Source organism: Cygnus atratus, chromosome 16 (genome assembly GCF_013377495.2).
Source record: "Cygnus atratus isolate AKBS03 ecotype Queensland, Australia chromosome 16, CAtr_DNAZoo_HiC_assembly, whole genome shotgun sequence".
Lineage (NCBI taxonomy): Eukaryota > Metazoa > Chordata > Aves > Anseriformes > Anatidae > Cygnus > Cygnus atratus.
In genome coordinates this window covers 7,670,540-7,742,628 of record NC_066377.1, presented here as the reverse complement: position 1 = coordinate 7,742,628, position 72,089 = coordinate 7,670,540, and the positions used below count along the sequence as shown (strand labels likewise).

The following is a 72,089-nucleotide window of genomic DNA, read 5'->3' as shown; positions in this document are numbered from 1 at the left end:
TTCACTTCTGCTGCCAGAATGTGTGGGGCAAATACAGGCTGCAGCTTCCCCCCACACAGGCGAGCAGGGACACGCTCCCTGCCAGTGGTGTGGTAGCTGCTGCGAGTTTCAACCTTGTGGTCGTGCGCCTGGTCCTGAGGGGCCAGTCAGGCTTCTCATCCCCGAGCCTTTTTGGCTCTCTTAATTGTGCCCAGACAGCACAGAGGTCGTTAGTGTGGTGGACACCGACGTGTTGCCTCCTGCCCAATGTTCCTTGTCTTAGTTGTAAGTTTTACCTCATATTTAGTAATCATCACACTTCAAAAGCTTGTTTTATTGTGGCTTTCTTGACCAACATTCATTCGTGTACCCTCAGCATCACCATTTCCTAGCGGCAGGATGCAGGGTGCTCTGAAAGGAAGAAGCCATTCTGGCGAGCTTAATGGAGGCTCTGGTTTTCAAGAGTTGGGATATGGTTGCATATATAAAAGAATATCTAATTAGTGCACATATCTGTCGCAGTGATAAACAAGGATAGTTACAATCATTTGCATGCACAGAGGCAAGAAGTCAGTTCTAATACTGTTAAAAATATTGAAAAGTCGATCTCAGGAAGGGTTGCACGGGGGCCAGGGGAACTATTTAAGAAACAAGATGCCTGCAGAAAGATATATTGGAGTAAGATTTTATGACAGCCTATGCATATAGATACTGCTCACACTTTGGTGACAACAACAATTAAAATCGGCTGGATATAAACTGGGTGTTTGACACACAGGCCTGCCTTTGGCAGCGCAGAGCTGGAACAAGCCCAGGAGCTGTAGGAGGCTCCTGCAGGGTCTCTGCAGGCTCCATGTCTTCTCGCCACATTCCTCCTGCCTCGCTCTTTTTGGAGAAAGTGCAGTCATAGTGCGGCACAATGGGGATAGGCCCTGAGATCCACAGGCCCCCAGATTAAGTTTGTGTTGCCTTGGGTGAGCATCCAGGCTTCCCCCAGGTAACAAACACCCACAACCAAGGAGCATGACAACCAGGTTCTTGTCTGATTTTCTGGAGAAGTAATTTTCCTTATCTTCGCATGCTTCTCTTTGCCCCATTTGTGTTTATTGTGAGGTTTTCACTTATTTGCTTATAGGTCTGTGCCTTTCTGTTTGCCAAGAGAAAATGCATGTATATTATGCCGTACTTTACATTACTGGGAATGCTTATGCTTCTCCAGCTTGCTTTACATTGTTAACAAATTCTTGGCAGAAATCCGTATCAGCCAGTGACTGGTTAGCAGGACTAGGAAATGCTTCGTGTATTTGCTCTACAGAGAAGTGTTGGTTAGCGTCCTCTATAAAATGAGCGAGCAGCATACTGATAGCAGAAGGTTTTTATTGCTTGACACTGCCAGGTCTAAAACTAGACTTCAAGCTTGCAGGAATAATTCTTCAGACAGTGGGGCTGACTTCTTATTCATGCTGTTAGCGTCTGAGACTGCTGCTGACCAAACGGTGCTCAACAGGGTCACACCTCAAGGATGCGGATACAATTCATTTTCCTTATAATTACTGTTTTGTTCTCAGAGCCTGGACAGTCTCTTTAAAGACAGTTTATCTGCAGGTTCAATAAAACCACACAAAACCACTCAAGAAGTAACCTTCAGAAACTTAACATGAGCACAGTCAGGATGGAGAGAGCCAAAGAAGACCCAGCTGTCCTAGCGGGTTGTTTCCTATTAGCAGATCTTTGGCAGACATGGCAGTTGACACCAATGCTACTCAGTAACAGAGGAGGATGATGAGAACAGTACAGTAGCCACCTGACTTCTTTTTTTTTTCTTCTTTTTTCTTTTTTTTTTTCAGGCTTTAACTGATTTACAAGCCTGAAATTTGAATTAGGATTGCTATAATCCTCTCTAGGTGCACAAACTGGCAGCTTGGTCTGCTCAAGACTAGTCTGGGGAATTGAAACTTCAGGAACATTTCTTGCAGTGTTTCAGCCGCGAATGACAGAAACTTGCTGGGAGTGGCTGCTGCTGGGAGTTTTCAGTCACATCCAAGTCAGAAGCATGAAATAAAGTCCCTCCATGTTTGAATCTGTCTCCAAATCAAATCCTCCAGGGTGGGTTTTGGTCTGGTCACTTGGGCTTGACTCACATGTAAATTCAAAAGTATTTGAGACTGAATATCAGGTTTTGACCTTTATAACGTCTCCTGTAGTTCTGGCACTGCTTGCTTCTTTCAGACCACATTTATGTGATATGTCAGTTTTCTCTGCAGCAGGAGGCATACAATTCTGTGTTGCATTTTACCTTTGCATTTTCATCTCCCGTAATTCCTTCTGATACATTTCACCACATGATCTTCAGATAGGATTTGTATTTGCTCTTGGGCTGTTTCTACTGTCCTACATATGTCAGTAACTTTTTGCAGAGTCAGACTATCTTCCCTGAAGAATTTTCTATTGTCATCACTTCTGAGCCCCACTACAGTTGCTGCCCCCGTTAATTCCCTTAAAAAGATATTCAGTTATGTGTCACCAGCAGGTCTGGATTCTACTGTCTGTCTTACACATGCTACTTAGGGCTAGATAGTTCACTGCTTTGATAAAGAATATAAAACAATTTTTCTGGACATAAAATCATATGGCTACTTGAGCGATAGATCACATACACAAATAGAAATATATATTTTTTTCTTTCCTGTTATTTATGTACTACTAAGTTGTTATTCTTTGTTAAATATTGTAAATACTGAGGATTTGATATAATAGATATTATTTTCTTTATTCCTTAAAATAAGGACATGCCTTGTGTTCTCTATACATTTCTGTGTACCTGCATTTCAGCCTAGAATTGTAACACAGTACATTATAGAGGAGAGATTTTCATAGGCACAAATGGGAATTAAGTGTCCAATTCAATTGACTTTTAATTGGAGTTGAACAACTACAAAGCCTTTGAAGAACTCTGCTATACTGAACCTCTTAATTTAGCCTGAACGTGTTTGTTGATGAAAATCTTAACTCCTAGGCAGCTGTAGGTAAAGGTTTAATCTTGCTCCAGTAGCCACATTATCATTCACAAAACGTCCAAGGAGTTCAGCCTTAGTAAAGTTCATATCTGGCTGACAAATAGACTTACTCAATTTTTTTACCCTATAGCAAAATCATATAGAAATTTTATTACATTTAGCAGGAAAATTAAACATGTCTTTCTGTTTTAGAAAATAAATTATTATAGGTTTCTTTCAAGCACAATTTCCTTTTGCTAAAAAATCTATCTGTTTTGCAGTGGAAATGGACAATTTCTTACCCAAAGTGGGGATATTTCTATTAAAAAAAATTGCTTGTAGGTTATTTCTTCAAAGGACAGTTGTACACAATATGCATACTTTAATAAAATCCAATTGTCTATTAAGATAATTAAAGTTTTGTAACTTTTACCAATTCTTTCTGATCTGTAATCATCTTAATACACATATAAATCTTTAATATATCTGAAAAAGAAACATCAATAAACAAAGCTGTTACTTGTGAGGAGTCATGAATATTAAAAGGGAAGTATATTTGCGTACTGTGATGATGAAAAGATGACCACTATGTTAGAGATTCTGGCTTAAGTCACAGAAGACTTCCTAGAACAAGGGTATGACAAACTTTTTTTCCCTAAACATTATTTCTCATTGTTTTCTCCAGTTATTCATATGTCATAGCATTATCTTAGGGCAGGTTCATGTTTGCTTTAATTTCTTTTAATTTGGTACCTGAGGTAGTGGTGCAGTTGTTGGTTTTCAGGTGTTGTGTTCAGTTCCTGGGAAAAAGGCAGTCCTCCTTGGGTTGATTGTAAATCTGGCATGTGCACATGTACATCAAATGCATATTTTACTTTCTTCCTTTGTATTCCACGTATACTGCAACAGATAAGACTAGACAAATGCACTTTCATTGACAAAGACTCACAGAATGCTTTGGGGTGGAAAGGATATTTGGTGATGGTATCTTGCAGTTTGTCCCCTCTGCACCATGGCAGGATTGATTGCTTTATCACTAAATGATCCCTGATGGATGAGTATTGGGTCTAGGCATCAGTTAAAAGTGAGGATGATAATTCAGTTTTACTGATGCCACTGGAAGGGGAAGTTAATCTATTAAATTGTTTAGAAGTTTTACAATTTCCCATAAAGTGTTTAAAGCCGGGCTTCTCACCCTTTGCCACTTCATGACCTGCTCTTTCTTCTTATCCTCCTTTTCATCCATGCATATAGCATGGAATTAACCTGGTGGCCTCCAGTACAGCTTTGAGGGAAGCAAGGTGGTTCTTTCTCTGTTAAGGACAAAAAGGATCTCATATACAGATCAAAAGGAATGAAAAGATTTGTTACAAGCATTACAAATTATAGGGGCTAATAGTCTGAGGTAGTTTGTGTCACATTAAAATGTCTAGGCTCTGACAGCACCTCTATGGGATCCTTGCCTGGATCAGGGTGTGCTCCCAGATTTGCTCTCATCTGCACGAGGTACTTGCAGGAAACCTCCTTGTGCATACATGGCAAGGGGTTTAAGACCCCTTGGCACATCTGTTCAGCTTGGCACACTCAGGCTGACTCCTCTGCACCTGGAAACATCTATCCAAATACTTCACAGAGGTGACTGGTTGGTGTGCAGGGTGACAGAATCATACCAAGCCATGCCAGTTGCCCTTGACAAGAATGAACAGAGTGAGAATTGGGCCTTTTGGAGTAATGCACTGGGGTAATGCTGCTCTGTGGCACCTCAAAGGCAAGGCTCGTGCAAAGCCACCCCAGCCCCAGAATGATGAGGCACTGGGACAGATGCAAATGAGAAAAAAATTAGAATAAAAGAAATTAATATTTGACATGTACAAACATATGCACATAAATATAAATACATTTATATCTAAAATCAAATAGTTTTTCCCCAGAGTGAGTGAGCTCTATTTGCTGCTTGGGTTGTGCCGTCACTCATGAGGATGATTGTAGAGCCCCTGAAATTACAATACAGCCTTTTACCCGTGCTGGTGCCACCCATTTACCCACCCTGTCTAATGTTGATTAGGAAGGTGTCTGAAAGCTCAGCAGAGGAAAAAGCTAGAGGACAGAATTATAATAGTGGGGAGAGACAAAGATAGAAAAGAAGGGAAGGGATATTATCAGCATGTTACATTTTTGTGCGAGAAGTCTTATACTATTAAGATGTTTTGAATAACGTGACTGACAACTGTCATGAAGAAAAGTTGCCTTTTTTGGACATCACCTTGAAGTATCCAATTTAGTCTGTGTCTGACATAAACACAAACATTTGTTTGAAACATGCCAGTGATAAGATTAATCAGAAATTCAGCTATGCTGGGAAACCAATGGAGGAGTGTCCTGCTGTTTTAAGATCAGTAGGAATTGCCACGGAAAAGTTATCTGATTTGCAAACAAGTTACCAGACTGCTGTTTTCCTTATTAAGCAGGTTAGAAGGGTTTTAGGAAAAGATGAAAATTTAATAATGAAAAGATGAGAAAGTATTTTAAAACCAACAGTGACTATTGATGGGATGGCGTAGTAGAGAATGGATTGCTGACAGACAGTGGTATCAGACCGAAGCTCCTCTGTGGACAGTTGGTCCTTTTAATGAGCTGAGCATGTGCATAGTTATTGCTAGCAGTGCAGGAATAGGTCAATTAATAGAGCTATCTGGGTATTTTTATTTTTTAATTTTTGCCTTACAGGTATTCATTGGAAATTGCTGATTATTTAAAACAATTTATTGTGTGGAAATGTGTCAGTTTTGAATAAATGTTTGTCAGGAAGACTTGTTGAGTTTCAAGTAGATTTTCTGGTAAAAAGCAAAATAAACCTCAGGACCACAAGTAGCTAAGACACCCACCAGTGGTGGAGATGAGAGTTCAGATGCCTCCATGATGTTGGTTGCTTGTTTAAAATTCCTCTGCCATAGGTTCTCCTTCCACAGGCCAAATAGAGAGAGGAAAATAAATTAGATATCAGAATATTTGGAATACTTTTTCCAGCACAGCAAAACACTGTCCAGAAGTTCTGGTTGGGTAGGTGGGAACTAGGCAATACTTCCACATCACATTTAATTCAACAGCAGCCACCAACTTTTACAATTCCCCATTGCACGCTTGCATTGGCCAAATCGCAGGTGAATAATTGTGATCAATTTGAAAACTGATGTTTGGGAATGCCATTTGCCAGTGATGAAGGCACAGAGGCATTGTGTCCTCTTCCCCCCTTGGCACCAATTTCCTTCTAAGTGGAGCCAGATAGCCCTGGACCATTCCTGTGTGCACCATCAAACCTCCTGCCTGTGCAGCTGTGTTGCCCTGGAGAATGTCTTCTTACACCTGAGCATACGAACTTAATTTGTACAAGCAGGACACATTTTGGGAATGGTAATTTTGCTTTCTGAACTAGCACTTATTCGGTCTCTGTACCAATACTCACCTGCAGAACATCAACACACTGGGGGAAACATTTCCCTGTGCACAGGATCTTCAGAAATGATTTTTAAGCAGCAATAACAAAGTCAGAATGATGTTCACTATTCAGAGAGCAAATAAACCTTCACTTCAGAGCAAATATACTGGTTAAATAAATAAAAATATTACTAAAATTGTCTGTTAGCTCAAAGCCTCAATTCATCCTTTGCAGACCTCTGGGTTACTCAGTGGAGAAGAGGAGAAAGAATCAATACAAATGCCAATAAACAAAAATATGGAATAAGATATACTTCGGATAAAGTAAAATTTTGACTGCATCTTTGCCTGAGAGCAAAGATTTTTTTTTTTCCTGAGCAGATTTTTTTTCAAATCTCTGAAAAATTTGAATAATCTTTTCTAGAAATGAAAAATAATTCTGCTTCTTCTTCACTCCCTGATTCAGAGATTTAAAACAGCATGGTGAGTAAAACATTATAAAAAACAAAGAACGTGAAAGGACATTAAAAGTCCGGTGAATAAAGGAAAACCTGAGATTCAAAGATCTGGGTTCAGTTTGAAGCACTGTTACAGAGCTGCTTAGAGAGTGGGCAGAGTAATTTACTACTGAAGCCTTAACTTCCTTTTCTGCCCTGATATATTTAGAGTATAAGAGAATCTGACTGTAGAGAGAGGCACGCGGAATCCCTTAGTGCTATTGTAACAAAACAACAATAACAATAGTCACTATTTTTTTTTGTGTCTCTGAGTGATGCTTCTTACTTGGCTTGCACTCACAGGCTTGGGGTGTGTGTGATTTTCTTCTGTACATACAGTTGCTTTTACAATTATTCAATAGACTTACAGACTAAATGCCCAACTCATACCTATGTGCTATGATATTTGCACACGTGCAAACTGGATGGGTAAACAGTTACAAACTTCTGACTCAGCATACATTCAGAGTTAGGCGTTTTAACTCGATCTCAACCTATAAACCTTTTGAATTTCCCCCCTAGAATCAAAAGAATTGAAATGCTGACGCTAGTCAGTATTTAAAGTTTTCCCTTGACAGATTAGCTGCAAGGCACAGTGCTTGGTACTCACACACCGAACAATTTTTGTTTGCAAGTAAGCAAGTCCTTTAGTTCGTTGGCCTCCTTGACTGTATGTCTGTTCTATGCTGACATTGCTTTTGGGCTGTGTTTTCTAACTCTATCCTGCCGTCATGGCCTGAAAAACTGAATGCATGATACAAAATTTTCATTTTTGCTCTGGATACGAACAGTTCTCTTGCAGCAAATACCAGGAACCCTGGGACAGAGCCGCCCTGAGAAAACATCTGTAACATGCTGGCATCCTGGCAGGAGTCCCCGGGGAGCTCAGGAGTGTGTTCATGGCACACATGCCATTAGAGGGCAGTCAACACTGCTTCCAGTAGCCTCTAAAATCATCTGTTTCTCTGCCATGTTTAATAGGCTTTGTCTGGTACAGGGCAAACCCCATTAGGCATGAAAAGGCAGAGCTATGTAAAGGAACTTGCACTGACAGCCTGTTAAATGAATAAAATTCTGCAGGATAGTGGGATTCAGCTGTTTTGGAAAAAAGATACACATACAGACACACACTTTACATTTTCTCTCTCTCTCTCTTTTTTTTTTTTTTTTGTCAGTGTAAAAATAGGATCTCAGTTTGCTGAATATATTCTTAGCTGCTCTGTGCTATCACTCACTGCTAGCATTGTGATTCCTGTTTTGCCTGTGTTGGCCCAACTAGATGAAATAATATTCTCATGGCATGGTAAAATACATACCTTTCGCCATGCCTTCTGATACTTTGATTTTACAGAATTATGCCTTATCAAAAGATGTTCTTGGGACTGCAATTATAAGTGCATGTGGTCAGTTGTACCTCTACAAGCTCACTTACCGATGCAGGAGGTGTTCAGCTTCTTTGAGAGAGCTCGCTCAAGCCTTGCAGCACGACTCCGTGCTCAGTCACTGCTGTTTTCATCCACTGCCACTGGGCTTGCCTGTTTAACATGGGATGGAAGTGTGAGAATGACATAGTAAAATCGTATAGTTACAGATGTGTAGTTTAAATAATTTAAGCTTCCCTTGTTGGTGGTGAGAACATAAGGTAGCTTTTGCCCTTGTAATTTCACTAAAAAAAATCTTTTAGTTTCTTTTTCACTTAAACCCATGGATAACAGAAAGTTGGGTTTTTGCTGAACTATCCTATGCAGTGAATGGGGTAAGTGTGCTCGACTCTAGCCACAACTCCAAGTGACAGTAAGAGGCTTGGGAAAAGGGTCTTTTAGGTGCATTTCTGTGTCTACAGATCTTGTTACAGACACTGTACGCAGCTGGTTTCATTAAGATTAGGACTGCAATTATTTTTTGCTGACTCGGTCAGTTTGAGCTTTTCTAGCAGAATTTCTCTAGAGGGCAGTAAGGATTCAAAGCTGCATCAGTGTAAGTGTGTATATATATATATTTTGTAGAAATGACAGATCATCTTTGCACAGCGGTAAAGGTTACAAGAGTGGGTGCACATGTTGCAGTGTAGGGTAGAACAGCTAAAAGCACATAAAGCATACTGTACACTCTTCCTTCTCATAGCATCACCCAGGCTGATATTTCATTGCACATTTGTATTCTAAATTACTTAAAGTATTCTGCTTTTAATCTTGTTGAGAAAGGGCCTTTTTGTTAGGGAAGACTCAGTTCGGGTTAGTGGAGGGCATGGTAACAGGGATACAAATTGGAGAAATAAGACAAGGGTCCACATGGAAACCTTTGATTAACAACCTGTAGGGCTGAGACTAGAATTTCTTCTGTGACTCCTACCTACTACTTCCAGAAAACTGGGGATACAAAACCTAGACCTAGGTCATGATACAGTGTATGTGATCATTCTCTGGCTACAGTATTATGTTTTACAGTGGAAAATTTAAGAATACATATACCATACCTGCTGTGAAGGATATAATGCCTGCTGGATATTCACAAATCAGGTAGACTTACTGGCCAGAAAGGCATCAGATAATACTGAAGGTATGAAAGTTTTGGAGCTCTCTTGCACCATCTCCATCATCTTTGCACACTACTTGAAACTGATGCAGAGAGGGCACCTGGTGAGGCAGAGGTACAGGAAACAGAACTGCAGCAGCTGTACACTGGAGAAACAAGGGCAGGAGAAGCCAAGCCTGGCTAAGAGGGAAAAGGAAAAGCACATCTACGAGGTAACAGGTCTGCCAAAAAATACCTTTTCTGGTTTAGAGCAAAACGTTGGAAGAGGGATAACTTTGGTTATACTTTTTGACTGGGTGAATGAAAAAATCTTATTTTACTTCACAGAACTAAAAAAGTAGGTGAGCTACTGGAGCTGGGTATCAGTTTGCTGTTTTAGAGGCTTGCTTATGAAGAACATACTCTGGTTCAGACAAATCCCTGACAAACTAAGCTAGAGACAACTTTGTGGGTTCAAATTTGTGGGTTCAAAATAGGTGAATGGGATAAATTCATACTCACATCCTCTTACGAACCAAACATATCACTTAGGAAAACAATGTCTATAGAGTTCCACACAATTGCTGTTTTTAAGAGTTCACAGCTCTTTTCTTTTTGTCTTGTCCACAGATTTAGTTTTGAACACTCTAGAAACAAAGCAGAACATAGGAAGTTTTGTAGCTCAGGTTCTTCCAGCTTTACTCATACCATAACCTCCCAGCACCCCATCCAGGAGCGTGAGAGCTAAAAGTAGTGGGTTATACACATGTATATTTTCAATTCTGTGATTGTTTTACTGCAGAATTATCTTTGTGTCAATATATTTAATGATGACCTAGCTGCACGTGTGGTCATTTGTGTGTTCAGCACTGTTCTAATGAATTAGAAGCTTCTGTGTCCTGTGTCTGAATGAGTTGGAGTGTAGGAATAGTGTATGTGCACCTGTTGCAATAGACCTATTCTTTAGACTCTCCCATTGTCTGCCATCACTGTTCCTCTGATTTCATGGTATTTGAAACATGCAAATGCCCTGAAAATATTTTACAAGGACCTTCCAAGAAAATGGTCACGTGGCAGACTGAAGTTTTCTGCTGCATCTACTTCTGTCCAACTGGCCACAATATAAAATAATAAGTGTGCATGATGCATACAGAGGAAGTTCAGTTCTTGCCTTCATTAAACTTAATCCTGCTGGGATAGTAGAGCAGAAGATCCAGAGTAAGAATCTTGGGATACAGCTGAGCAAACTAAGGTTCAGTCAGGACACACCAAGGACCATGCAGGAAAACAGGTGGCCAGAAAAAGTTATCAACAAATATATCACAGCCAACACTTGACAATAAGGTGTCCCTACTTAAAACTGAAATTGAAGCTGTTTATTAGGCTTCATGATGCCAAGAATAACAAAAGATCTTTGTGTGATTCTATAATATCTTTACATAACATAATAGAGGCTATCTCAATTTCACTGTATTAAACATTTACTACTGATTTTAAATAGAGCAGGTGTGGTTAAATCTGAGCTGTGTTGTTTTCAGCCAGATGCAGGCAGGCTCACATTTCTGCAGGTGCCTGTTTTATCCATATAACAAGACATAAAGCTCAGAGGTATGAGAGGTACAATCAGAGGTATAAAACTCTGAGATCTAGTTGTTTACAGTGCCTAAACAAAACAGCTGAACCCTAAAATTTGAGTTCAACTTGTTGTGCAGATCTGGAGGGTTGAAAACCTGAAAATGTGATTCATAATCCAGCAATTCACAGCAGCCGGTGGATTTCTTATCTCTGTTACAGCATTGAGGTTCCCCAAATCCAGGTTACTAAGGAGTTTGCAATAGTGGCTGTTACTGCTTGATAACTTTTTATTTTTAATTGATTTCTAAGGCACATGTAGAGATGAAGGTATGTAGCCATCCTTTCTTTTCTCACCTTTTCTGCATATTAATCCAAACTCCCTCTGTCCAGCAGCATCTGCAGACCTATCAACTACTTATATCTTAACTACTTATCTATCTACTTACACCCATCATCTCTTTCAGTCAGACCCTTCCAAGCACTGTGTCTCAGCCTTGATCCTGGTCTCCAACCAAGGGAATTCTCAATGCACAGACTGCTCCTGAGCCACACAGAGCTGCTGAAGGATCTTGCAGTCACTGGGTTGCTGCTCTGTGCCCCAGGCAGGCCCTTAACCCGCAGCTTAGGCAAGGGCTCTATAGGAAACAGGGAGCTTCCTCTGCACATCACATCTGAGTGGTTCTCACACCAGCCATGGTGTGAGATCATGTTTTGAGAACTTCAGACATGTATCATCATCAACATATGTGCAAATGTTATGCCAAAAATTAAAGATGGGGCAAAAATATCAAAAATATCTGGGGCACTTTAAATAAACAATCAAAAAACAAATTTTAAAAACAGCTAATTCAAACAAAAAATTGAAATGGTATGAACAATAGGAGAGTGGGCTAGATTTTATTGTAAGATTATATTCTTAAGGAATACTAAATTTAGGATCTAAAGATGTTCATACTTGAATATATTTAAATAATTACTCCATAAAATATTCATCCTACAATCTGTATTCTTGCTTTTCAGGTGTCTTAGCATCTAACAAATCTGTATGCCTGACCTTAAAAAGTATGTTTCTTGCCTGAAACAAATTTAAACAACAATGTAAGATGCCATAAAACTTGAAACTGCTTATGTCAAGTCAACAGGAGATTCCTTCAAAATAATTCCTTCCATATTTACAAGACAGTTTGGAGTCTTTAGCTCAGCTTCATCCAACATTTTCACCTAAGACCTCTTCTCTTTTCCATCATGCTCTTACTGGTTGAGTCTCCTGTCTTAGGGTGTATTGTGTCAACCACATTTTAGGTGAAGGTTAACAAACATGTTTTAAACAGCCCCCCAGCTCATTTCAGACTCAGTGCTCTAACAGTTTTGCTGGTGCAATTGTTTGCACCACACTCACTGAACAATACTGAAGATTTGATCTCAAGTAAAAACAATGCAGGTTAGTTCACCAATCTGTCACTGGGAAAGATGCTACTAATATAATAGGTGCTCGTTACTAGGAATGACACAAGGAATGGCTTCCTGAGCCAAGGACATTTGTTTAAATGAGAACTTTCCCCTACTCAACACTGAGATAAAATAGACAGTTCTAGGATTTTCATGCAAAACAGGTCGTAGCCCTCTGGTTTGGTTCTCACTAGGGCACCCAAAGCAACAGCTACATAACGGTGAAAAAACTGCCCTTTTTTCACCCAACACATTGCATGTGATGAAGATCATTGAGGTGCATTTACATCAAAAATACTCAGGGAGCTTTCACTCCTCTGGTAGGTTATTTGGTACAAGCACTGAGGCTCATAAATAGGGGTAAAAGTACCCCTTCAAAAGAGGAATATCTACCTAAAATAGATCTATTTCAAAGGCAGTGGCCCAAGAGCAATTGCTATTTGGGGTCCTCAATATAATTCAAACCACACTATCTCTCAGAAAAAGCTTTTAGTTAAGGGGCTATGATTTTAAGAAGGCTTTATACCCCATATGTGCACTATGGATCATGGAACTAGGAAGCAGTAAAAGTTGAGTACAGCTAGTATACCAGGGACTGACAGCATTATGACTTTTATCAGTTGTATGAGAAATAAGTCCAGTCTTAGTAAGACAGTTAAGCCAATATGACCATACTCCTATGCTACAGATTTATGGTACACAGTCCACCCTATAAAGCAATTGTTCGGAAGCCAAGGGCTCGAAAATCCTTGTTCGGACAAGTAGTCCTTGTTCTCAAGTTCCATTGAACTTCCCTTGCTTTAGTCAGAACAATCCCCTGAAAAAGCACCAGACAAGTAAACAGACTGTAAGAGATCCAGGCCAACAAATATACAGCCTTTCATGGATAGTCCAGCTTGCCTTGCAGAAGCATGTAAAACAAGAAGCCAAACATTATGAATTCATCATCTGGAAGGTACGTGGACCAGCAGAGCAGACCAGGACCTGTTTATTTTTGGCTTTACTGATGACATCTTCTGTTGCTTATGTCTCAGTTCTCCCCACCTACATAAATGTATAGGTAAAACTATTTTGCAAATCCCTTTTCTGTCTGTAAATGAAAAACAAATTAATGTCAAATGTTATAATGAAAATATTTTTGTGGGTTGTTCAGAATTAGTGGCAAATCCATGCTGGACACTGTGCTCCTGGAATGTTATTTCAGTGGCACTTTTACAGCAAGAGTACTTTTCTCCAAAAATATAAAGGCTTGAAAGGATAAAGTAGATCAAGTTTAGTGGTTCGGGATCAGTCAGTTACTCAATGTTACTGCAGTTAGAAGAAGCTGAAGGGAAGATGGGTGATTTCAGCAAGGTACCTACAGGGAGATGTGTGCCAGGATTCAAGCCTGGTGATTCATAAGCTGTTCGTCAGTAGCTGTTAAATATCTGCTTTTTGCCAATGCTCACTGTTTCAGTCTGCCAAAGATACTGGATAAACAGTCACTGTAAAAAATTTATAGTTACTCTGGGGAAAACAAAAGCTTTTTGTGGCATAATGCAACATCATAAATTAAAACTTTTTTTTTTTTAAATTAAGAAGTTACATCATGTTTTGATGTAATGTGATGTGGCAGGTCATGCTTTTAATTTTAATAAGCTTAAAAAAGAGAGAGAGGAAGAGAGAGAGAGAGAGATTTGGGAATATAAATATTGTTTCTGAACCTATAACATCTCTTGTTGGAGGCTAGTGAAGCGGGTTCACCTCTGCCATCTGGGTTCAAGTCTTATTTCAGGAAAACAATTTGAAATGACTTCTGGAGGTATCAGCATCAGTTAATGAACAGAATTTCCACTCCACAGACCTTCCAGGAAATTGCCAAACAGCATTAGCACTTCTACAGTATTTGTCATACTTAGGTATTGTTGTGCTTTAAAAAGCACTGTCATCTCTAGCTTACCTTTTTTGAAGTGCCCTGTAACTTTCAGGTATCTTCAATTTTAAAAATTCCAGTAGGAGAGACCCAAGACTGTATTACAGAGGTGCTTAAAGCGAGTTCCCACTGATTTCAGGAGCAGTTGCGGGACTCCAGGTGCATCTCTGAATAGTCAGTCCTTAAGCAGAGGCATCTCATTTTGGACTTCAGAAATGAAACCCATCAGATGAGCAGTCACTTGAAACTGCAGGCTTTTTGGCATCATAACGTTATGACAGAGAGCAAAATTAATGTATCTTTAAACTGATGTGAGCTATCTGCCATCTCAGACTAGGTCCACAATTGGGAACAGTGCCCTGAACCTTATGAGTGATAAACTTGGGTCCTCTTTTCTTTTCCAGATTATTTTTTTTTATTTTAAATTTTTAAATTTATTTATTTATTTTTTTTATGCATGAGCTATCACAAAGGGTTATATCTTGACTTGAACCTATTATAAGGAATCACTATTATAAGGAGTCACTATTATAAGGAATATAAAGGGTCAGACAAACTGCAAGACTACCACAAAGGGGAAATAATCACCTATTCAGCATTTAACCTTCTGATTTTTTTTCCCCCAGCTCAATCATGGTCTGAATCCTGCATTTATTTAGTCATATCTGACACAACTTTACTAGGTGCCCTTTGCTCTGTTCTCACAGACTTGGTCTGATTTCACCATATGTGACTCTTGGAGGGGGATTGCCCTCATCGCACATTGGCTTTGGCTGCAGAGGAATCCTGGAGCTCTCATTGCCTCTGTTGGCAGAAACTTGGCACTTTCTGGAGGAGTCTTGCATAAGCCTTGGGAGAATGAAATAGGAAATGACTACTGCAACGCAGCTGAGTAATGTGGTTCATTTCAAGCTGCTCAGACAACCACCTCACCCTCTGCTAAGCCCGAGGTAATTGGTTTGGGGCTGTTTAGGGCAGTTGCCTTTCATTCTCCTTTCTGATTTCTTTTTTCAGTCCTCTTATTTATTTTCATAATAGTTAATTTTTCCATTCTAACTCTCATTTTTGTATTTTTAATCATATTCAGAATAGAGGAAATAGGGTGACCCATTGTCCTCATAAGTGACATCTAGTCTATGACTTGACTGACAGGAGGTACCATTAGAATAAGCATCCCTTCCCTGATTGAGACTATCCATGTTAACATTTCTGTTCTCTGGGCTATATATTTGATCTTACATAGCTGTAAATTATGAGTGACTCCATCAAAGTCAGAGGCATTACTCCAGTGCTAACATGGTGTAGGTCAGCTCAGATTCATGCTTTTGGGATTTCAGATGTCTCACTAGGGCTCCTGTTGCATTGCTGGCCACTTCTTCCATTCAGTTTTGTATATGCTTAGAGTAAGCTGGCAAAAGTAGCTGATACGTAAGCTTCTTACAAAAATCATTGCCTTGAATTTCTTGGAGATCAGGTTCATGCTGGTATTTGAACTTGGCTATGGAGACCTAAATGTACAGTACATTACCATACTGTAAGTCATATCAGGGCAATATCAAAACAGAGTAAAAGTTAAACAAAACATCTGAAATAATTTTCTCTGTGTATGCAGAGTATGTCTCCTTGGAGTAAAACTGATCTTTCAATTCAGAGTTCACGTGGAAGGTAAACTACTGGAGACAAAGTTCAACATAATGAGCTGAAGAGAACAGGACTAGATCAAACATTACCAAAGTTAAACTGTAAGTGGAAAAAGATTTTGTCTTCAATTCCACAACTTTACACTCATGTTATATGAATGATTTCAGTACTGGAAATTTCTTTCTGTTAGAGAAAAGCTAGGAATGTTAGAAGAGGGCTCTGTGGAAAACAACGAGGAATGCAGAGTTTTGATTCATGTGAGAAGGAATATGCTCACTAGGAATAAAGTTTAGAAAACTCATTTCAGGAGGTTCAAAACCACAATGAGATCAAAAGTTGCATGATCAGTGTAACTATGGGAAAACACAGTAAGTAGCTGGAGAAACTGGTACATAGGGAAAGTAGGAAGGGTCAAAGGTGGGTGAGTACATAAGGCTCTGTGTAACTGATAGAAAACAGAAAAAAGGTTTTTAAGAACTTCATACTTTGTATTCTCTTAGATAATGAGGACATAAAACGTCTGGTTCTCATCTTTTTTACACTTATATAAAATTAGGATCAACTCAACAAGTTAATGGAGTTACATAGGTTTAAATCTGGCATAAGTGAGATAAGAAACAGGCCCATCAGTTCATTAAGGACTTCATTAACTGTGACTGGAATATCTTGCAGTGCCTGTGTTCCTGCAAATAAAAACATGTATTTGAGGCCACAGGAAGGTATTCTGCATGCCCTAATGTGTATGCGTACAACTAGCTGCCTATTTTAAAGTCAGAAGCTAGAGGGCTCTGTATAGTTGCATCTACGTGGGTGAATATGTATTTGTACAATTGCAGAACTTGTGAAATAAGATAGATGCACACCCAGGTGGGTCTAACCTATCTCGGTAGCAAACTGAGCACAGAAAAGTCAGCGTAGGTCTGCATGCACACAAGACATTCAATTTAATTAAAGTTTGTAATGACTTCTTGGTTTGCAAAACTATCCTGTTTATGTTTATCTCACTCACATCCAAGTTAAATATATAACTACTTTCCACTCTTCTGTGCTCTCTGCAGAGGGATATGCTTATGGTCTTATGATGCTACTCAACCCACTCTATACCAATTTTACTCAAATATATATATATATAAAAGTATATTGAAAAAAAACCATCCACAGGAAGGATCTGAAAAGCAAAGGAACAAACAGCTCCCTCAAAACTTCATTCCCCTTCATGATTGATGGGCTCCATTACTTCAACTTTGCTGTTTGATCAAATGGTAAATCATGTAAATACACCACGCATGAGTGTCAAAGCAATTTTAAAGAACTGAAATTTTTTGTTTAAGTTATAGGTCAAGCAGCAATTTCCCAGAACAACCCCTCATGAAAGCAAAGATTTTCTTCCTTTTAAGCACACATCAGACCAATCTAATTTACTAGGGAGAAAATTCACTTTAGTGCAGAAGGACAATCCAGACGTATACACTACTTACGCCCTTGTTAAGTGAAAATTGGGATAAGTGGTACTAAGTGGGTGCATAGATCTTAAGCTTGTCCTCTTCAATAGGGTGAATTTTACCCTTAATACAAAGTGTAAGTAGAGAATCAGCATTGTCTAGATTCTTCTGAGGACCATTAACACATAGCTGAGTTTCACCATAAAGATGCAACAGAAAATGCAAATTAATTGAGTGCTGTTTTACCAGTTATATACTTCTCACTTATTGCTTCTCACTTGTAAACTGTGGACTCTATTATGTCTTGTCCAAATTATGCTGAACAAAAGGTTTTGAATTAATTTCTGTCATTCCTTCATGAGCTTTCCCTATGCATTTCTGCTCAATTTCTGCTATTTCTTCTGCTGAAAATTTATCGTATCACAGAGAAATCCTGCAGAAAATTTAGTCATGTGCCTTGCTACATTTGCCTTTGAAAAGATCTACTTCAACAAACCAGAATGCAGGGGAAGGCAAATGAAGTTCAGCAACGTATATTCAATACAAGCACTCAAACCAAACTAGATGACAGCCATGGTTCCAGGACTCATTGAAGGACTTATGACTGTGACACTCAACCTGGAAAAAAGAGGGAATTCCAAGTATGTCTGAGGTAGGGAGAGCACCGGAGGACAGCTTGGCTGGGTTTTTCAAGCAGTTCTATAAATGTGGGCACTGCTATGCTGCAAATGACTAATATAATGGTTATATGACCACAGCTTTTAAACAATTTACTGTTAAATCTTGTTAAAAGAGAACTAATTACCAGGGCAGGAATCATTGATATTTAAGTTCAAAATGTAGAGGGAAATCTGATGGGATCTATATCAGTTTGATTTCCAGTTATTTATGTATTCAGGCACTCTGTTCCAGTTTTTGTTCTTGGGTTCTTATGCTTGTTTGCCAATCTGGCTTTATGCATGTAAATCCCATTTAACCACCAGGACTGAGGTTCCTTAGTATATGAGTCCTTACTTTATAGAGCACATCCAGACAGGTAGAAAGCCCAATTCTCTGATTCCTAAGGTACATTACTTCTATTATTCAGACTGCTGTAACTCTTGAAATGAACTGGATTTCAGAGATGCAGCTCTGCGATGGAGGATGATGCCAGAGAATATATAACGTCAGCCATAGGGCTGCCACACCTCCTTCCTGGGGAGGAGACAGAAACAGCCTTAAATGATGGTTGCAGTACAATTCCCACAAACTTTGTCAAAACTGTGGACTGACTGTGCTCCTCTCAACTTCATCGCATTCCTGGTTCCTAGAGATCGTCGCTCCTACTGTTTCATTACCAATCTCCAAATCTCATGGTGATAAGGAAGGAAAATAAATCTCTTGAGAGCATTTCATTAGATGTTCAAAAGTAGGTGGCTTGAATTGTTAATTAAGCTTGGAAAATTCCCTCTTCTTGTTTTTTTCTTTTTTTCCAGCTTGACCCCAAATCAATCTTATCTCTGGTTCAAATAGCCTCATTGTCCCAGGGAAATTTAAATGACACCTCTGTGTGAGAATTAGTGATTTTGGCTCATGTTCTAATACCATATCATTGCTTTGTACATCAAAAGAATGTCCTCTGACACAGACATTGGTTTACCTTAGCTGGAGTGACTCATCATTTTCCCACAATTAAATTTTTGAGCTCTAATGCAAAGCAGACTTATCTGCTTTGACAGGACAGTATGGAATAAACAGAAAAGACTAAATTTGTATTGGCAGCTACCACTGCGCTGCAGTTATGAGTAATACAGCATAACTAGAAAGGACACCAAGAAATCAAAATAGATTCTAGTTGCTGGAGAACCAAAAAAAAAGAAATATCTGATAATCCCCAGTATCTGACTGTTCAGTATTGTGTCAAGACACTGGCTGGGAACAGCAGCAAGAAAACATTTCAAGTCTCCCTTCCCTTCCCTTCCCTTCCCTTCCCTTCCCTTCCCTTCCCTTCCCTTCCCTTCCCTTCCCTTCCCTTCCCTTCCCTTCCCTTCCCTTCCCTTCCCTTCCCATCTGTTTTTTCTTAATAATAATAATATATAATCATTATACACATATATATGCACCACTCTTTGGGTAATTTCTGTGCGCACTACATATACTGAGGGGAAAATAAGTCCTCACACTCTGGACTAATTTTCAAACATGGCAATTTCCCTGAGCCTATGTCCATCCTCACTCAGACCAGCATTTCCTGCAGAGTCTCCATCTGCACAGCTCTCCATTTCCCACTACCAAAGCAGGATGCTGGGATGCTGCCCTTGTGTGACCCTCCCGCAGCTACACCAACAGAGAAGCTAGGCACCTCTGTGGTAGATGGACTCTGGTGGGTTCAGGAAGCCTCACTAAAAAACATTTATTTTATTTACATTGGTTTAATTTCAAATTGCATTTCTTCTGGCTACATCCTGAAGGCAGTTACATGGTTCCACAGCTGCTTCCTTGCCATGTGGAAGGGGACATCTGTCACACCTGGGAATGCTACTGGAGATGTGGTAAGGAGGAGGGAAGCTAATTTGTACCTCCAACATCAGTTGAATCTTACCTTGGAGATACTTCATTGTGGACAGGAGATGACTCAAACTCAGCATCCTAAGAAAAGTATCTCCATCAATCTTCTAATGGAGAAAACAAATGCACTGAATTCAGATGGTTCATGCCAGGCCCCTAGGCCCTGCATTTCTGACAGGCTGTGTGGCAGTCGACCAGAAATGCTGGGCACCGGGGACATAATATAGAATTCTGGTTTTACGATTGCATCACACTGCTCCAGATTTCCATGTAAAATTACTGCATCTGTGAACACAGATCAATAAACAGCATGTACAAATGAACAGGACTACTTGGCACATGCTTAAGCAAATTAGGACATGATTACATACAGTTACAAATTTGGATTCCAAGCCTTTGTACGCTTCTCTTGTGATATTTTGGAATTGCTAATTGCAACAATATCTGTGCAGGGTATGTAATTCAACATGACACGTGTTTTTAGCAGCAGGTGAATAAGATCAGTTTTTCAAACAGCAAAATTATTACCAATGTTGAGAGAATTAGATAAAAATGCAAAGTCCAAAGAGCCTCGTTCATATCAGAAATCAACACAAGCTGGAATAAATACAGAAAACCGTTAACTTTATATGACAATAAATAATTTAATTAGTTTATAAGAGAACAGAATGGCTTAGCTGGGTTTTGATTCTAGCATCCTAAACAGAGTAGCAATAGCATATAGCTCCACTTGTATATTTGTACTTTAAACTACTCACCTACTGTATTATATGTTTAATCTGGAAACCTTTGAACATTAGTATATCAGACACAAACTTCCCTTTTAAAAAACTCACTGCCCACTGCATGAGGAAGTGGCATTGTGCTGTTTATATTAAAAAAAAAAAAAAAGTATCTGTAGTCTGATTTCACTGCTGGAATTACATCTAGTCTAACTTTTGGTTCTCAAACAACACTTGGCATCCTTTATTTAAAACTAATTTCAACCTTCATTTTACACCCTACATCTTGTAAGTGATGACTGGATAAAGCTTCAGTAACACTGTGGGAATGCGAGTTTTAACCTTAAAGTCTGCACTGCAAGCTTTGGGAAGTTGGTCAGACAGTTATACGAACCAGATAAAATATGTCAATAATGTCCTGTGCCATCAATATGCAAAGATTAGTTCTCTAGAGAAAGATGAACAGACATGGCTCTGTGCCAGTGCATTTTTGGACTGCCATGAAGAGGTCTTCACTTTTAATTAATTTTTAAATACAAAGCATCAAGGACATGATAGCCTTAATGAGATGTACAGGACCACCTCCCATTTCTCTTGTCTTCCTACATGAAACAACAGTTGATAACTGTAATACAAGAGCACCTCCATATGTATATGCTTGAGTAAAATAAAACATAAACAACATAGATGGGACCAGGTCAGCACCTATCCTGCAGGAAACGCTATGGTTGGAGATTTGCTTCACAGATCACCATAAAGTGATCAGAAAATTCTAGGCTTTCATAAACTACAAATGTTCTGGATCCAAGTCTACAACCAAAATGAAAAGCGATACAGATTTTCAAGTTAGAGTGCAAGTTCTGCCTTTCTCTGTAGCAGGTTCTAAGACTTTTTTGCTGTAAGATTAGGTCTTGGCTACATCAGCTGGGCCTTAAACATATTATGCAAGCAGCCCAATTCAGTTGGCTATCTTTGACTTCTTTCAGGCACTCAGATCAGTAAATAATACAGCAAGCAGACATTTTTCATAAAGTGATAGAAGTTGCAATTAAACTTAAAGATATAACAAAACATAAAAGAAAAGTTTTAATGTGAGTGTTCCCTCTCTTACCTAAGTTTTACCTAATGCTGGGTGCTGAGACCTATTATCCTCTAGCCCTCCAAGACAGTGACTGTATCAGTTTGCTCCTCATAAATAAATCCCTGATAAACTGGCCATCACCTTAGAACAGAAGGAGTTTTTAACTGATTATAGCCCTTTTGATCTGTTTGCCCCCTGTCATGCTGAAACACCTGTATAATTTTGGCTGGAGCCTGGAAGGAGTATTTCACAGCTCATAGTTCATGTGTTGTTTCTTAACCCCCTGCCCTGTTTACCAGAAGTAGTTTTATCTAGATTTTTGGTGCTGACTCCCTGCTTATTTCCTAACAATCAATTAATAAATGAAACTCCCATATACATATATACGTACACACACAGTAAATATAGTAATAGAGTAAACATCCATGGCCAAAGTCAGTCACACGCAGCATTCACAAAATAATGCCACAGTCCCATGTCCTTCACACTTTTGTTTTCCCTTTAAGATTCTAAATAAGGAATAATGAACATCAACATCTAGTTATTCAGTAAACCAAAGCATATAAGCAATTAAATTAAATTAAATTAAATTAGCACAGCCAAGCAAACAAAGCAGTAATCATTCAAGTCCTCTATTTAGGTTGCAGCCATAATGATAGACTGAAGATTAACAATACATTCCAGTAAGACAATTAGTATTAAATTTTTGTTTTTTGAAAAATCTTAAACACTAAGTAAATACTCATTTTTTGCCACAAAAGATTCCTTTTAAATAGTCTTTCCCTCTCTTTTCAAAATGTGACAGATCTCAGGCAGAATTGATCTTTCCTAAGCTTCATGTTACTGGAGTATATTCAGCATTATCTTCTCCATACAGTTTTAGCTCCTATTCTCCTGGGAGTCTCCACCACTTTCCTTGAATGTACTAAAACAAGGATTGGCCAGTCCAGAACAGTAACGGATGAAGGCATTAGAGAATAGTCTTGGGTCAAGAATTATTATTGCTAGAGGCCTCCAAAATCTAGTTATGGGTTTCAGCAAATCCTGTGGGCTCTTATGATAATGCTTTTCTACAGTATTATTGTTATATGGCATTAAATCAGTCAGATTCATGAGCAACAAGAGGTCAATGTCTGATTGAAATTCATAAGGTCAAAAAGGAAACTAAAAATCAATTTATAAGATATGAAGATTTAGGTTCAAACTATATCCATGAGCAATAAAATTTCACATCCATAAATGTAAGAAATCAGTTATTAAACTTGAGGGGGGGAAGAAGACTTATTAAGTTTTACACACACATAAGGCAGCTAACACATAATTTTATCAGACATTACTGAAATCCTATGTGTAATATAAGAGATGATGGGCTAAAATGCTAAATGGTTTAGCACTAAATTATTAAGTGATGTATCCCTAAGGTATTAAAAAGATAAGAAATGCAGAGCAGGTGTCTCTCCCACCAACTCTTGATCACTAGTTTAAGTGCATATTGATAACAAATGCACTTTAGAGGCAAAATAGTATTAGTAATATTTTTGCTGTATGAAAGCCTCATGTCAGAATGACTAAAAGCTTCTACCTGACAAAGAAGTGTTCATATATATATATATAATATATATATATATAAAATCACATTAAATGTTAGCTCCCGGTAGAACAGAAACGAAACTCCAAGGCATTGGAGTCAGTTTGATACTTATACACAAGTAAATAATGTAGGTGGAATAACAACTATACCACATTGAGAATGAGAATTATAGGAAGCACTCTTATCTGTTTTGAAATGAAAATGCATTTTTATTAAAATTACAGATTAACGGAGATTTGTATAAGACAAAGGGTATAAAAACGTAGTAATACAGAGAACTTTGGTTATTGTAAGTCTAGCCAGTGCATGTCAGGAGAACTCTTTTCTCCTTTGCTGTTAATTTCCTAAAATGGTCTCACCTTTGCATCAGCTCTCTTTCATCAAAGCAAAAAGCAGTGTAATGGTAATGCCCTATGCAATGTTAAAAGCCCCTCCTGCTTAAATGTTTGGGAGGATGTGTGCATGCTTGTTAGGAGCAAACATAAAATTCATATTTTGGCCTCTTGCTATATCCTGTCCCAAAAGCAAAGTAAAAAAGCCAAACACTGAACTTCAAGACCTTGCTCATTTTCCCCATTTTGAACAACTCCATTCTCTCACATCCCTCCAGACTTGGTCCCGCCAGCTGTTTCCACACTTGCTGACTCTGGTTCAGTGGGATCCATGGAGCAAAGCAACTCTTGCCCTGCACTTCCAGGCATACCTAGGAGTGTGTTCACCTCTGCTGGGTAAGGAGCCTGTCTCTCTGCCTCAGTTTAGCAGTCTCCAGCTGCCCTTGCAAAGGGGACATGTGGACTAGCCAGGCAGATTAGACCCATTACTGTCCCTAGAAAGTCCCTGAATATTTATTAAAAGAGTTCCTGTGGCATCTGTAGCCAAGGCTAGCAGGATTCGTAGGCAAAATGAAGCAAGCCTCCTTATGAGGGAAGTACAGTGGGAGTGAACACTGAAGACTCAGAAGGCAAGTAAAAACAGTCTGTCAGTATTGTGTTAATAATAATGTTTGGCTGTGACAAAGGCTGTGACATTTAGAGATGGATATACTACAACTTAATTCCAGCTCCAGCTCTCAGACACCTCCAACCTCTTCTCCTCTGAGCCCCTCTCTTCCACACACTCTCCAACAGCGAGACAAGAATTTTATCATGTTACATCTTGGGTAACTTGGGTAAACTAATATCTACTTTCATTAGTATCACATTCATCTTCTGCTCTTCAGCTTTATTTTTTCCTGTCCAACTTTATTTTTCTCCTGTCCAGATCTCCAAACCCTGTTAGTAAACCACAGATGGAAGCTGCACAGGCTGACACAATGCCACGTACAGCAGAATTGATACTATATAAAAATGGTGCATGGGGCTTGTGGAGAAGCTGGCTTGTGTCCAGGCAGGTTGAATTTCACAGCAAAATCTTTCCAGACTGGTCATTAAGTCAGGCCCTACAGCCTAAGTCAGAACACAAAGTCTGTAACAGAATGAAGTCTTTGCCTTCATTTCACTGGATTTCAAATTAGGTCCAAATCTAGTTCCTAACTGAATTCAGAATTCCTTCTGCTGGGTTTGATACTGATATTTATTACAGTGGTCCCACTCCAGGTATAATGTAAGATACACAGAATTTGAAGATCTGCTTTAAAATAGGGGGAATTAAAAATATAAATTAATATTTTTTTTTCTTTTAATATTTTGTTTTTGATTAGTCTTTTCAAGTTGGAGATGAACATTTATATTTCCAAGCTTTGCTCTAAGGCTGGGAATGCTAATAATTACTTCTGAAAGATAAAAATATGAAACTCTTGGATAATAATGTGGCTGTAGGGATTTAATGAATCCTCGTGGGACTACCCAAATCACAAGAGCAGCCAGCATTATGTCATAGGATGGGGCTACAAGATATGTTCAGAATAATCATGTAAAATTAAGGCAGATAACAATTTTAGTGGTATTCCCTTTTTTATTTTTACTTTTTGTACATAAACAAACTGCCATTGTTTAGGATTTGCTAATGTAAACAACAACAACAAAAAATCTGGAATTATAATGAAAAAGAATATATTTATGCCTGTTTATAAGGAATTTTTTAAGAAAAAAATACATAATGCTCTTATGATTTTTATATTAGCAACATTTTAATATAAAAAAAGTTTAAATTATATTACCCCAAATTATTAATCATTATGTAAAATGATATATTGTATAGCTAAACACTACTGTAAAATGAAATAAAGATCTATTAATGCAGTAAACCTACTTAATAAAAGTTGCTTTCATATTCAAAACCAAAATATTAAAGCATGCTCCATATCTGAAAGTCAAAAGTGAAAGAATAAATTAACTAAGGTTAAGAACCTTGTAGCAGCTGACTAACAAAGCTCTAGGGCATTATAAAATTTCATGCTCTTGTAATAAAAAGGATAAAGAATTGGCTAGAAGACCACTAAAAGTTAAAATAAATGAACATAAAGTAGATGAAAAAGCTTGACACGACTGAGACCACAAATGTGTAAAGACCAAAGACACAGTTTTAAGCCATTAGAGGACTGAATTAAATGCAAAATGAATCCTAGTAGTAAATTAATAGAAAATTACAAAGGTAAATGAGCTCTGTTTCAGTCATAGAAAACTTTTTTTTTTAATCATTTTTCTTTCAGCACTTGAAAACATAAAAGTGTGAGGAGTTAAATTCTGGCACATACCCAAAACAGAAACAATTCCTAATATTTCTGCATATAGAAAAATCATGTTTTATAGAAAAGAGAGAAGCATGATCTCACAAGACATTTTCTACTTAAGAAAAGGTGGGAGTAATTTACCATTTAAATATTTTTAGAAAAATGGTTTTATGCAGTGTATTAAAGAAAAGTTTTATGTCTAAGCTCAGTCCTACCTTCTTTTATGTAAACCTTCAAAGGAGATGATGAAAAAGACGAAAATTTTCAGACTTGTTTCGTTAACATCATTATTTCTTAATCACTGGTTAAGACTGAAAAAGGAAGATTGTAAAAAGAAGAGTTACAATGTGCTGAAGAGCAATGTATAGTCTAAAGCAAAGAAATGATGTTTTCCTCTCAAACTGCAAAGCAGCCACAATCTGTAATGTTTGCAAGATCAAATGTAACCAAAACACGCATGCAAATAAACCTCTGGTGTTGATATGTTCTTTGTTCACTAACATAAGAAGTGTTTGCCTCTCTGACCACTTTTGGATTTGGAAAACTATCATCGGAGTGAAAACTGGCAAACACTTGCCTAGTGTCCACACAGCAGGTGGGTATGAACACAGTCTGACTCCCAGGTTAAAAGGAAAACTTGTGATCTCATTTGCAGAACATCATTGCTCTGCACCCCAAGATGCCCAAAGATGGTTTCATAGATGAAGCTGGATCCCTTTGATCTGAGTACAGTGCCTAGAAATCTTCCTGCTCTTTATTCTAGTGGGGTATTGTAAACCCAGTCAAAAGCCTTTTAAAAGTTAAGTCCTTTGTCTGAGTAGGTTCTGGTTTGAGCTCTGCAATCCGATGTGTTATTAAGAGTGCAATTAATCAGTGCAGGTGTAATTCATCTCTCTGCAAATGTCTATTAAAAGACCTCCTGTGTAAACTGAGTCTCACTTTATGTTTTGAAAAGGTCCCTGTGACATATGACCAAGCTACCTCTATCATACTAAGCTACAGCCAGATGTAAGACACTGTGTTTATTGTCTTAAAAATACATTCTCCACCATGGTCCTCAAAATAAACAAACTGCAAGTGTTTTTCTAAAATGACGAACATGCTAGTTTATACTGACAACACGAGTGATTGGAAATAAAAAATTTATGTGTGGTGTATGTCTGTCTCTTTACGAGTCTAAGTACAGAGGGCTTTTAGGGCTCTCAGTAAAACTTCTGGACTTCGGTTTAAGCCGCTTATTTTGAGAAACTGTCTTCTTCCAAGCCATATTTTTTGGATTTTTGTTTTGGCCATTGATATTCTTTGTGGGTATTTTACGCCATGAAGATTATCAGTACGTTGTCATCCAACAGATTATTTAACAAATGAAAAACAGTCAACCCAAATAAGACAATAACTTATCTAACCAAGATATTTGCTATGACTTACGATTTACTGCAGAATATCTGTCAGGCTTTACATTTCTCTATGGAAAAATATTCACAGTTTAATAAACAAATATTTGCAGGATGTGGGCTAGGGCCATATGAGCTAACAGATAAACCCCCCTGTTCGAAGCTCAGCCCTTGCTAGGAGCGATCCCACTGGCTGCCCCACAATAAGCATCGCGCTGTCCAAGACTTGGTGTAACTCCAAGATTCATCTCATTGTCATCTTCACAATAACCTACTTTTTGGTTTTGGAGGAAAAACCCTAAAACCTTTAATGAACAAAGAGTTTTCACAGTAATACAATTTGCTTTGCTGGATACAAGAGAAGTAGTGGATTAGGAGGCCTGGACTGTGGCACATTGCTCAATGTGCTGTAGCTGACAGTAACCATTATTTAATTTAATGGATTTACCTACAGGAATGACAGCATGACAGCAAGACCCTCCTCAGTTTACTTTGTTACTTTTCTCCTCATGCCTTTATAGAGCTGTAAAATAGCTTTCTTGAGTGTATGTGAAGGCCCATCCTAATGGGAAGGTTGGGTCAGCCATGGCTGTGAAGGCATTGCTGGACACCATGAGAAATGCTAACAGAGCTGCAGTCAGCTCTAAAATGTAGCTGTTCACTCCTTGGCAAGGATTTCCTCAGAGATCTAGAAGTACAGGCCAAAGGTATGAATACTTGTAACCACCAATGGTAAAATGACGCAACCTGACTGGATTTTGTGACAGATACACTAATGTATGACAGAGGATCTAATTCTGTGGTTAGTTTTGGCCAAAGTGGCAGACTTTAAACTTTGGTAAGTTTAAAAGGAGTAAATTAAATTCTTTTGAAATTAAAGAGCCAGTTAAAGAAGTTGAATCGCAACAACACTGGTAATAATGGACTCCTACACAGGCTTTCAAATTTTTTGCAAGAGTACCATAACTTCTCTTCATTAACAAACTGTCCTGTACCTTTTTCTATACCAGGGCTAGCACATCAATCTGACCATTTCTAATGAGATATAGGATAATACTGCATGGACCAGACTTGCTTGTCAGCCACTGCCTGATGGGTTTAAAGTCAGAAACGATCCTTCATTAATTAACCTTCACTTTCTATGTAGATTCACTCATTGAGATGCAGGTAATTAAACCAAGGTCATTTCAAGGACCAACTGAGGAAAAACAGCAATGCAAAAGTGGTGTGGTTGTTTTGATAGAGGGCTTTCAATGTACTTATTTCAGTGTGATAGTTATACAAGGTTGGCCTTTTTGGAAAAAAGAAAACCATCCTCTTTTTAATGTGCTACCCCAAGGCTAAGGAGGCTTTGGACCTGAATTATAGACTTCACATGGCTTTCAGGTTAGATTAGGAAAAGAAAATATCAGTAAACTAAAGAAAATTCAAGATAAACAAGTAAAATATGTGGAACAAAATCAGACAGAAACTTATCTGAAGATCTTGACAGTGACTGAAACATCCCTGCAAATAGACTTTAAATCTTGCATCTCAATTTAAAGTAATATTCAACAATTAAAAAAGAACTATTTCAGTTAGAAAATTGTGTGTAAAAAATAGAAGTGTAATTTGTCTTTGTGTTCAGACTCATTTCACTGACTTTTAACCCTTACAAATACAATGGTGTAAAGCTACTGAGAGCTATGTAATGCAAGCAGCTGCTCATTCACAGGTAGGAGACTCCAATTACGAAACCACTGTAGCTTGGGGATATAACAGTAGAATTTTTGCAGCTCTTCCAAATTAGCTCTTACACCAGTCCAAGACATGTGAAGTTCCAAACTTTGATCACTGTTGAGAGCAAAATGAATATATTGAACCTGCAAATAGCCTTTAGCTCTTTCCAAGTGGTTCCCTTATAATTTGAGTGCTAGATTAAAGTTGTATGTTATAGATTTTAATAACTATCTTCCATTTGGTTTGCTGAGTACCACTTGCTGTGGATTATATGACCTACTCACCAGCATGTCCCATTATGAGCACTTAACCTTGAAAGTTGTAAAGGCAGAACATTTAATCTGTTAAACACAGTCAGAATCAGAAGGTTATATAATTACAGGTAATTTGGCATAGCACTTCTAATACTTTCCAATTATTAAAATAAATTTCACTGCGGATTTTCTTCTCATGCAATGGACAAGAAATAATAAATAGGGAGGAACTGCGCATTTAAGAATACAAATATCTGTTGAAATGAATACATACATTTATTTCAATGAAGGCCTTTGGTAATCATTGGTATAGTAAATTTTACAAGCATGGATATGCAAACAATGAAAGTTTGTGTTAAAGGTTATGCAGGAATACCAGGAGTAGATTATAAGAATGAATTTGAAATTCTTTTTCCACGAGTATTCCTGATAGATACACATTATGAGGTACTCATACAGACATTTATCCACACACTAATCGCAGCCTGTATTTCAGTATCTGAGTGCAGAACAGACATAGAAAAAAATGAAGAGCATTCAAAAAATTCTACAGCCATGCAAATAGAAAATTATTTTCATTATGACATTAAAAATCAATAAAGTTAAAAGTTTATCAAAAGCAGGAAATCTTACACTAGACCAGATAACACACAACAGATAACAAAAATGATATTTAAAGCTCTGCTGGAAAACATTCATTTTTTTTTGTGGTGATGAAGGAAATACTGAACTCTATATAGTTTATGAAAGATCTATTCATTCTACTTTTAAGATAATTGATCCTTCAATAAAGATTTTTTTTCTGTGCTATTTTACCATTCAGAGGTGTTTCTGTACCTTTAAAATGACAGACTTGTGTAAGAAAGGATTCAGTTGTAAATATTGTCATATATTGGCCTAGATTCAGACTTAAGGAGATGATCAATCCCGGTAACCTGGTGTTTTATAATCTATAAACTCCTAAAGTTTTATGCAACATTTTTAAAATGGAGATAAAAAGTGAGTTTATAAATTAGATACCAAAATCTGAGTGTCTGATTATCTCAGCTTAAATGTTAATGAAAGAATGAATGATGAACCAACAACATGCACCAAAAATGATGAAAGCATCCTGTGGCTGGAGTAACATGTACTACCCTTGAACACGCTTAAGACAAAACAGTTTAAGGCAGTGGCATTAGATGATGCCATAGGGATTTCCATTTTAATCCTCAAAACCAAACCCTTATTTTTTAAATGGGTTTGATAAGAAAAATGCATTTCATATATGCACACAGAGTTACTGATGTTCCAGCACACGACAGGCATGAACTCCATTACACTTACTGGTTTGCACGTGAGTACTGGATATGCACAGTTGTGAAATAGTCACATGCTGTTAGATTTGCATTTGGCATGCACACTTCATGTGAATTAAAAGGACTGTAAAAGTGAGCAATTAGAATGGCATTTTATTTGGAAATTTGAATTTTCACCACCACCACCATTTTTCCCAGGAAGGCAACACTGTCAAAATCTTTTGTTTATGCAAAGCTCTAAAAGAAAAAAAAAAATCAAACAACAACCCCAAACTAAAAATATGAAGTCAGCTGAACCTGAATGGAGCTCCAATTACAATCTTTTTTTTTTTTTTTTTTAAGCTTTTGTGAAAGTGTTTGAGCTTAATTAGGTTAAGCTATTTCAAAGCGTGCCCAGTTGTTGTAATTTGTTTATGATACGGAGTTGCTCTTTGATCGTGAATGTTCATTTTTATAGAAACCCTGTTATCAGTCTTAGGATAAAAAATGAACAGTGTTTGTGGTAAGAAAATTTAGAAAAATTTAAGACACTCAGAAAATAGCTGTCTTATTAATAAAAGAAAGACATGACTTCATTTAGATTACTATGGCAGTAAACAAATTATATTTTAAGAAGGGAAAGGGAAACTGAAGCGTGTTTGTTTATGCATTCTACCTAAGATATGGTAGCCTTTGGTCTTTAATAACCTGATAACTAGTCTCAGTTTGAATTTGGCCAGTCCTTGGGTAAAGCACCTGTAATAGCCATTCATAACTTCTGTCCTTAGAAATCCTTTCATTCATTGTTCTGCATAAAAGAAAACAAGGCACTCTCCCTCCTTGAAATTGTCATTTGATTCTGATATTTTTAAATGATTTTACTAGAATGGTTAAAAGGTACAATATAGTAAGTGTCCCTAAGAAAATACTTTGGGGCTCTTCATTTTTGAAGAATGAACCTTAGCCATTGCTGGAATTGGGTAATAAGCACATACTCAGACCATCTTTATTTAAAAGCATGAATCTGGGTTAGAGGCTTTAGGCTGGCTTTTTCAGTTTCTCTCTCATTTACTTTTTTTTTTTTAGTTTAAATCTTTTACGTGGTAAGATGGGTGCATTAGCTGCACAGTTTTCTAGCTGAAGATCATCCAAAATACATGAATACATCCTGGCCTTTGGGAAGGGCTGTATTCACAGAGCATTTAAATGAGGTTTTTCAGATATTGCATGAAGATATTTTTGCACTCATAGGGGAATAATGCAGATCTTTCTAAGGTTCTCTGTACTAGAAAAGCTATCTCTCTCTGGAACATGCTACAGAATGGATAAGAGCTTCAAATGCCAAAAAAAAAAAAAAAAAAGAGAGAGAAAGAGAGAGTTTAAAGACCATATTTTAAAACTGTTCATCCTTTTTGAATGCAACTGATAAAGTGAGTTGTCTATATATTCTTACACATCCAAGGATGCCACGACTGGTCATTTCTGTGTGATCTCACCTGATTTATGTACATATTAGTCATTGATGCAAATTAAACATGCAATGTTTATAGATTTTTAAATGTAGTTCTTAATGACATCTTCAAAAAAAAACAACTAATGTTGTTGAAGAGCAATACGAAAAAAATTGCAAAAATTTGCTCTTTGTCAATGACATCTTGAAGAAGCAGCCAAGAATCTTGTATCATTAGTAAAGCCAATCAGCTAATTCCTAGTAAACAACTAAGCAAATGAGCACAGTCTCGTCTCTTGTTCATAATTAACTTTGAATTACTTTAAATTTTTTCAGCTTTATTCTGTATCCAACATTTATTTTGAATTATGACCAAATATGCAAAGGTAGTTTGTCAACAGGAGTTGGACAAAAATGCTGCTCAGGGGCTTTTTCAAAAGTCGTTAAGAACCTCCTAAGTTTTATCTACTTCTAATTTTTGGTTTTCTTGGTGGACAGATACCTATTTTTTATTGATCTTTGCTGTTTTGAACACAGATGCATTACTTACACTGAGTGGACTCAAATCACCTGGTATTTTTGCTTCAATTAGACTGCATTTGGTTATTATATCCATACTTAAGGTTTTAAAAATCTGCTTTCCATAAATGTTTTGCAATATTCCCTTAAAAATTGCTTTTTCAGTTAACATTTCTGCCCATATATCAGTCACTGGAATATTTAGAGAAAGCAAATATGAAAGGGGTGTGAACACAGCTGAAGGCTATTCAATGTTTTATTCAAGGGAGTTTTTATGGAAAATATTTTGAGGTATTTGCTTAGTTCTAATCATTACTGTGGGACACCCTGGAAATTCAATAGTAACAGAAGTGCCAAAACTTGAAAGCAATTAAGTATGTTTGAAGAAAGAAATTTTCATTTTATGTTTGTGTTGAAATTTTGGTGCAGGAAGGAGGCAGCCCAGCTGAGCCAAATTCCACAATTCTCTCAGCCTGCAGTGGTTTGGAAGGCCATAGATCTAACCTAAGCTGTATGAGACCCTCTGTGACTACAGGGAGCTTTTGTTTTTTGTCAATATTTTTGCCAGGAACTTGGCTATTGCTGAATTCCAGGCAGAGGCAGGCTGTTTACATTTCCTGTGAAATACTGCAGGCAACAAAGGTGTGTTGGGAAGAGGTCCTGTTGGAAAAGCACCACGATTTAGTTTTGTTTACATCCGGCACAGCAGTATAAAGTAGCAACATCTGAGCTGGTGCTGAAGTAGCTCAAGTACCAAGAAGAAAATAGCAATAAAGTTGTCCTGGACAAATTAGCCCAAGCACAGTGTCCCTCCACAGGAGGTCAGGCACCCTTAGGACATGCAGGTTTTGCAAGTTTCTGGTGACCTATAAGGTACTGAACCTATGCAGACCTTATTTTCCATTTAAATGGGAGTCAAGGAAGCCGATCAGATCACAAAGGCACTCAATAACATGATGAATGGCACCTTCAGCAGACTACTAAAAACTTTCCATGGTGCTAGGGCTTCACTGTACCTTCCTTTATTGTATATTAGCAGCCAGAGATGCTGCGTGCACTGAAATGTGAGAAGGATTTTCATGCTTGTAAGAGTTCAGCATCAACCTATAGTTGAGCATTAGCACTCCTCTTACTTTACATTCAAAGGGCTCCTTGTCTGGGCTGCATATTCAAAGAGATAACAACAGTGAGAATTCATGGAAATTCAGTGCCTTCTTCCCCTCTGATAAAGCACAAGATAATAAAGACATTACCTCTGAAACATATTTGGTCAAATTTTGGAAGAACGAAATATGAAGGCATTTCATAAATTAGGATGGATGGATGAACTTTTGTAGCATAAAAGAATGCCAAGGAACCATACTTTTTTTTTTTTTTTTTCCCTTCAGAATTCAGCAGTTAGCAGCTATTCAATTACTGCTTCAAGATAAAGCACGAATGCAACAGCTACTTTACACTATACTTCATATTTTACTTTCTCATGAATATAGAATTGTATTGCTGATCACACAAGCATCACACATCTAAGTTCTAATATCCATAGCTTCAAAAAAACCCTGATGCCACAGAAAATATATATATATATTTAATCATGTTTCAATTGTCTGAATATTCAGAGAACTGTTGAATCTCCTGGCTGCTAGAGACTTTCATTAAGAAAAAAAAGAAAAAAAAAAAAAAGAAAAAAAAAAAAGGAAAAAAATGGAGGCAATTATCTGATATAAATTTTGGGAACTTGTTTATGGGGTACAAAAAGATCTTGGCAGATTTTGTTAAATATGATCAGCTAACTCATGCAAGCCTAACTGAAAACCACGAATCCATGTATTCTTAGAGCCAATCAACGTAGTATTTAGGTGACAAGCAACATTTGTTAACTGTTCTGACATCTTCCCTTGGCTTTGTAAGTTGTGATTTATGTTCACAATGTTCTTTGCAAATATGAACCACAGTATTTGTTTCATATTTTGTACGTGTGCTAGCATGCTTTGTTTGTTGGGGATTGGTTGGCTCTGGCCATAGGTATCGAATTCAAAAAACCTTCTAATTCCTGGGAGTGTTCTGAGTCCCCTGACGTGAGCACTAACAAAAACCTCAGTGTTTGTCAAGTTCCTATCATCTTCATCGTAGTCAGTCTCCTAGCACAGCTGAGATTTCCATGACTATTAATAACGGTTGCTCAGAAGTGTCTAATGAAGCAGAAAACCATCCTACAAAACCAGCAAAACGACTTGTGGCACACCTTCATTGGCAGCTGGATTTGGATGGTTGTTGGAGATTAAAAAGACTGGCTTGCTCGGAGGTGACTGCTCCAGACAAGGAGGTTAAGGGATATTGGCAATAGGGGCAGGGTAGTGCAAGAAGTGCTTGTACATTACTGCCTGTGTTGTGGCTGTTTTCTGAGAAAAGGAGACATGTCCGTTGCTTTAATAGTTCTACCATTTGTGTGCAACAGAGGTTTCAACGGAGTTTGAACACCTGGACTTGGATGTGGCATAAAAACACATTGTTTCCTCTAGGTGTGGGACCTTCACCAGTCAATAAAGCATTGTAATATGGGTATTCGTGAGACATACCCTCCAGGCTCTATCAGGGTTATTATTTCAAAAAATAACAGTTGGATAACAAAGGATAACTGTCTAGCATTAATAACAGACAGTACCATAGAACATGATACACGGGCAGAAAATATGAAATCAACATAAAAGCTACTTCATATTTCTCAATATATACTGCTTGGTCCCAATTCTACCATCAGTTGGAGGGTACAATGACTTTACACATTGTAATTGAGGGCATAATTGAACCAATTTTCTATAATCTTCTATACTTTCCCCAAACAGATCCTGAGCTACCCCAGAAATGCACATTCACATTAAATGTCTCTAGGCTCCACTTTTATCACAAATCTTTTCATTCCACTGTTTAGTTTACAGTGGTGGTGTTAGGAAATATTAGAAATGTTAATATTTCAATATAATGAGGTACATGCAACTTTTTTGTTCTTGTAATGTTAACTTTCTTGAAGTTATGAAAACACGAAATTTTGTAATAAGAAAAATTTCAAAGAAAAAAAGAAAAGAAAAAAGGCATGAGATAAGGAACTAATCTCCTACACACCGTTCCAGCGAAGAAAAGCGTATCTCTTTTTTGCATTCTAAATACACATTTTAGATATTTAGATGGTGAAGTCAACAAGGTGCTTCAGCACATGCCTGAATCATGGCCTAGTCAGCTCACTCTCTGACATAAAATAATGTTTGATAATTTGCACAATGCTTGAAAGATAGCTAGTGATTTGTTATCCGTAAATCCAATGAACTTTTGACATATCCTGTTGCCTGGGTGAGGCAAGACATCCATTCAGTTACTAATGGGGGAAAGTTGAGGCATAGTATGATTTGTTTTACTGATGTAAATGTCGCACAGAGCTATATTTTGTGAATGGATGATAGATCTAATGAAAGCACTATCCCTTAGCCATAATGCTGGAGTATTTTATCTTGAGTGAATTGCTATAAGGAAACATTCTGAGGTGTTTATGTACTCAAAAACACAGGTAGGGGCCAATAATAACCCTTTTAAACAACCACTAACACAGTTATGCACTAATATTATAAAAATCTGGTTGGTCAAATAATTCTCTTTGAAGATGGCAGAAACCAATCCTTTTTTCCTCCAATACTAAAAAAAAATAGTATATTCTGAGAATGCTGAATCATACGAGACACAAGTAAACAAAACTCTGGAATTGTTTTAAGATTATTATTATTATTATTATTATTATTTGTGGAGAAGATTCAAATTGTAAAATTATAATTTAGCCTGGAAATCTGGCAATTTCAGTGAGGTGACAGTTGCTAAGGTTTCTCATGTCAGACTGGAATTTTGGTTACAGGAGGAATGAGTAACTGTCTCTGAGTAGCTAATGCCCTTGTGACTGTAGGATGGTAAGACAGCCTTATATCTCAGCCTTATATATCTTATTTAACCAAAGAATATGTAATTTAATCATGGCAGGCTTCAAATTTCAAGTAGAAATAAAATACTTCTATTACCGAAAATGATTAGATACTCATATTGCAGCAAAACATAAAAGATTTTACCTTTCTGGATTTATAGCTGAAGAAAGAGAACAGAAGAAAGAAAAAAAATGTATAAGAGAAGGATCAGAAAAAGCAAAAAGCCACAACGTTTATAGGTAAATCCCCTTTTTTTTACTTTTGATAAAATGCAAGGTTAATCTCAGTGTGGCAACTCCTTTCCCTGGGGCAGGCTGTAACCAAGAGGAACCACTGCAGTCACAAGCTCTGAAGTCAAGCAGAGGCTTGAAATATTCAGTGATGCCATACTTTGTGACTGTGGCACACAATATTAGCCAAAGGGCTGGGCACACAAGGCACATACATTAGATAATGTTATTCACAGCCTAAGCAGGACTTCATGTGGAACAGATTCATAAACGAGAACTAGGAACAGGCACATGCAGACATATCTGGCTGTAAGGCAACTTCGCTTTCATACCTTAGCTTGTCACTAGTGTTAGGAAACTAGTATTCAGGAAAAATAACAGCAGCCTAGCCCAAACTTAAATATAGCTATTACATTAATATAAAACCAAACCAGTGCATAGCCAAGCTGCATGGAAGAGAGTAGGATGATTTTCTTTGTCAGCAGCACCTGCATCTACCAGAAGGGCACTAACATTAACTATCCTCATGGCCAGATTGAGGATACGTAATCTAAATCATCTGGAAGAATATTACCTAACGAAGGGGTGGGAATCACTCCCCTTTGATCTGCTTTCAAGCAAACCTTCCAATAAACATGAGGGCTGTCTTCGCACGCCTGCAGTCCAGCTCACACAACCTCTCCTCAGAGAGCTGTTGCTGATGTACCTTACAAAGAGATATTTACAAGACATCTGAGTAACAAGAGCATCATGTTCAATTTCCAACGTATGTGAACCTCTGGTCCTACAGCCCAGGATATCCATCAATATCTTGAACCTCTTCCTCTGCATGTGTACATCCAGCCAGCTGAGCAAGAGATGTATAAACAGCAAATGTTTTCAGAGATTCAAGAGAGACTGTCTGGATGGTCTAAAGTCTGGTTTCTATCTTGACTCCAGAAAAGGCATTATTGAAATAATCCTTGAGATGACCCCAGTTGTCAAAAATCTAATAGGATTTGTAAAGTGCTTTAGGATCATTCTAGAGGAAAGGTGCTGTAGAAATGTAAGGTATTATTATTACTATAATAAGACAGGCTCCCCATGTCCCTTGGCGATAATGCAGCTCACTGGTAGGGATAAACTATGGAGCCAACGTGAACCAGATTATTGCCTCATAAAATGGGACACCTGCCCTATTATCCCTTAAATAATAAGTACATAAAACAAATTTGACTGTAATAATAAAACATAATGGTGAAATATTTATGGGTAATTTTTCAATGCAGCATGCAAGGATTAAGCCATGCAATTTCTGTTGACTTTTACAGGAATTGCACTGTTAAATCCTCCCCATGAGGTCCAGCAGAAACTGATCTGTAATGTGTCTGCAAGTCTGTGTAGTGCGTGTTAAAATTAGATAGAGATTTTAAAATGTGATGAAAATACAGGTTCCCCCCTTGCACTTAACCTCCAGTGATAGAAAGGCATGATGTACTTCAAGTAATCCAGCCAAAAACATACTTATTAATAAGGAAAACACTCCAGTCAGGTCCATACTTTCATAAGGGTGTGTGCAACTAATGCAGTTGTGCAGGTATTAACAAGTGCAAATGGTTAATTAAGCCAACTTGAAAGCTTGCTTGCTGGCACTACTCAATCACAGCAATGACTAAAGACGCACAATCAAAATGTACAAATGTGAATTGGTCTTAGATCTTATTTTTCAGATAAACAATACTAAGTTTGCTTAATGTAAGCAGTACTGAGTCCTTAATATGACAAACTAACAAATATGAAGAATTACATAAGGGATACCATCAACTTACATTTTTTGCATCTCAGAATTTCTCACTTACCTCTCACTTTGCCTAAATTCTTGCAACTGAAAAAGCCATGAGGAGAAAAAAAACACCACATTTTCTGATTGTTCATTTGGCAGAACACGGCAGATAAACAGGTTTCCTGATTTCTTTCATACTGGTATTTCCATATTCATTTTCCTACTGTTCTGTGGGTTGATTTCTGTTAAAGTATTAAAGAAAAAATATTTTTAAATAAGGAAAGACCTTTCAAAATAATGAAAAACAAAACAAAACAACCCTGTTAAAGGAGCTTCTGATGCAGCAGAAGCTCTAACCTGTAAGTACTTTCAATATACTTCACATTTTAAGTTGTCAGGGTCACATTCAGTTTTTGAAAAGCACTCACGTCTGGCTCCTGAGACAGAGCCTGATTTAGTCTTTTATAGGCACATGGTACATGCTCTAATTAACCCAACTTAATTTTTGAGAGCAATACCAATGTCTAAATAGCCATGATACAATATTTAGCAGATTATATTTCTTATTATCTTATAAGTTATTAGATAAATATAAAGCATTTGATTTACAGCTTTCTTTAACATTGTCTTCTGAATAATCAGACTATTTTGATTTTCCTTTTTTTAAAAAAGCAAGATAGTGTTATTTAAAGTCCAGTTCATTTGCTGGTTTCCTATCATTGGCATTTTTCCAAGTAAAAGGAAATACCTACTGCTTTTCATATACATATTTATGCTCTTGTGTAGTTCAGCCTTGGGTATATACGCGAGCTGTACAGTCACAGACATCCAAAGTACTCTTCCCATAGCCCTAAGTTTCAGTTTGCATGTGTGTTCACTTGCATGATTACCATCACTACCACCCCGCTTCTGCAGCAACTGCCTGCACCAATTATGTACATTTTGGCATGTGTATTTTCAAATACACAGCTGTAACACAACACTGATTTTATGCAGGCAGAGCCGATATAGATATACACAACGTGTGTGTGTGCATTTGCGTGAAAATCTATTCATGCCTTCCTTTCTTCGTGCGCTACCTCACTGCTTGAAGAGTTTCTGTGTTTTCTCTTTGTATCATTCTGGCTCCTAGTACTAAAAGCCACATCCTGTTATGTTTGGTTGCTAGGTGGAGAAATGTTATCATGGGCTTCAGCAATAATTTATCCATAGAGCTAGAGGAGCTGTCATGTACTTCTGACAGTGAGCTGCAGCACTTTATCAGCTTGCCTGTAAATCAACCGTGTGTGGGTGAAGATGCCAGCAATGTTTGATCTCTCTCAGACACTCTAATAATCTGCTTTTGTCTGATTGATTCCTTCACATCACCAAGCACATTGCAACTGAGAGTGGAGTGCCCTCTGTTTATCTCCGTTGGTCATCTGCTGGAGGGCAACAGGGCAGAAAATGCTGTTCTCGCTGAGATGTAAGAGTTTTTTGGAATTAGGGGCTTTACATCATATCCTGGAGCAGGTTTAGTCCAGTAAATCAATGATAGCAGAATTGAATGCACCATAAATACCTCAAACCGTATCTCTTACATGAATGTAAGAGTAATTCATAGAAACAGGAAAGGTAACTTTGCTGGAAAGAATTACGACCCCTACAAGCTCAAGACATGCAGGTCTTTTACGGCCTGTGTTTACATCTACCCTCTTGAACTTTGGGAAGAAATGCACTGCACGCTTGCATTTTGTTCCAGGCGGTTCAGAGATAATATTGAGTCGAGCAGGACGCTGTCAGAATTGATCACTGCCTCTCAATCCAAAGGCAACTTTTTCTAAATTTCCGTCAAATTCTGTTTTATGCAGGAGATGCCAATACACCATGTCACGTTCTGCACCACACTGAAGTTAAGCACAACGCCTGGTGTTGTGCAACGCCTTTCTGCCAAAAATATACATAAAAGGATGCAATCTAATGAACAGTCGAAGCCCTCTAGGAGGAGGGATAAGCATATGTCCATTCCAATAACCAAACGGGTCTGACTTTGTTTCGGTTTGTGCATCATACTGTTCCCCCAGTTGAAAATCAAGAGCTTATTATCACTCAGAGGCTGGCAGCAACTCATTGTGCACTGACCTGGGATCAGCAGCAGATTTGGATTCCTGACCTCTGTGAAAGCTGAGGTCAGAAGATGTTGTGGATGTGATTGACTAAATCCCATCAGTTTGGTTGTAGCATCCCCTCTCTGGGTCACAGTGGGATGGCACAGGCAGCAGGATATTTGGGGAATGCACTAATTTCAACCCAGCATACTAAGGGGAAAGGACTGCATTTCACAGAACCACTGAATGCTAAAAAAGGGTAAAAATTCACACTGCATAATGTATTTGTAATTGTGCTTAAGGCAATGAGAAAAGAAAGTCATGAAACGAATCTGGCATACGGTGTAGTCCTTTGTGGATGCTGGAAGAGCAGTTACATCTCCAGATTATTGCGTTGGGTAGTAGTGCTTCAAGTCAGAGCAGATCCATTTCATCTTTGGCCCATCACAGGGATTTCCCCAAACTATTATGTAAATTGTTATGGAGACTGGCTTCATGGTGAGAAGTCAGTCCCATACTGCTCCCCAGCTGGCTGACCACATAAGCAACACCTTTTATATGTAGCAGAGGGGCCTGTACTGCTTCTCCACATTTAATAACCCTTGCAGCGAAAGCTAGACTTTCATTCACAAGAGACTTTTTTCACTGCACACATCATTAAAGCAAGTAAAGTGATAAAAGCAGGGAGACCTAAAGTTACGGCATGTAGTAGAGCGTATTCTCTGTTCTTTCACCAACAGGCATTATCAAACGACAATCAGTTTTACCGAGTATCACAAAAAACACAGTGTTGGCTTCCTCTAAGACCTTAAGTTGGCATCCTTTCATCCATGCAATATGTGGAATATGATGTGCATACACAGACAGACTTACGTATACAGACAGATGTAACACCAGAGACCTCATGGCTCCTATATGTATAGGATGCTAGAGTAGCAGAGACAATTTATGAGGATTTTATATTCAGAACTGTATTTTGGTTTGTGTACAGCTATTCAACCTCATTTAAACCACTTACCTGTTAGCGATACATCTGTAATTCCCAAAGTTTGCTGGGAAACAGCCAGAACCCTATCTACTGGCTTAAATCATCAGAAAAACGCCGAAAGGCCCCAATTCTGGTTTTAGTTATGTTGATTTTGCAATCACAGAAATGCATATAGTCTGTTCAGACTGGCTTTGGTGTAAGTAAGAACCAAAGTTTAAATCTTCAGTGATCTTAAACATAATAATTCTAAATTGCTCTTCAGCTTTATATTTCAAATTATTTAAAATAAGCCTGCTATTACGTTTCAAACACTACTCATTTCTACTATTATTACAATGCTACTTTTTTCAAGGGCTGACACTTTCCAAAGGAGATCTAAGAAAGAGAATACGACAAAAAGGAAGAAGAGAACCTGAAAGAGGAAAATGGAGCATGCCTAAGAAAACTATACTTCCAATAACATCAAGTTATCCTCAAGGGACATGTATAAGTAGAAGATATTACATGGCTGAACAGTAAATATCACATTTCTTTTTACAAGCATGTTTCTGCATTTTATTATATCTTGACTGGCAGATCCATAAATTTTGAATATTCAGTCTAAGAAAGGGCAGACTCGAAATCTACAGGTTGCATTTTTCATGGGTCTAAATGGTCAGTGGCATTTTGGTAGTACATAACAGATTAATTAATGAGTGAACTATGTTGACATCTAGAAAATTTAATATGCGTATTTCTGAGCAAGTGAAAGAAATTAATAACTACTTACCTACATGTAGGAATTTACTTGTAGAAAAAAAATTAGTAATAGCTAATTTAGGTTAATTACCCCACAACTGTTACTTATTTTCCAGGCTTCAGAGATCCACATTAAAGTCCTCTCTGAAAGGGATTTTTGAGGGAAATAGTTCCAGAAAAGTGATTCCAATGAGCGGCTGTAGATTTGCTGCTCTCAGGTACTTCCTATGTACTCTAACATTCGTGACTACCTGTAGGATCACAAGGAGGCAGAAGACTGACCAAGGACCACTTCAGCATGGCAACATGAAGGATTCAGCCCTCTCTGTGCTGAGCTGTTGTATTTACAGTGCTCAGCAGCACCCTACTTCCTTCCTGCATCAGTGCACCCTGCTTCCGTCACCCTCTATAGCACACAGTCCTTGGTGCTGTCTCTGTAGCTCTGCTGAGAAGTTCAGCGCTCCTTCGGGAAAGATAAGGAATACTGAAAAGTAGTTGCCATCGGTGGTTGTATATATTCATGGCACTAAATAGCCCTAAGTGCTCTTCCTGCCACCCAGTTTCCAAGCGCTTTGTGACATATACTTAGGGGTGTGTAAATAGATTCAGCCCCAGAAGCTACAGAAAGAAACTACTTGGACAACTTTGGGTTATCTGACCTCTTTATAAAGTATTTTGCTGCTGCTGTCAGCCAGCAATATGTTATTTCCTGAAGTATAATCCCAATAAGTAGTATTTCTGGATCATCTACTGAAGTGTTGGCCAATGGTGAGTGATTGATTGAGGTTATGACATGACTTTTACAGACAGCACTTTCAGGACTGATACAAACACATGGAGACTTGCTTGTTATTTTGTGGTAAAGAAAAACACTTGGAGATGGGAAGTGGAATTTCCGGCAGCTGGGGGACTTTGGTAAAATGACATTGGACTATTTTTGCCTGATGGTTGGAAGACAGGCCTGAGGAAACCTGACATAGTTTACAATTACAATTAATATCATCCATGTGTTAAAGGAAAAAAAAGCCACCTAACTCATCAGTGTAATTTTATTGGAAGACAAATTTGCTGTAAAAGTTTTGTTTTGCTCCAGCTAAGCATCCTTGTGCTTAAAGGAACAATTTTCTCTCATACAAAATGCCAAGGTAAAGCAACCTTTGAGAATGTATTTATATAGACCTGACCAAACTGGATCTACTTTGTTGTCTCATATTAAAATTGTAGTCAAATATTACATGTAGCCAGGAACACCCACCCGCAGGATGACAAGTCTGGTGCAGGGAAGGAAACATCTTACTTTCCAAACCCTGTCTGCATTAGCGTTGTTTCCCTTTTCAGGGGTAAATGAGAGACCTCCATGTGAACAGCAAGTCCCAGATGTAAATTCCAGAGTGAATAATGTTCCATGTATTGTGCTTAGTATTTTACACTGCTGCTCTTAATGTGCTTGTAAAGAAAGGATTCAATTTTGAAGCCTAAATTGAGGCTATTCTAATAAAATCATATATTGGTTAGGCACTTAAGCATACTGTAAAGTATATGGTGTGTACAAGACCCCTGAGAATGGGGCCAAAACTAGTACCATGATGGAAGAGCAGAAATCCAGACAATGAGGAAATAATAAGGACATGAATGTCTTAAATCCTGCCCTTAAGAATCATATTCCTGTCTTTCATGCTCTCTGCCTGCTCAAGATCCTCTGTCCAAAACTATCCCTAACATTTTTTTGTAAATGAGAGAGGGCTTAAGTTCTTTTATTTATTATTATCATTATTTTAAACTTGATAACAGCATCAATGCACACTCAGGCAGAGATGGGGATCCAGGTTTAACTCCTTCCCTCTGGAAAGTGCCATTGGGGCCAGTCAGTAAATGACTTGGAAAGAAAGGGTAGTTTTCATCATAGGTTTCACTTGACTAATAAAGGGGGAGATGGGGATGGGAGGTTGTTGAAAAAGAAATTGTGGTTTCCTTGCTATCTGGGGGAATGATTCCAAAGAATGATTCTACATTTCACAGTAAAGAGCCACTGAATAAAACACAGTTCTTGGAAGAGTGACCCAAACCCTCAGAAGGTCTTTTTCCAAGGTGTGTACACTGCCTGTGAAACTCCTTGTAGGTTTCCTTCTGGTGTTATAAATCCCCATTTTATTTATTTATTTATTTATTTTCTGCAGAGTAGCACAGCTTCAGCAGGAAAACCGGAAATTGTCCTTGTTCTGTGCAAAGTAATGTAAAGTTTGAAGGAGGAGGATGTTCTTCCAGGGGGGAGCCCTGATGTATTTCAATCCCCTCTGTTAAAGCAGTTCAGCTCAGGTCTGCTGCTTGCTAGGCAAGTACTGTAAGGAGGAATTATTATGTAAAAGACACCTGCCTACCTCCTCCTATGATGTAATAGAGGGCATATGCTGCTGGTGCATTTTCAAAGGGAGAATGTGGCAGTGTGAGATGCAAACATCTCCTGGAATGAGTCCCTCAAAGAGGGACCTGCTTACCAGAGACCAACATCACGCTTGGGTGTGAGGTGGATATTGGCCTGCTCATCCCTGTCAAAATGCACTTTTTTTCCCCTTGTATCAGTCTAGAATCAAACCCAAATGACAGGGTATGGAAAGGGACTGTAGTATAGATGTGCTCAGCAGCGCGGGACTTACCAGGACTTTGATGGCTGAATTCCCCATTTATCTGGACAAAGGCTGCACAGTGCTGATTTTCAGGAGTGCAAAGTATTTACAACTGACATATCTCAGCAGATCAAAGGAAGCTGTTACTGCTTAGCATTTCTGGCCTGTAATCTGCATTAATGTCTGTGCTCTTTCCAGATTTATCTTAAATGTTAATGAAAACACTGAATTTGCCCCAAAGCACTAGAAATTTGGAGAAGAAAGTGTGGGATGAAAGTTTCCAGCAATATCACTAGATCTCTTAATGCGGATACGAGGCAGGCAGGTGGTGGGTTACAAACCATAATGAACTGACACCTTTTCTTCACAGAAGGTGTCACAAAGGTACACCAAAGTGCTGCAGCTGAAACTATTTTAGATTGTAAAAGTGTAAATGAACTGGCAAAACCTTACAGCTGGGTGGATGCTACAGAAAGTGTTTATTTTTTAATGGGCAAGTATGAAGGTCTTGCCACCCTTGCTTCTGCCATTAGCAGGTCACCTACCCGAACACACAAGGCAAGGCAAGGCCAAGCCACCCCAACAGGTGAGCCCAGCCCTGGCCACGGTGCCCACTGCCCTCTCCCTCCCTGCAAGCACTTGCTGTGGTACAAGGAGCACCGGGGCTGGGGTCTAACACACCAGCATGGTGTTTGACCTAGGAAAAATATCAAATATTCAAGTATCTGTTTCCGAGCATGGATTAAAAAAAAAAAAATCGATTAAGAAACTCTAATGACAGGTATTCCACAAACAGGAATTAACACCTAATTTATCGTTTCTCATTATTTGGTCAGCTTTTAACACACTTTTAACATAACAGAGAGGATATGCAAGGATTCAACATGCGAGTCTGAGACCACAGTGTAATGTAATGTAAGGCAGATGCATGGCAGCTTTTACTGATTCTTGAGATCTAGGTGTGCAAAATACATCAGTGACAGACAAGGCATCAAGGACTGAGAAAAGAGAATTTCTTTTCAGCGGGAGGCATTCTCAGTGAAAATGAAAGCTGTTCTAGATGTGGTATTAGAGATACAGAGAAACTGTAAATTGAGTATTTCGATACCTATCCACCCCTAATTTTAAGCAGTTTTAAAAAATGAAATAAAGAAAAATGAAGGAAAGCTCTTTTGTTGTATTCAGAACAATCAAACACCAGGGGACTGGATGGCTTAGGGAACTGTTAATGGGATACAGAGTATTTCAAGGTCACTGGTTCAACTCCAGCTCAGGTTAGTAGTAATTGGAAGTTATTACTACTTGATGGCTGTTCAGTAGTTTAAGTGACATGGGTTGGTGGTCTTAATGTAACATCTTCTGAACACCTGTCTATACCACACACACACAAAAGGAGTCGTTACTGATGTCAATTTAGTAGTTTTCATCGGGGATAAATTTAAAGATAAAACATAAAATAAATCAAAATAATTTATAAACAATACATGTCACATCCTCTTTCAGATATGTCATCTGTACGTCAGAGATGACATTAACCTACAAGGACATAAAGGGGATTAGGCACTACCCAAGAGACTTTCTCTTCTTTTGGGTATTATGAGGATCCTGGAGGCAACTGCACTAGAAATGCCTTATTATAAATCAAGGTTGGAACTTATAATGGTAATTAATGAATTAGATCTTACATTGGTCAGTCCAGTCACAGATATGCTAACCTTTTAAGTGCAAGGCAAAACTGCATTCATGACCGTATGAAAGTATGAATGATTACTCTGTGATAATTCAGGGAAAACTGTTGTGCAGTGTGTTTGGGATTTATGGTAATTCGGCAATAACAACAGACATTAGGCTAAACAGTATGCTTTGAATTTTGTTCACTATATTATCACAAAAATCTCAGATAGAGATGTGTAGTCCATAAAACCTAAATAAAGGATTTCATTGATTCTGAAATGCTTTTGATTCCCCCTGAAAATCTTTTTGTCTCTTTCTGGTTTTATGATTCTGCTTTTATAGATTGAACTTATTGAAACTTTGAACATGTTCAACCATATGTAAAGCCAAAATAGTTACTCCCATATATTTTTAATTTGTACTAATCATGTATTAATTTATTTAATCAGAGTTATTGCTGAAAAAAAAAGATTACTTTCTTCAGGATAGGGTTCTGAATGGACAGAGTATTTCACATCATCTACTGGAAACTCATTCAAGTGGGTAATGTTTACTATTCCCTTCACATAGAATTATTCCTCTCAGTATTAATCAGACAAATTTTCAAAGGAGTAGTCATGAAATTAGAATGTCTCCATGCCTATTCTGATATACGTTGCTCAGTAAACATATATCTTTAGATATACATTTACCAGGCAACTGAATTTTAGCAGAGTGACATAGTTGTATGCAGGAGTCCAGCAATCCAAACAGATATTTTCTTGATGGAGAACTCATTGCTATGCAACATATTTTTAGTTTTGTTTTTAACATGCTTTGGGTGAAAAAAAAAACCTGGAGGTAGACTATTACAAGCTAGGTTTTGGATATGTCAATGACTCAGGGCTATAAATAAAAATATGAGGCACCATTTCACTGCCTCATGCTGCATTACTTACGTAAAAAGAAAACATCTTTGCAAAGTCATGACAAGTAACACCAACCTAGTACCCCAACAACTATCAGTGAGAAAACTTCCCTCAGAGCACAAGAGTAAAGGGTTCATTCATCAAGAATTGAAAAATTAGAAACTTATGTTGTTCAAGGGATAAGAACTCTGCTAAGACAATAACCCACATTCAAATCACAGGTGGAATAAATCCTGAATCCACATTAACAATATTTCCTGTGTTCTGTAATGTCCTATGCTTCTTGGTCTTAACAAAGGTAGCTGGAAATTCTTAGATTTCCATTTGTAGGATTTTCAAGTCAAATTTTTGACTTGAAAGAGCCTAAACTAATCCACAGGGTGGTATCACTAATACTAGTTTCTACCATGTCAAACTTTTAAACAAAAGATTTGTATCTCATCTTCTGAATGCACATCTCGACCACCTTCGGACCCCTCAAGACTACTGAAAAAACGTGCATTCTTAACCCAGTACAAAAGCCTTGTGTGGCCCGAGACATACTGCAGTAGTACAAGTGAAACAACTCAGAAGGTGTATTTATCAGTTTGAAAACAGAATAAAATCTTTTTTTTTTTTCTTTTTTTTTTCTTTTTTCCTGCTTATGTACACGGCCCTTTTTTAGCAGTGAAGTCCTAGTGCGACCTGTGGGATCATTCATATGATCAAGAGCTTGCAGGATCAGGTCCAAAACCATTCCACTTTTGCAACACAGCCCTATATCATGTAGACATTTTTATCAAAACGTATTTCTACTATTTATGTGTTTATAAATGCATCACATGCTTTTATAACTTACATTTAACAATCAAATAGCTGATGCAACTGTTTTTTCCCCTTCACTCCTGTATTTTGAAATATTATTTCACTACTAATTTTTGTCCTCCTCTGCCTCCTCCTTTCTCTCTCACTTTTTATTTTTGTTGGTGACCACAACTGTAGTTTCAGTAAATAAAGCTAGTGCTTGATAATGTGGAACGGCCAGGAGCTTAACTCTGCCCTTGGAGATCGCTTACATCAAACCAGCGATCAAAAAGTGGTGCAGATAAAATTTGTCATCAGGGATTTCCTACAAAAGAATTACAGTGGAGAAATAGCCTGATCGATACTATGGATTTTCACTGCAGGGGCTGATAGTCCAATTGCTGTGAAACACTCACACAGATAAAAGGGCATGGTTGCCACTTTGTTACAGACTGCTGACTCAGCGCAAAGCCTGTCAGGTATTTATAGGCCAAAGTGATACAGAATTATCACCTTGCAGTGCCCAGCTCTTGTTAGTTCTAAGATTGCCTCCCTTTATGGGATTGCTAAATGCAGGTGAATGGAAAAATGATGGCTAACAGCTGTCAAAATGCAACAGAATGAAGTACTTAAATCTTTTTTTATCCATTAAAAGGGTAACAACCAAACATATATCATAGTGCAGACGCTGTAATGATATTTGGGGCCAGTAAACTAGGGGTTATAAACAACGTACATCTGATCAAAATGGTAAGGAAAATACAAAAGGGAAGAAAAAGCAATAATAAAAATTCTTCTTGTTACTCTACAATATGTGGCCTGGCATTTACTTTAATGCTTTCTGCAGGGATATCCGAACTCCTCTTCAAGGCTGCTAGGACCAGGCTTACACCTCCATAGATGCTGGGATAATTTTATACCTCATATACTGCAGAGGAAACTACTTTAAGAAGTCATTGGGATGGCTCCAGGAACTCTACTGCATTGTTCTAAGCCAGTATTTTACACTCACAGCAAGACAAAATGCTGATAGGTACCTAATATTAACCAACAGCATTAAAGGCTCATTGACTTCAAGGACCGTTTCACACACAGACACTTACAGGACCAGACCACGATGAAGGCAAAAGAAATACACTCATCTTTTGTCCAACAGGTAGCATAAAGCATCCCTGTCCTGGTATACAGTGCATGATTGACTGTTCTCAGCTGCAAGTTATTTCACTGCTGGTACTGGCCTGAATGCATTCCTTAGTAGCTGCAACTCTGTAGGAGAAGATACTCCCTTTCCTATTACCACTCTGTGTAGTATAGCATGCATTTATTTTTGGAGATCACGTACAATGAGTAATTGGTTTTGACTGCATAAGGATATTTGGAAGATCATACTAAGTTGAAGATCCCAGTAATACAAAAAGAGACAGGATGCTCGATTCAGAGGATCTGCACAGACTGCCATATCCATAGCCTCCCAGGTGTTTTTCATCCTTGAGTTGGTGACTCCACAAGAGGTGTTTGCAGCTTAAAACCAGTGTGAGAAGTCATTTTAATGTATTTTTACATACACCTTCTTAGCAGGGACGGTACTAAAATTGGGTGTTACTACCTATTATTTTTATACTGTAACAGTACCGAAAAGCATATATCAGGAGTCTGTTTTGTTAGATAATGAATAACCTCATAGCCCATCTCCCAGAAAACTTAGTTTCCAGTTAAATCATTTTTTTCCAACATTGCCTTGCAAAAACTCGACATCCTCAGCATATCACCTACTCTTCTATCACCACATTCATCATTTTGAGAATATTTCTTTTACTTGTAAAAACAAGATGGGTCTTAGTGTGCAAGCAAACTGAAGTTTACCCTTTTAATATTCTTGGAATATGAATAGATTTAAATAGATGCAGAGAAGTGAACACTATTTTGTCTGTGTGTGGGGGGAGGGATGAGGCGTTTGATTTTTATAACTTGGGCCCATTTTCAGTTATACAAAGCTTCATGTTTGGCTATGTCAATACAGCCAAATTGTATTTGTTATTAAAGTAACACAAATCCAGATCTTGCTTATTCCTAAAATAAGACTAGAGGGGCACCTGGCCCAACAAGAGCTGAGGAGTGACATGGAGAAAAATGAAACAAACTGGTTGAGAAGCTGCATATGGATTCTTCTCACCTGAAAGACACGCAGGCATCTAGACATCCTCAGCTTCTGATAGATGATAGAAAGGTGCATGAAAGGGAGGAAGCCCTGGACTGTATTTAGGACAGCTAGGATGAAGTATGGATATATCTGTATCTCTTCTCATCCTCTGCCTCGAGAGGAAGCCTAAAAGGCCCTGTTAGGTGAGACGAGTCATCCCAACTGCTTGGAAGAGGCTAATAGATCCACCACAAATAATGCTTTGAAGACCTAATTTTGTTGGATTCTTCCCCATCAATACTGGTTTTAAAACTATCTTAGGTGTTTTGGAGAAACACAAACAGGAGGATTAAAAGGCTGAATTTTTTAAATGTCTTGAGAAGGTCATGGCCAGGAGTAGCTGAAATTCAACAGAGTTTATGTACCTAATGCTTTAGACTTCATTTAATAGCAGAGCTTTAAACTCAAGGAAGAAATACTGCACAAAGACCAAGAACTATAATACCCAAAATAGCACAAAGAACCTGGATTTGCATATTTTGAGGAGTTTTCAGTATATTTAACCATATGGTTAAATAGAAAAGCAGAAGCTTTGTAGTGAAAATGCACAAAGTTCAAATTAAAAAAAACATATAATGGAAAGTATTAACTTAGATAACTATTTGATTGCCTGTAAGAAATGTTGCAGGTTTATAAATCAAAATCTTTCCTAACCAGATGAGAAACCACACCTTTCTCCATGCTCCATAGGGAAATTACCGTAGTACTTGTCTGAACTGCCTGGTGCTGGTAGAATCATAGCTGCTCTCATCACAGCATAGTTGGATGGAAGTTTACTGTCACTAGCAATAAGCAGTAGATAAAAGGATGGGGGGGGGGAGGTTTAAGAAAACAAAAGGGAAAAATAGAAGCTAAAAAATTCACCAGAGGTGAAAAAAAGGGGAAAAAAAAGGAAGATATACATAAACTAGTTGTTTTTGTCTTTCTAGTTGCTATGATGTGCACAAAGGAAATAGACTGAATAAAATCACATCTCAGGAACACCAACATAAATTCCCCCTTGCTTTGACAAGTACGTAATTTTGTGCAGTGATGCTCTTCACGTCTGGAGAGTTATGAGGCAATTTCATTCCCATCTGACAAATTTACAAAGAAACATTAGAGAGAAGGGATTAGAAAAGCGAGAAATCTTTATAGACTTTTTCCTCAGGCTGTATTTTCCTTCCATCTTTTGGCTCTTCCTTGAGGAATATGTATGAGTGACTCATTCTCTATGAACACCATAACCGAAACACTTAGCAGATAAGCATAACATGAAATGTGCTTTAAATCAACTAATTGTATTTACATTATCTGGGAGGGCTGATCCTGATTGGCTAAAGTTTGTAAAAATTTGCTATTGTGCATTTTCAAGATAACAATTTAAAACTCAGAAAAAAAAAAGCTAAAATATTAGCTCCGTAACTTTGCAGAAAAGTCAATGTCAGAAAAATAATTTGCACTTGCAAAGCACTGCTCAGCTTAGAGCTCTTATTGACCTTTTTGCCCTTATAATGGTCTAGTGAAGACCAACAGTATTTTTTCATCTTACATGTTGGGAAACTGAGGTAGATTAAATGAGCTCCTATGGTCATGGTGAAAATAAATGTCACCAAAAAAAAAAACAGGACAGGAGGAAGCTAGGCTGAACTCACCCTTCTGTGTTGCAGAGAGCTGGTCCATTCACATCGAGCTCTGCAGCTCCAGCGAACATCTACTCCACACAAACCACTTGCTGGCACACGTCGATAGACTTTATTCTACCAAAAAAAAAACAAAAAACAAAAAACAAAAACAAATGGAAGGATGAAATCAAGAAAGAGCAAAATGTTGTTAACATCTTGCCAACATCCCTGAATGTCCTGCCAGGGAATTCCTTGGTTTTGTGGCTGCACCATAACGGCTTCTTTCCACCAAAAACAAAAAGGCTAGTTTAGCCTTCTCTTCACTGACAGTGGACTATTTTGGGACATATTATTCTAGAAATGAATGATACCAAGAAACATTGTAAAGGCTTTGCTTTCTCCTACAAGATTTAAAAAATGCAGACAGTCATTGCTCGTTTTAGTTATACTGCTGAACATATCTAAGCAGAGCTGATATATGGTTACTACAGGGTATAGTATTTTATGTTCTATGAGTAATCAGCATAATTTTCTTTTTCTTTTTCTTTTTTTCCTTTTTTTCCTTTTTTTTTTTTAATATCAAAATGTTGACACCTTTTGTTTATACTAAGTGATTATCGGTGTAACATCAAGGAACTAAAAGCCTGGGCCCTGCTAGTCCAGATCTTTTGTTTCTGTGCAGTTTTGTATGGGTCCCCTTTTAAGGTCATTTCAAGTGCTGGATGATGGTACTTCCCTCCTCCTTTTATTAATGAAAATTATATGATGGTGCTCGGAAGTTCCAAAACATATTCCTTTCTTGGCACAAAGATGAAATATAATAAAATGCAGATGCTTTCTGATACAGAACACAGATGAAAATGTTTTATAACCACGACTTATGGAGCAGAGGAAAGCACAGGGGACACAGTTCCTAGGGCTCTGGTTGAAAGCCCCAAAGCAATCACTGCAATATCTGTAATATGACAGAAGAAAGTCGGGGGAGGGGTATTTATTATCTTTTTCATGGGACCCAGGTGGACCTCCTGGCAGCCATGTTTATGACTCAGGATCCATTTTAAAATAGTGAACCATAATAAATGGAAACTCAGATGTGTAACCGTGCTGGATTTTAGCATGTTTCAAGTTTTATTGTCTCTGCATTTGCAATCATTTTTGCACAGAGCACACCATTTCTTGAAGATTTTTGACTATGCTGTTTCAATCTTTGTGTTTACTTCACTTGACATGTCCCCTTCCTCTCCTGATGTTTCAAAAATGATGGAGACTGGATAACAAATTCTGAGACTTTTGTTCCAGTTAAGGAGTTAAAGTAGGATTTGAAAGCATTACCTCCCTTTCTAATTAATAGACAACAGACGAAGCACTTCCTATGCAGTTCTTAGTCAGAAATGTTGGAAGCCGATGACCTTCAGTGGTTCCTGGAAGTCTGCTTCCTCCGTATTTCCTAGGAATCTTGGGAAATAATTACAAGAAACAGGTCATTTTGGCTCTGTCTTTAAAAAGAGAGATTAATATTTTACTTCTTTGGACAAAATATTCTCTTTGTGTTTCAGATAGACGTAGAAGTACAAATGTTTGCTATCCCCTGCCCTTGATGCACAGTTTAGATGCTCCTTTTCCCCAAACTAAATAAAAATTGGTCACGTTCTTTAAACTTTTGGAGAATTATCAGAATTACCAGAAGTCATTATACAGTGGGACTGTCTCTTCAGTATTGGTTAAACACATTGAAAATGGATCCTGGAAGTAATACCCAAAAAAAAGAGGTGGATCTAAACCAAAAAGCTTGTATTTTCATGTGTGTGTAACCTTTCAGCAGTTCAATGACATTTGTATAAAGGATTTTTGGTTCCAGTCTGTTGTTAATAGAAATGGAAACTCTAAGCTCAGCTCAAGGTCTAAACTTCACATAGTTAAGCAATTGTTTAGATCACAGCTTATGTCTGGTTGTGCAGCCTGCTCAGATGTGGTCCCAGGACTATGACTGCTTACAAGAACATTTTCTTTGTGCAAGAGAGAAAAATCTTATGAGAAAAGATATCATTACTAATATTTCTAAAGCGCTCAGACAAGAAGATGACCACAAGTACAGTTAGTTTCAAAATATTTTGGCATTTTTGGCTTCCGCCCAATCCAGAAATCACAAGTATGAAAAAAATACAAAAATGTAGTTAACATAAATGTTATTCTAACCAAATTGGTCCTATTATCAGCAAGAAATAATTTAACTGACTCACTTCCCTGAGCACTTTCTCCAAAAGCCTGAACAATTACACAATGACACCTGCTCTTGGTTCATAACGGAACTGAGAGCATGAAAATATGGGCCAAAGGTGTACAGCATCTGGGGGAACTGAGGGGTTGTTCTAAAGCTGTGCTTAGGGGAGCATAAAGCCACATTTCCCCACCTTTCCCTTTGGCTGCACTCAAAGACACGGAATATGGTGTAGCCCTATATTTTCACTGTTTGGAACAGTTTATGGTCCCGTTACTCTGCAGCTCACAATGTAAGACTTCACACTGGAGAGCTCTCCACTCAATCCTACAGAAGACATTCCAAAACAGGATAGTTCACACCTTAGTTTGCACAACAGTTTTAACAACTTCAAGAATTTCCTCTGAAAACATATAAATCCCCTTCTAAATATTTTAGGTACAGTTATCAAAAAGTGCATCTCTGTGGAGAAGGTTTTTGTAAGTGCTGCTGTACTTAACAGGTTTGAATAATTCCTATGACTGCATCAGTTGAGTCGGCTGATAGCTGGGTGCATGCGAGATGTCTTAAACAGATACTTTAATATATAACTACCTTTTTCATTAGCACTAATGGGTGGCTAATCTTTTTGAAAACTTAATGCATACCTAGCTCTCTTTGAAAAAGAGTAGATTGAAATGAAGAAGGTGAAAGTCTATTTTAAAAACACTTGAAAAGATGCAAGAAAATAACTTTTTTTTTTTTCTTTTCTCTATGTGTGAGACATCTAAGCCTAACCAATTTCATTATAAAGGTAGTGGAAATCAAAAAATAATATTTGAATTATTTTGATCATGATAATCCCAATTGTTTTGAAAGTAAATTGTATTTGAAAGTCTCTCCAGAATGTACTTACAAATTCATAGGAATGTCATTAAAATACAGCATTAATTAACATCCACTTTTATAAAGTGCTTCTAATATTGTGTAAACAAGGAAGAGTTGAAAAGCTTATTTTTAACTTGTATCTGCATATGCAGTGTGATCATAGTGAGTTACAAAAATATCCAAATAGCACTGGGAAATGAATTTTCACAGTTTGTTTCTGGTTGAAGACACACCAAAGTACCTGTCTTTAATTTGAGTAGCTGTGAACAAAAGGTACTTGCCAGCTTTCTTAGCATCGTATTTATATGCTCATGTCAGTTCAGCCATGGGTGGAATACTGATGTGTCAATATTTGTTAGCCAAAATGATAATAAGTAACTGACTTGAAATAACTTAAAACAATCAGAAGCAATTGTGCAGCAGTGTATCAGGTTAAATCTGACCATGCAATATTTTATCTCTTCAAAAATAAAGCCAATTGGAAGGCATACTATGTAGTTCATGTTCAACATAGGAGAATTTGCTACAGGACTCTGGACTCTGAGGCAAGACGTGTTTAACCACCAGCTAGACTTCCACAGCCTGCATTAACATCACGGAGCAAGGGAGGGCTCAGGTAGAACTGTCTGGGGACAGACAAGCAAGATGTATGTCTCCAGCCTAGTTTTAAGTTTAGAAGGGAGAACCAACATCAAAATCCCTCAAACTTCTGTTTTTCTGTTTGAAATCATAATGATTAGGACTTATTTAGGAGTTTCATAAGTAAAGACACAAAACTGGTAGAAAGGCATCTAATGGTTAAGAATAGGTGATGGTTAGTTACGTTCATGTTGGTTTTACTGGTTACATCTTGCTTTCAGTATCTGAAATCTAATCCAATATTTTATGAAATAAATGTTATTTGTTCTACTATCAAATTAATCTGGCATTGGAAGCAAAGTGTGTTGAAGGATTTAGGGGAAAACAAAGAAACGTAGAATGACTTAGAGAAAGAAACTCCTTCCCCTCTCCTTTATCTTGTTATATATCATTTTTGAATTCAGCTCTCTCTTGTATTCCAGATGACTTCTATGGGATTACATTCCATGTGTGCAGAGCTTGGTCTAGCATCACATTAGACACATAATAATTTTGTATACATCACCAGGCTAAAATTATTGAAAGAAAAACAAAATTTACCCTATGACTATCACAAGATACTCTGCGTTTCATTACTCAGTAGTGGGGAGCAGTTGTACCTATTGGAATACATCCAGGAATTGTCACAGAAACCTATTTGCCAAGATCCCGAACGACACCGAATTTTGTCTTTTGGGCTCAGCTGAGTTCATGCAGGGGCTCTTAATATATGTCTCTGAAGCTCTGTAGATACAAAGAAGGCCTCCCTATATTTCCCTCCTTACACAGAAGTCACAATCACATCCTGAGTTATATTGATACAGAAAGGAAGGGAATACTGAAGGATCAAGATAGCTGGCATCCCAGACTTAAGGTCTTCAGTACAGAAGACCCACACCAGCTCAAAGCTTTGGGCTGCAAAATAATTATCAATAGCAAGCATTAATAAATTGAAAGAGCAGCAAACTGTTAGGTACTACAAGGACAAAACAGTTCAGCGCAGTGCATGATTCTTGAATTGTGTAACAACAGGGGACTTATTAGGGGAATTTTTTACCCTTAAGACATATTTTGCTTTATAATTAACATTTTTTTTTGTTTTCCCCCCTCTTGTTCTTTAAGAAAATCCTTGAACTGGTCAATTACAATACTTCCCAGAAACAGTTATTCATGCCCACATATACCTATTACAGTGGTAATAGTAATAATGTGATGGTTGAGGTGCTCCAAAGGTATAATAAATATGTAATTTGTAGGTGAAGGCAATACTTTTTGTTAGATCAACTGATTATAGAGGAAGAAGACAAACTTTCAGAAAGACAAACCCTTCTTCAGACTTTAAATGTAACAGCCATCTTGAAGACACTATTATAAAAGCTTGATATGATGCTTTAAAGCAATGCTCATTCCTCAGATCACTCCTTGGACTCCTTCAGAAGCTGCAAGTCTTCAAAAGTGATCCAGGAAATGCTAAAGTGCTCTGTACTTTTCAAAGGCTAAAAAAATCTTCCTGTTGCGAAAGAACAATAGAAAATGATTTTGCTTCTTTTTTTTTTTTTTGCTGAACACCTTCCAAGTTACATGTTTGGAGGATTATCCCTCTCCATTTTAAAGGGTAATGTTTACTGAGCATTTACAAAGAAATAGCAGTCTGCTGAGAGCTAGGTTTGCTTTCATGAAATGTTCAAATAACTAGTATCAAGAAATGTTCAAATAATTAATGTCAGGAAGAACGGCTCACAAATATATTAGAAGTTTAACATTTGTGAGTGGTCCTGAACAGCGTCTGAGATGTAGCACAGGAATTTACAGGTGGAAGGAAGAATGCTTAGCATTTCTCTGCTTCTGAGCAAGACTCGTCCCTACAGTAAGAAAATTCCTCTCAATTCTGTGTGGTTGTTCTAGACCCTACAGATTGCACAGTGCAGGAGTGCATTAGTGCTGGTTTCCGCCATGCAGATTCCTGATGCTGAAAGTGTGACAGAAGCCATTTGGCAGCACTGTGTCACTGAAGAATATCTGTGTGCAGACAGAAACTCCTGTGCATTAGTTAAATCAGCTTTCAGTATCTTTTGTTTCACCAGGAAAGCACAAAATTTATTTACCCCGAGCTCATGTCCTAAAAATTGGTATGTCTGTGAGGAATGCTAGATGAACTGAAACCTTCAGTGTGCTGAGGACAGTATAATCTATACATGAAATAGTCTGACCTTGAATTTTACATTCTTCTCCATCTCTCTAATTTTTCTGCACCATATTTTCTTATCTCTAAGCCAGGGTAGAGTGCATGGCTGCCAGTTTAGACTTGTGGGTTTCTCACTAGTGGTCTTTCCGTGTAACCTCTGTACAAGCCACTTGCTCTTCTCAACCCTCAGTTTATCTCATCTATCGGTGAGCATGCTAATGCTTGCTTACCCCACAGAGGAGTCACAAAGTTAGTTCATGTATAAAGAGATCCAAAAATGGGAAATATAAAGGAAATGCAAAGTGATACCACGTTTCTCATTTAAAATGAGTGGGTGACAAATTGCTCATCAGATTGTACAATTTGGGTTGCTCTTACTTGCTTGCTAATTAACCAGTCTGACATTATGTTTCCTCCCTCTTGCATACACCCTGCCTCTGAACTAATCAGGGTTCAATGACAGCATCACTTATCCCAGGACACATTCCAATAATTAAGGTTTGGAGGACATCTTGCAAACTCCATCATATACCAATACGATTTTCTCTCCCTCTACTGCTGCGTATCTGACATGTGACAAGACAAAGCCCTGCTCTCATATACATAACAGCAGGATGCTTTCCCACCTTTTAATGGCTGACTGAATTTCTTCCCCAGCAACTCTGACAGTATGAAAGTGCACTGTAAAAATCACCGTGTCTCAAAAAGTGAAACCTTACAGTCTCTGGACTTAAGAACAAAAAAAGCATGTTCTTATAAGCTGCATCTATTGCTAAATACTCTTACCTAGATTTTTTTAGTGCAGGAATGTATGATCCCATATAAGCTATGTTTTACTGCCTACACTCTTTTCCTTACCACTATATTGCTTCATTTGACTTCCATGAATAAAAGCCCATTTTGGCTTTGTGTAGGAAAGAAAGCACAGGCAGGGGCATCTCATGCTTGTTTGGAGAGGGGAGACAAGCCAATATGAATTCCTGCTACTTGATTTCTTTTTAAATCAATGTATGCAGAAGCAACAAAAAATTGAATGCTGGGATTTCCACTGCTGCATGCCCAGATTATCTTCATTAACACGAACAGAATGACTCTCTATTTCCCCACTTGTAACTGGCTACCTCTCTGGTTTTGGTAGCTCTGATTTAATTCAGCCTTGTAAACCAACTGAGTCAGATTGCCCCAGGTCCGTAGAGACTGAACTTGGGCATAAGTTGGTCATTCCTTCCCCAGATGCTTTCTCCCCTTTGCTTTATCTGCTTATAGAAGCTGACGTGAGCCAACAAATAGTCAGAAGCATGAGCCCCTATTTAAGCTGAAAGTTTAAACCTAGCAAGAGCAGTTTGGTCCCAGGAGTTAAGTATGAAAATATATAAAAAAAAAAGAAGAACAAAGAAAAAACAACAACAACAAAATAACTGGATTCTATCTGCATAGGAAACTTCAGAAATGTAAATTATTTTACAGAGGAGATTTAAATTTGCAATTTTAGCTAATTGTACTTTGCCTTCCTGAGAGTATCAGTTTGAAAGCAGCTACAAATACCTTTCTCAGTGAAGCTTAAATGTCCCAGTGATCAGCTCTCTGGAAAAGCAGATAGAGAGATCATTTATTTTCTCTTGGTGCATGATTCTGAAGCACTACTTTCATCAGTAACAGAAATAACAGTGAAATTCTGGCTTTGATCCCATCAAAAGCATGTTTTGCCATTGTTTCAAAGTATTCACAATTTTGACTGTAGTACAATTAAGTAAAATAATAGCCACCCCCCCAACAAAACAAAACAAAACAAAGCAAAACAAACAAAAGAACCCCACACACCTCTGTGGGTAACTTTAGAACTAGTAGTAAATAATCCAATAATATTTTATGTTTTTTCTCCTGCTTTGGCAGGACTGATTTCTGAGCATGTATTTCAGATTCTTAGCCAATAACCTTGTGTTGGTTCATAAAAATATAAGGATTTTCTTTACCTGTCTCATCTGAACGAGAATCTTATAGGTCTTCCAACCTAAATGATTCTACAATTCTTGACAGAGTAAGCTTTATATCCATGTGAACTGGAAGAATACAAGAGTAGCCTAGCAGTGTATATGGTTATTTGCCATAGGAAAGGATCAAATGTACCAACTTCTGACATGTAATATGGGTATATCAATAGGACTCGGTCAATAAGTGCCTTATATTTACGAGAACAGTACGCATTCAAGCTGCTGAGTCACAAAACGAAGATAACTGAGTCAGTAGAGTATTAATTTTGTGATCAGTCATATATTCATGATGCCTATAGTCTCAGGAATACTGCAGAAACATGCAGTCACAATCTTTGCCTTCAACTCATCTACTTTTTGTAGTACCTACTGTTACAATATGTGGCATAATCACTTACTATCTGGCAAAATAGTCGTGAATAGCATTATGATCACATCTTGTATGGTTACATTGTGCACAACTGTGTAGTGGTGAGCGTAAAAGACATTGCCTTGCACCAAAATACTAGGCAGAGCATCTGCAAATGTCTGTGGAATCGGTAGAACTTTGTAAATGTTATGTTGCAATGAGAGCAATGCTTTACTTGGTAGGCTGCCACTACTTCCAACATTATATTTCATATTCTCACCACAGAAATCAGGAAAAAGAGTATTTCCTACACATAGAAAATCATTGTGAGGGACAGTTCTTTAGGTAGTATGAATCAACATACTATAATAGACTTATGCAATATTATGTTACATCTCATATTATTATATCTATATAGCTTCCACCAGACACTTGAAATAAAATTGTAATTATACAAAATGCAAGATACAAAAAATAATAAAAAGATAATTTTGTGCCCCTAAGTTCTCCTCATTTAATTTAACATGATAGGCAGAAGACTGGAGTAAGAAGCGGAGTTGTAGGAACCTGAACAGAGCTCCCCAAAGACACAAAGACAACAGGAAATTAGCCGAGGTCTAGTGGCATACCCAGCACTGCCACAGCCCTGAGCACACTGCTACCGGCTCCAGTCTGAATCTAGAGTAATTTCTTCTTTGCTCTCTTTTGCGTTATCAGGTACTTGCTTTTTTTGGTCCAAAAAAATGTGCTACAAAACCTCTGTTTCATATATAACTTTCAAGGGCACTTGCATAAAATGTACAAAAAGCACATTTTTGTTGATGGAATGGCCTTTTGCTAATGAGGTAATTAGTGATATTACAGCAGGAAAAAAGGGGGGGATTTCTTTCTCCTTTTCTCCCTTTTTGCAAACCCAGTGAAGTGGCAAATTTTGTCGCATTTGCTGTATGTGCACAATATTTCAACCAGCTCCACAAAGTAATGTGTTTTTTGAGTAGCTACTGTATTTGCTGAAACTAAGTTATAATAATTTGATGACTAGGAACAAGATTAATTCAATGAACTACGATTCTCATGACAATTGCAAAATACAGTAGGGGACAGAGCTAGTATGAATAGAAATGTTTAGGGCATCTTACTGCTTCATCAGTGAGTAGCCTGAGATGGAAAAATATCCAGCAAGGATATTAGGGGGTCATATCTCCTGAGATGCAGCAAGGTAATAAGTTAATTTCTCCATAAGAAAACCAGGAGCTGCAATGAAAACTATCATCAGAGGAAGCATGAATATATATACAAAAGAAGAATAAAAAAAAACAGTGAAAGATGTAATTACATTAAATTATAGCAACTGCCATGTAAAAGTACCAATGAAAGTAACAAAAAGAATTGTCATTTCCTTTAGAAATGATGTTTGATTATATCGCAGAGCCTTCACATCTCCTCACACATGGAGATGTGCCAGCTATCCAACATCTAAGAGGAAAACAAAGAGCCCCATTCCAGCCTCAGTTACAGCACAATTGGGAACAGCACTTGCCTTGTCAGTTAGGATGTGACAATCAAAACTAGAGCTCCTAACTGATCTTTGAAGAAGATTTTTTTTTCTATTAAAAGAGCTATAGTATCTAGCGCAAAGAGCCAATGACCTCTCTCATGCTCTCTCACAACATAAATAACCACCAGTAATACTAGAAAAAAATTATAAAATGGTTTGCAGAGTAACATTTTCATAAGGTATATATATATACATTTATAAAACCCAAATTTAGAGCAAGTATGCGATAAGCTCAGAGGTTATGTAAAGGCCTATTATTCACTGAGGATAAAGAAGTATTTTTCAGCTGCATGTACCAGAGAATTGGGATTTGGAGATCTATAAATAGCTCCCTGAAGTTGTGGAAGGAGAGAACTATGGCAGAAAAAAATAACTAATTATCAAAAGTAGAGGTGGTAAGAAAAAAATCTGTTCTCAGTCAGAATGAAATCTCTACTTTTTCTCCTGCCATTCTTTCATTAAAAGTTAAATTTTTTTCATCAATCTTTCATTCCTTCACCCAAAAAATAAAAGAATACTTTCCCCAGATGATATGTTAGCTAGGTGTTTTGGCACCTGTTGGGATGTGGGATGCCATAGTTCGTGGTTCTCTGCATTGTGGTTTTACAAAGACATAATGTATGAGATCATTCCATTTCTTCTTTTGGAATAATTTTGTGCAAATATATGAACTAAACAATGTATGCTATGTTTCAGTTGGATATATAATTACAGGGATACAGAGCTTTACCCCAGTTCCACAGTCAGAGATATCCATTCATCACAGCATATCTGTTTGGTGGGTGATTACAGCATTCATCCTGGACGTGAGGAACGCTATGTCTGCTCTTAATAAGACCTCATATGTTAGCCTGTATCTTACTTTGACCAGACAATACTGGAGATGAAAAACTTTTCTCAACAAACCTTAAAAACATTACATTCCTATCTGTCATGGTATTTGCTAAAGTCAGAACAGTGAGATGACATTTGGTGTACTGAGCACTTACCCAGACTGTTATGCAGTTGGTTATATTTACAAAGAAACTATAACTATGGAGTATTAAGTATTTTTCAACATGAGGTTAAATGAAAGCTAGGATAAATTAATATAACTCACTTCAAATCAGAGCAATTGTGCCCGTTAATTCATGGCATGCTGCAGTGAGAATATGCTAACAACAGGATTAAGAGAGATGCCCATTCTTGTTTTGCTAGAGAAATAATGGAGCCTCTAATTTACTGATTCAAAACCAGTTTATTTTACTTTAGAGAAGAATGCATTGGGTTGCACCTATCCACCAAATGTGAGAATATCTATTGTTAATTTACTTTTTATGTATTTTTATTGTAATGGCTGCTAGCAAAACTTAGGAAGAGTATATGGTCCCACACAAGCAGCTGGGAAAAGATCTCCTAGAATTCAGAAAAACTGCATTGTTAATAGACTACTCTTAGTGAAGAGAGAAAACACAGTGTCAATCATGCATGCTGACAGGGTGCAATTAACCCAGCATCAAATTGTAAAGAGATGGATGGGACCAGATGGTCCTGTTATCCTAACAAAGGATTATACAGCAAGTGTCCTTCGGAAGAAAGAGCATTTTTTAACACAGACCTTTGGAACAAAAAAGAAATTATGTGAACTAAAGAGACATTACAGAACATAGAAACCAACAAATGATGTTTTAAATATGAATTCCAATAGTTAATTATGTGCTTTCAATATAAATATATATTAATTTTTGATCATACTGACGTCTACTGAAATTTACCCAAGAAGGTCTCAAGATATCGACGTCAGACAGAATCACTTGAAACAAAGTCAGCAAGGAATAATTGAAAACCATCGTTCTTGGTGTTCTTGAGAAAATGTTACATTGCTGATTTCCAGGATAAGGCAAAGGTTGGAAACAAACACAGAATGCTACAGAAACTAGCACAGAACTGTTAAATGTTAAAATACTAAATAATAATTAATGCTCAGATATAAAAATATATACTTGGATATATTGACATAATTATAGTAATACTTATGTTTACAATATTTAAGGGAGATTTCTAGAGGTTTCCTAAGAAAGATTTAAAGCTTTTTAGCCTAAAAAATGTACAAAGGGGACTTACAAAGGAAGCAAGATACAATACAATCTCTAATCACCTATTGGATCACTGAAGAAAATATGCTCCTCGGATTCCCTTACAAGTAATCTGTCTTCAGTCAACAGTATTGTATTTTCTATTCTTAAAATAAATTAGAATAAAACAACAACAAACAAACATGAGGAAGCCACACAGTAGTGCCTCAAGTAACCAGTTACACATGGCAGATTTGTGAACCTATGGTTTAGACAAGCACGGTGCCATTTTGGTATGTCTAAGAAACACAGAGTGCATCAGAGGTTAGAAACCAAACGGCTTCCTTCTTATTCCTGAACACTTATTATGTACACACTCAGAAAAAAAGCAAAGTCCCCGATCACTATGCAGGACTCCAAGTTTATGTGATCTACCCTATATATATATTAAATATTCTTTCATTGAGATGTCTTCCTTACTTTCACACCCAAGAACTGTTCTATTCCAGATGCACACGCATTTGCACACACAAAAACACATATATACACACACACATATATATATATGTATATGTATGTGTGTGTTTGTGTGTGTATATATATATATATATATATACACACATATATAAAAAACATCAGGAAGCCAACCCAGCAGGGGGAATACAAGCTTAACTATTGCTCCTGTAAGGCAGTGCAGCTACTTCTTCTATAAGAAATTTTTCTCAGAGATAGACAGGGAAAATAAAATCTATTTTATCAGCTTAATGGAGTATAAAACATATTAAGTTTTGGCAAGCTCATGCAAGATTCCTTTGTAGAAGGCAATGTCTCTGATCTGCCCCACAGACACTTAGCCACTCACAGCAAGTCCATTTCCCTTTATAGTTGACCTGCTACGAGGTGTGCTGCACTGTGTTTGAATTTTTCTGGCAGAGGTGTGAAGAAGCTTGTATGATATTTCCCCGGGTTTTCTTGTTATGATTCTCCTCCTTTTCTAAATTCTACAAGATCTAGACTTGTGCAAGTGTCTTCAGATTGGCTTCCCTTTCCTTTCATGACATCACCTTGTACCAAGCCAAAGGAAATGTTTTACAGCATAGATCAACACAACCACAACTAAAATTATCCAGTCTGAAAAATATCAGCTCTCTTCCAACTAAGGAAAATATAAAAGATCTAATCAGCAGATAGAAGATAGCCATAGAAAATGCACATCAGCATACCTTAACGAAAGTAAAATAAATCTTGAAACTTTAATATCCCCCTTTGTTGGGCCTAAATAGGCCCCTTTGGAAAACTATTTTATTGTTTCTCATTAAATTAGAATTGTGCTGAGATGCCACTATCTACCATTTCCTATTATTATTAATGTAAAAAATAAAAATAAAAATAAAAATCACTGCATATTCAGTATTTACCCAGTTAAAGCTAAAAGTAAAAAAAAAAAATAAATCTGTCGTGTTTTTATTTAATTCATGCTAATTTGAAAACAAAGTTCTTAATTTTTTTCCCCTCAGTTTGCATCTGCATTTAAAGATAGTAGTATTTTCTAATGATAATTAAGAACCTTTAATTTATTGGTTTATTATTTCTGTCCTACGTTAACTGCTCTTACAGAAACAGCTCAGAGATATCACATATGTGAACGTACTTAATTCCTCTCTCATTAACCTCAGAAACACACAGTAATTTCTAGCCAACTCAGACCACAAGTCACTGGATTTTCTTTGCTTTTGAAGTTGTTAGTAAAACTAGTTGCTTACAGTACAATTACATGTCTCAGGTCTGCTGCTCACTGAAATTTCAGCTTTTGTGACCCTCTTGTGTTTAGCAACTATTATTATAAAGAGTAGCTTGTCTTGTATCATCATTTACATATTAGGGTATGTTCTATTAATGAATGTTAATATTTTTGTGTAGACTTTGCTCAAGGCGGAATGCTTGAATTTGAAGCCACTATATTTATGAAGAAAACAGAAAGCAACAGAAATATACATATTGATAAGATGTAATTCTCCCAGTATATGTTGAATACTCTTCTTAATAATGCAATATTAGGAATCCATGTTCTAATTTGCCTGAAGACTTTTTATTTGCTACCGAAACACAGTTACTGAAGATCTTCATTCTTTCTTTTTAGTTATTTATTTATTTGTTTTCTTATTTAACATTCATTGAAGTGAGCATGGGCACAAAGTAGAGCTGGAGAAAGAGCAGAAAGCAATGATTCTTGTCCAACGGACAGTGGATCAAGCTGGGAGCAGGGAGCAACTTTTATAGCTGCTGTTTTCCTCCTTGATAGAAACTGTCTTTGGGGATTCCACCTCTTCTTTCATAATTCAATGTTTCCTCTGGTCCATTATTTAGAATAAACTTTACAAGAGATGCATGCCTTTTCTTATCCCCTTTTTGGGCTGTCAGAGAACATTTCAACATCTGTAGCTTAAAGCATAACGGGACTGATCGCACAAGTTCATTAGTGCCCAATCCACAGTTTGCAATGGCTGCATGCCATAGAATTTCTGCTTGAGCGACCTCGACAGGCAGCGGTGTAGTCATATGGAGTTTTTAATAAGTGTCAGAAAACCTGAAGCACTAACGTATCCCTAATGTTACTTTTTGGCATCGTTATCCACTAGAGATGAAAGAATGAAATTGAAATGTCTGTTTCCAGAAAAAAAAGAAGTCTCACCTGGGTTGAGTGTGAGGGAATGAATGGCTCAAGAAACCTGCATGAGGATTAGGTTAAATCCCTTCCAACTTGCTTGTTCAAATCCAGTAGGGGTCAATTGGAAATTATCACTATTTGACATCCACAAAGGCACACGTTTGGAAATAGGCTTTTTAGGTGCCTTTGGGGATGAGTTACCAATGAAATTAGTCGCTGGCTTCGTGAAGAGGTGACTGCATTAGTATTTATTATGTCTAGAGTTGACACTGTGCCCTGTGCAATAGGACACAGGGAAACAGAGAGACTGTTTCTCTCAGCTTAAAGCGCAGAGGAAGAGACGGGGCGATATGAATCATAGACATTTGTGAGTGACTGATAACCAGATCTTTCCTACATACAGCAGGGAAGAAAATGTGGTGATCTCTATGACTGAAACAAGCTGACAGCACATCTGAAAGAAAGCCTCTCCAGTATACATTCTGGGCATAAGTCAGCAAAGTTTCAGTCTCCAGATGCAGCCAACATTCCAGAACATACGTTTGTAGAAATAATTTAGCAAAGGGCCCCAGAGAAATTAGTTAGAGTAGGGAATAAATTATGTTGTAATTATTTTTTGTTATTCTAGTACACTAGTATACTAGCTGGTTTGTCTCTACTAAAGTCAAATAATAAGTGAGTAAAAAAAAGCCTAGATTTGACCCTAAATTATATGTCTGGTATGTATTTACAAATACATTCTTAAATTATTATTAGTGTGATTTTCATGGCAAGAATTTTTTTTTATATATATATTTTTAAAGACTACCCTAGCTGGAAGTTAATTTTTTAATGAATCTGTCTTTGACCAAAGGACTGTGATAATTGTAAAGAAGAAAGTTTCTCTTCTTCTTCTTCTTTTTTTTTTTACTATTATGCTTCACAGAATAATTTGTATTAAGTTATGCTTTAAATCAGCATTTTCTCAAATTGAAGAACAACTGATGCTAAAGTATATGGTGGATTATAATACTTGTAATTTGTATAAAAATAAAAAAAATCGGTTTATCACTAAGGTTCTTTCTAGCAAGGATTTCTAAAACCAATGGCTAGGAAATACTGTTGGTTTTCAGACCACACTTCATCTAATTATACAAAAGCATATCCACAGAATTGCAAGGGTTCATGGAAGAGATAATCAAATCACAACCATTCAGAATGAGAGAGATGCTCAATGTGGAACTGCTGATACAGCAATTTCATTGCAGCAGTTTAGCAGCAAAAGAGTAAAGTTCTTCAATAGATGCCACAGGTTTAACATTTTTGAGTACAGAAAAGCATACAGAAATGAAAAAAAAACAAAACAAAACACAAAAGTACCTTTTTTTTTTAATGCATTTTTGTTAACATTTTCTTAGAGAAAAATAATTTCCATGTACCCAACATGAAGCAAGCATCATGAGTAGTTTCAGATGAGTGGGATTAATGGTAAACTAATAATTTCCTTTAAGAAAATATTAACGATCAGAAATATACTTCTACAGGTATTTGTTCAACGCCTTCTATGTTTCTTCATGTACGACAACATAAAAGGGCTTTTATTCCCAAATTCAGACCATTATGGCCTAAGCCATTAGAAAGGTTCCAATTGATTCAAAAGTTTTTACTGATTCTCATGGTTGAACTACTACAGATACTTTTTTTCACCTTTGTAATTGTTTCTTTTTGTTGTAGAGTGTTAAAACAACGCAACAGATCATGGAGAAAATGGATCTAATTCCTATTCTTGTAAGATTACATATGTGCTGCTGCAAATTTCCTAAGACACTTTACTGAAAATTTGGTCCTAAATTCTAAAAGCTGGCAAAGACAAACCACTGAGTTCTACTTAGAAGCTATCTGGAAGTGGTACTAATGGCAATCCCTAGTGCTTTTTCTTGGAGAAAGCATGGCACAAAGCTTATTTCATTCCTGTATTCTTCTTTTTAAAAGAAAAATGTAATTATTAAACATCACTACCCTTTAAATAACACTACTACTATTTCCCTTGTTAACTTCCAATTCTGTACGGACCAGAGTCCTACACCGGAATTAGAAAACTGGTAGTCTACACATCCATTAAGCACTAGGATTTATGGCTTCAGTGTTACCTTACCCTGAGCAGCATTAAAACCCATCAGAATAAAACCTCTGTGTGAGCACTACCCTGCTGCAGGACTATGAGCCCTTGTGATGCGAGGGGCAGAGCCTCCAGCACCCACCTAACTCCACGAAGGCTGCTAGGAGCGACGGGCAGCCCAGCTTGGCAGGAATACTGCCGCAGACCTGCAGACCAGCAGAAATGTTGTTCTGCCCCTGCTCACCCCATGCTGCCTCGTGGCCCGGATCTTCAGCTTGGGCACAAGGCTGAGCAGCCCTGCAGTACCCATCGCAGGTTTGGGGCTGATTGAGGTATTTCTGCCTTGGCCGTCTCTGTGCTTTGCTCCTCTGCTGGAGAAGTTTGTGCCAAGATTCTTGGGGTTTCTTACATAGACAGTGTTTTGAATTTGGGTGCTTAACTGGGAACAGTTTAAAGAGATCTGATTTTGAGAGGGAGAGCATTAAATATTTCCTGAAAATCAAATCCTTGTAATGGGTCCCAAGGTGATTGTTCCAAATTGGGAACATTCAGAATTGCTAATCCCTTTAGAAATCTGGGTCCACAGGGACTTGCACAAAAAAAGATGTGGCGGACCAGGATTTGCGTTCAAATATCCTCTGGGTTTAGGCTACTATGGATAATACTGGACCATCGCATACAATACTAGGGCCTAAATCAAAAAAGTAGACAACATGTAAGAGATGCATTAAGACAATCAGTATAAACATAACCAACAAGGGGTTTCACAATGAAGTGATTTTTTTTTTTTTTAAACATGTATTGGATTTTTTTTAAACCAGAATTCCATTGAAATGGGTTAAGTCTTTTCCTCTCCCTACAAAGACATGCATTGTTATTGCTATTTTATGTGGTAGATGAGCTAGATGGAACAATTCCCACATGATATTTTGGAATGTATCTTTTGCTTCTTCCTATTGGTCCTAAACTTAATGTTTCATTTACACAGGTCTCTTACATCAGGGGCATATAAGCATCCTGTGGCCAAAAATGTGTCAGAAGTACACATCATGAATTTTTTCTCCTTCTATTACTTTACCTTAAACTTTATTAAATCCTGGATACATCAATCAGTCTCAGCTTACAGTTGGTGTAACTTTACCTAAATGCATTCTTGCACACTGCACGTTTTCCATGTTAACTTGCAATCCTAAACTCAAAAGTTTTGACGGTGCAAGCGGTTGTTTGCCAACTCCTGCTTTCAAATACATTGAAGACGACGCTACCCGTGTGTATATAAGAGCAAAATTCGGGCCTCTAACATCTGATTTGTACAGCTGCAAAGAACAGCTAGGAAACAAACTCCACAGATTGGGGTTAAAGTGGGTTCCGCATTGAGCGTTGTCAATAGGTTCCTTGTTGCTACGGAAACTATTTCCTTGGTAGCTGCATGTTTGCCACATCTTACTAAATTGGTGTCAATCTCAAGCAAAGAACAATGTGTTGTGGCATCAAAAGAAATAAAAATCCAAATAGGCTTAAAGTTTATTAAATAATAATTAAAAAGAAAATCTGAAATCACGAGGCAATAACCTACTGAAAAGCACTGATTGCAAAAGAGTCACTAGCTGCCCATATTGGTAAATGCATCTGTACAGTAAATAAAAACCTTTCACCTTCAAAAAATCTGAAAGGCTTTTTTTTTTTTTTTTTTTTTTTTTTTTAAGAATTTACTTTTTAGCTTGTTGAAAATATCAGGTGCTTCACTTATCTGGCAGCTAGTTTTGTGTAGAGGAATAGAGGGGGTTCCATGGCATTATTTTGTTTCCTATTGATACAAATGATAAATGATGTTTTTGCTATGTAACTTTAAACTATATGGTAATTTACAACCTTACAGCAGGTAAAACAGGTTATAAGAGCACTCACAGAAACCCCAAAGTATGAAAATACACTTGTGCACAATTATTGGAACCGTTTGTGAGCAAATGATCGAGTATGCCAATTTTTGTATCCTGTTGTACCTCCTCTCCCCTCTGCTTTTCAGGTATGCATTTATTAGCAGTGAAAAGAATTTTCTGGGGCAGAATTTTTTAAAGGGGGAGGTTTCAAATATGCCAGTTTAAAGGCCATGCTACTCAATATATAATGTTAACTGTGGTATCTATCTCCACATTAGACTCTGAGCCAACCAAATCGTGTTTATATGATTATGAAATAAATTCAATGAATGCGGCTGAAGAATAAGATCAATTTTACAAGATGAACCACACTGAGGAATACCGACATCGTTTCTATAGCTACTCACAGACTTACTATAGTTCTATAAAAACAGAAAACAAAACAAAACAAAAAAAGCCCAAACAGGGGTTCAATATTTGTGCTTTTTCCCAAATGACCCAATAAGCCATTATTTTGTCCCACTCAAGCTGTCTTGTCTGGAATCAACATACCCAGACTATGGAAAATAGCATTTTTTGCAACATTTTTACCACATTATAATTCATATGAAAAGGAGGGGCAGTGAACACTTTTCTACACAGAATAACTGAAACCTGGAATAAGAAAACAACAAAAGAATAGCATCAGAAAGCAGAGATTTCTCCAGAAGTGAGCTGCTGAAAGGGAACCTTTGCAAGGAAAATGAGAGATGCCACAAGAAAAGCCTTCCCTTTTTCAGCTCCTTAGCTAGGCATTAGTACTAACATTACTTAGTTGTACATCCTAAAATTCCAAATTCTAAAGATCCCCAAATTATATGGAAATAGACATCAGAGCAAGAAACTCAAGAAAAAATGAATGCACTAAAAATAAACAGAAATGATATGGACATTTCTGCTATATAGATCATTTAGTTACCAGTATAATTTGTTTCCTTTAAAGCATTTTCTTAATAGTATTTACGCTTTTTGTACATATTGTCTGTAAACTCCAATAAAATATTTTTCGTCTTCAAAAAGTGCCATAAGCATGAGATGTTACAAGCATGTAGGAAAGAGAAGAAATAATGGAAATTAAAGACAACCAGGTGATCCATAAAAAATTAGTTTGATCTACAGCAGCCCCATTTCACAATGTATTGCTCTTATGAAATCAGATGCAGCAAAAGAATTCATACAGTTTCTAATACTTTTCTGGAAAAGGGCAAGCACTGGCAAAGCTATCTAAAGTCAGGTCTCCTCAATCTACCTGGTTTTGCTAGCTTCAGTGGATATTTCCCAGGTTTCATAAAGCACTGCAGAGAAAACCCAACTTAAACTCCATGATCTCAGACATCCC

The 72,089-nt window shown here is 37.5% G+C and overlaps 2 long non-coding RNA genes across 2 annotated transcripts; both read right to left on the bottom strand.

Moving 5' to 3' along the window:
* Positions 1 to 3,712: 3,712 nt before the first annotated feature.
* Positions 3,713 to 10,070, bottom strand: LOC118248845 (uncharacterized). The gene is made up of 6 exons (XR_004778876.2): positions 9,944 to 10,070; positions 9,384 to 9,543; positions 8,340 to 8,442; positions 5,861 to 5,935; positions 4,171 to 4,288; positions 3,713 to 3,875 (listed from the first exon to the last, which is right to left on the bottom strand). It is a non-coding gene; the product is annotated as an uncharacterized LOC118248845 (long non-coding RNA).
* An 8,393-nt stretch (positions 10,071 to 18,463) lies between these two features.
* LOC118248846 (uncharacterized) lies at positions 18,464 to 53,676 on the bottom strand. The gene is made up of 6 exons (XR_004778877.2): positions 53,558 to 53,676; positions 52,256 to 52,360; positions 38,696 to 38,861; positions 26,268 to 26,363; positions 20,022 to 20,272; positions 18,464 to 18,634 (listed from the first exon to the last, which is right to left on the bottom strand). It is a non-coding gene; the product is annotated as an uncharacterized LOC118248846 (long non-coding RNA).
* Positions 53,677 to 72,089: the final 18,413 nt, after the last annotated feature.